Source organism: Sciurus vulgaris (assembly GCF_902686455.1).
Source record: "Sciurus vulgaris genome assembly, chromosome: 4".
Lineage (NCBI taxonomy): Eukaryota > Metazoa > Chordata > Mammalia > Rodentia > Sciuridae > Sciurus > Sciurus vulgaris.
In genome coordinates this window covers 89,986,152-90,058,240 of record NC_136464.1, presented here as the reverse complement: position 1 = coordinate 90,058,240, position 72,089 = coordinate 89,986,152, and the positions used below count along the sequence as shown (strand labels likewise).

The following is a 72,089-nucleotide window of genomic DNA, read 5'->3' as shown; positions in this document are numbered from 1 at the left end:
ACTATGAAGAACTGTATGGCGTTTTCTCAAAAAAATTAAAAACACTTTGGTGTCTTTGTCACACACAAAATGTTTTCTTCTGAACTGGGAAATTACTACTCCAAAGTTGGCATTTTTTTTTTCCAATTGACTCATTTAATCATATCATCTCCCATACTCTGGAAATATTAACAATAGTAGTATAACAGTAATAAAAACACTTGCTTTCAGGTTGGGACTGTAGCTCAGTGGTAGAGTACTTGCCTCACAAATGTGAGGCACTGGGTTTGATCCTCAGCACCACATAAAAATAAAGATACAACTAAGAAATATTTTTTAAAATATACTTGCTAATTCTTAACAATCTGTCAAAATCAAAAATAGAAGTTTGGTTCTCCAGAAGAACAGAACCAACATGATAAATATGAAGTATGATTATCAAAAAGGGATTAATTAGATTGACTCACGTGACCAGAAATTGGATAGTCCCTCAATGTCTGTCTGCAGAGTCTGTCTGTCTGGAGAGTTGGAGGTATCAGCAGCCACTCCGTCCAAGAAGCTCAAGCCTCTGAAAAGGAGAGACCAAGGATGCAACCTCAGTCCAGGACCAAAGGCCTAGAAACTCCCTGACCACCTTCCAGACAGTCAGGTTTGGGACAGTGAAACAGCTGGAGTCTGAAGTTCTCAGGAGCTCAACAGCAGCAATGCAAACACTAGCGCAAGAAGAACTGAGCCTGTGTCTGCTGCTGCTTCCTTCTTCCACCTTTTGGTTCCATCAAGGTCACCAACCTATTAGACTGTGCTGCTCACATTTAGGTGGGTCTCCTGCTCACTTTGTTATCCCACACATGAATCATTCCTAGAGAGACCCTCATGGACAGACTCAGAAGTCTCAATCTTAGGGATCTCTTAATCCAATCAAGTTGACAATTCAGACCCATATACTAAAAATGTCTGTGCCTATGTTTTAATGTAGTCTACCCTCACTCATTCCAATACAGTGAAAAATAATTGTGTCTTTACTTTTGAAGAGTATGCACACCATGTTAACTCAATATTTTATTAGAAAGTCTATACTTAGGCTTCTCAAATTTATTGGGTTTATGACTCCCTGGAGAATCTTGTAATGCAGATTCAACCTTAGTAGGACTGAGAGTCTGAATTTCTAACTGTTCCCAAGTCATACTCATAATGCTGATTTGTGAGCTAAACTTGGAGTACCAAGGTTATATGGTTATGCATGTTAAACAAAAATGTGACACCAAATTGATTTCTAATACACTGTATTTCTTTAAGGGATAATAATGCTAGGTTATTTCCTTATATGTTTACTTATACCAACTTTGGAATTGTAAAGATGCACCAAAACCTAAATTTCAATAGAAAAGGCATTTAAGTATTTCAGTAGAATAAGTAAGAATGAATAATACAGAAATGTGTATCATGCTAATATCACTATGAGTTTGTTAAGGAACATTTAAGAATGTGTAACAATGCTAGTGACACAAGTTATATTTTATTCTAATAGTTTGTAAAGGTTAATTAGTTATTACATTCAATCATATGCTCAGAGAAAGAGGTCATTTTGTGGTTTTATATTTCAAAAAGGAAGGCATTTGGTTTGGGGTATGTTTTAAAATTTTTTATATGTGATAAGCTCAGAATTTTGAAGAGGATCTAAATAACAGAGTAATATGTACATAAGTTGTATTCCAAAATTATGAGTCGTCTCTATAAGAAAAGTCAGCCTACAGAAGGAAGTTTTCTCTGGAGCGTATGTTGTGGAAAGATGATTTTGCCAACACCAATGTTCTGACATGCAATCTTCTTTATTCCTTGGCCCAGTTTATATGAAGCATGTTCTAGTTTATTGTATTTCAAGGGAAGAGAAGGGTCTACTGTGTGTAGATGAAGGTTAGTCCAAGTGTATCCAAGTGTATTAAAATTAGTATTTTAAAAAATATTTTTTAGAAATGAACTTTTTGGTGATACTTTTTCTTAATCTTAAGGCTAGGTATTTAACCAGAACATAATAAAAGTACATGTCATCTGTTTCAAATCAACAAACCTGTTTTTTCTACTTTAAAATACTTTAAAATAGTTTTTCCTAAACTCAGGATGTTGCTTGTTACAACAATATACCTGCAGGCTTTGCAAGACTTTACTTCAAGTCATGTCAACTATTTTATAAAACGGTGAATTTAAAAATGGTATTGATTTTTCCAGTTTCAAATTATAATTACAAATTGTGCATATGTGAAAAATACAGTAACCTAAATATGACAGAGAGGTAAAGGTAAAAAAAATATAGGTGCTTCATATGTATTTCAAAGGCCACATGTCCATATTTCTTAAACATATTTCATAATCATAACCCGTGTCTGTTATTTCCTTTGATTAGTTCCTTACTAAATAATTGTCTACATCTGGATGACAAATAAAAATATAATAGCTACTACATTTATAAAGCCCCTTTCCCCTTTGGTTACTCACGCAGCAGCCTTTGGAACTGTTCCTGTTCTTGGAAGGGTTCCAGGTCCTGAGCGCGGGGTGCCTTCGTCGCTGCCTTCAGGGCGGCGGCCACTGAGTGCCACAGAGCCGGCCAGGGCCGGGGCCGCCGGTGGTCCCACGTGAGTGGCTCCTCCTGGCAGCCTCTTCTGAGCGCTGACTGGAGAGGCTGCGCAGAGCCCGGTGAGGCGCCTTTCCACTTCAGTCCTACCGGTTCAGTCCGACCCGGGAAGGCTTTCTTCGCCTGGCTGGCTTGGCCCGCCTGTCACCTGGAGCAGCAGAGAAAGTAGAGTCTCAGCCTTTCTTCGCAACTCCTGTACCAGCGTTCCAGCTCCACCCGCTGCCTACTGCCACCAACCTGGGACCCCTGCCCTTCCACGCCCGATCCCCTAGCTCTCCGACCCTGCTTTGGTCAGCTCACTGAGAAGCCTGCGCTGCCGCTGCTGAAAATCCCTGGCCAGTCTCCACGCAGACTCCACGCGCTGCGGTGTCCGAGCCCAGACTTACCCTAGCCTCCCTTCCCTAGTTTCCCAGGAGCAAATTCATTTAACTTTCCTCAGTTAGAAACCTGGCCTCCTGGGCACAGTGGTGATGCCTGCCTTTAATTCCAGCGGACTCGACCTGGGAGGCTGAGGCCAAAGGATCACAAGTTCAAAGCCAGTCTCAGCAATTTAGTGAGACCCTAAGCAATTTGGCGAGACCCTGACTCAAAATTAAAAAAATAAAACTAAAATGTGATGGGCATGTATCTCAGTGATTAGACCCCCCTGGGTTCAATCCCCAGTACCAAAGCAAAACAAAACCACACACATACACGCAGGAAATGTGGCGCCTGTGGTGTCTCAACTCTCCCTTGCTTTAGAGACCCTTTTAAACCACCTTTGGGGGTTTTACCAGTGTCAGATTTTGCAGACCTGTGATAATTTATTTCTAGGAATTTACAACTAGAGTCTTTATTCAACTCCCACTTTACTCCTAACATCCCTTCCCCTGCTCTTGGATTCTTCAAAGAATTGCAGGGGGGCTAGGCAGAGCAGAAGTAGAACTCAAACTGTCCATGCTACACCCTATTAAAACACCTGGAAATCATAATCTTAGAGACAGCATGAGACAAAATGCTGTTTTTGCTTTGGATCTTGTATTCCTTTCTTTCTTTCTTTCTTTTTTTTTTTTTTTTTTTTTTTAACAATATGAAAACCCTTACCCAGGAAGTAAATGTACCCCCAAATAGTATTTTTATGTCCTGAAATTTGAGTCCAAGTGCAGGGAGGGGATGTTAGGGTAAAGAAGGGACCTCAATAACCAATCTATTAGGGTAGTGTACTCTCATGGTCATGGTCATACTGTATGGGGAAGAAAGTGTTACAACAGGACTGGAAAGTACGTATGTTTTTCAAAAGTCTATTAATAAAATAAAACTATATTTCTTTGAAAAATATCACAATGTAAACATTAAGTATTTTGCAAAGGATTTGCATTCTAAACATTACAACATAAAAATATTATACGTTAAGATTTATCTGCAGTTATCTGTATTTTCTTCAATTTTTAAAACATATTCCTGATTCTTGTCAATTTTATGAATTTATAAGCAAACTCAGAATTCACTGGTAAATACTGAAATTGTTCAAATTTGCATCAGACTAACCAATATAATCTCACCTAGACAGTGAACATCACCTTATTATATTTTCAACTCTTGTCCTCCAGAAGATAAAATCACTGTGACACACATATATAACTATAGGAAATTAAACTACATAAGAGAGCAGCAATGGTGGGCAAAGATGATATAAAGGAGATTTGCTGCTTTTACATCTACCAGAATAAACTGGAGCTCTCCTGCACTAGGGGCAGCTGACAGTCCATTAACCCCCAATATCACAGTGACAGCATTCAGGAAATATCACAATGAACCCTTAACTGTGGCTGATCTCCAGGATGATAGATGGCATCAGACAGTGCCAGATGAAATCACTCTTTTACTTACAACTTTAAAAACCTGGGTTATAGAGATGGGAAGATTTTAGAAAGTACCTTTGAAAGACATTTTACTAACCTTTAGAACAATGTCATTTCCATGTTTACCAAGTACTTTCCAATACAGGCCATGTGGCAAAATATTCCTGACTTAGATTAGGTCTTTATCAACTGTCAGAGGAAAATGCATTGTGACATTAAGGCCATTTATGTTTCACATATGTCATAATGAGTTTTACTTGACAATTTATTGAACAAAGAATGTAAATAAGGTACTGTTGTTGCCTATCAGTAATATTTTAAACACTGAATTAGAGACTATTTTACAAAGTTTCAAAGTGTAATTTGGAATTTAAAACTCTACTAACAATTCTGTCATATGTGCAATGGATGGAAATTTTTTCTCCATCACTTTAGCACACTACACATTTTACTAAATGCTAATTTTCCTAAATCTAATTGTTTCCTGTATTAACTTTAGATGGCACTAAAATTTTTTCATGACTGGATAATTTAGGAGTCATAGGAAGGAAAATATAATTACTTCCTAATGTATATGACTTTTATAACTTTTAAATTGTATGCTATATAGAGGAAATATTAAATGAAATAATTCCAAATATGATTATGTACTTTGGTTTTTAGTTTAAAAAAGAAATCTCAGACCCAATTTCTTTAGGCATTTCCCCCTAGCATCATTGGTGGCATTATCCTTGAAAGTAGGCTACAGAGAATTTTATAATGCAAATAAAGTTTACTGTGAGCTTACTTCCTCAACTTGAAAGTCAGTTAACAGGAAGGAGATTAGGCAATATCTTACTGAGAATAGAGGAAGCTATTGGATGTCAACCTCCTTAGACACTGAATCCAAATTTAATCAATGTGGGTCTAAACAATCCTGAAATCAGTAGGGGTAAATGATGTCTGATGACTCTGAAGGGTACATATCCAATTGATTTTCTTGGATTAGGTACTATGCATGTCATGGGAACATATAATCTGGTATCACAGTACTCATTTTCAAGAATTAAAAAAAATTAGAAACAGTCAACAGAACCATCAATCCTAATACATTAGGGCAAGCACAATGAGAGAGGTAATGTTTTAAAATGAATACTGCAGCTACAGTAGGACATTTTGGAAATATGTGTGTTTTTTTTGACATAATGTTGTGTGTTTTTATTTAGTGTACAGAGGCAAGACATGTTTGATTGTTGTAGGAAAGGTAGTGAGTCTGGGTCTTCCTATCCCATCCTGACATTTCATCCATGTTGCTGCAGTTCCTTTTAGGAAATATTTATTCTTACAGACTTTTGACTTTAAAAAAATTAAATCATATTTTCTATAAAACAAAAATAAACATCCCAAATGAACAATACATGGTCTGTAATTTTTATGACCTTGAATGTACTTGTTGTTTATTCATTTATACAGGAATCTCCCTTATTTTGCATTTTTAAAAATCCTGCATTGCTATTTCCTCACAAATCATGGTATTATTGTTGTTATAATTTTGCTTCTTATTTCCTGAAATGAGATGTCATTGCAGAAGATTAGAAATACATTTACTAATATCTATATATCTAGATAGATGCATAGAAGAGTGTTATTTTTAAGTTCATCAATTAACCATTGTGAAACTACTAGTCTAAATAGTACATTTCATTAACAGAAAGTAATGAATAGGTTCTGAGCACACTAAAATTATTTAATTATTAGGGAAAGGAAAAAACAAGCTCTAATATTATTGCCACATCCTGCTTATGATAGTCTTGATCGTAAAAATCTAAGAAATTATCTTTAATGAATAATGAAAGTAAACAAGTTGTCACTTCATGCTTGTCATAAATATGAACAGATGCTTCACTAATTTGTCATCAATGTACTCTTTGAATCATTTAATTACTAATGTACATTAAGGTTTTATACTGGGGAATGCTTAGAATGAATATGATGATTAGTAAATTATGCTACATTTTATAGAAAAATGCACAATATGTCACATAAAATCAAAATAGTGAAGTCTGAGTAGAACAATTCCCTATTTGACATGCTTGGTTGAACTAACATTGAAGTGTAAAATGATTACTTTTCATACAGGTTTCAGAAAATAATCTGTTTAAAAATCAGTTCATAAATTTATGGTCTATAACAATAGCACTTCTCATTTACTTTTTGTTAAATGTTCCAATGTCCAGTTTGAATATTTAAACAAATGCCAAATAATCAACCAGTGCGCCATGGAATCTGTACCTCATAATATTGGCTGAATCTTATGGACATATAGATAATCATATATGTTACTGGCTTCTAGATTTAAAAATGTATTATGTAAATGCATGCCTTAAATATGACAGAAATTACCTTGAACACCATAATGTAAGTACTTCTTTGTCTTACCAGAATTGATAAGGAATATAAAATTTATCTTTCATTATTGCAAAGACTATACATATGAATAAGAAATTTCTGTCTCAAAGAATGTGTTACTAATAACTGCTGGGCTTTTTGCCCATAATTAATATGGCTTTCTTAAGATTAAAGATTGTTATATAATTCTGAAGAATGTGGATTAAATACCAAGTTCAATTTCTTTTTTGGTCAGCACTGAATATGGAGCATCAATGTATGTGTAGAAATAAGCTCCATGCTCTGATACATACTTTGGGGATTATAACTTCCTTGGGAAGATATTAGATATTTAATGTAGTATACTACATTATTTTAGAACAAGAGAGTTTACCATTTTATTCCTTCTCCATGTCATTGAAACTGTGGAAGAAAAAGAATACACAGTATGGTAAGCCAAATCTATGGTATTGAACTGATGACTCATTTCTGAGGTGTTTGTCTTCACTTTTCAGTAATAACTGAAGAGATATCATTGTTTTTCAAATCTTATAATTTCCAACAACTGTTCTATTGTTTTTTATTTTATATAGTAGAGGTTTATTTAACATCTATCTCATGAGAAAGACATTCTCAGGTCCTAATGTATCCTGGTGAACAAGTCAGATAAATCCTCTGAAAAGATATGAAGCTACTATTGTTATAGAAATTAAATTGGTTTGTACATATATATGTAGGTGACCACAGAACTCGCAAAGTAATGTTTTTAAATTGAAAATATTTCATTATGACATTTGATGTGAGCTTCTAATTATTATAAAATCTACTCAGTTTTTATTCTGCTTCTCAAATTCCCATTAATCTTACACACAGTGTACAAATTATCATCAGGTAGATAGTTAAGACAAACAGAATATTATTGGAAATAAACAATTTATTTTATTTTGTTTTATTTTAAAGTATTTTTTAGATGTTGCTAGACCTTTATTTTATTCACTTATTTATATGTGGTGCTGAGAATTAAACCCAGGGTTTCACACATGCCAAGCAAGTGCTCTACCATTAAGTCACAACCCCTGCCCCAGAAATAAGCATTTTAAATACAAATTTCCATAAGAATGTTATCAACAATAGAAGACACAATTCAGTGTAATTAGAACACAGAAGAATCATTATGTGTTGCTAACAATTCCTTCTAATGTTCAAATGTAAATAAATCTCCTAGTGTAGGTGCAAGTTGAATGTAAAAATCTCATTTCTTTGTCTTAACATGAGATATGTTTGCCTTCTATTTAATATTTATCAAGTAGAATTTTCCATGTGTGCTAAAATGTAAATATTCTTATTTTTCTCCAACTTTGTGATTGAAATAGTGATACTCAAAGCTACATCCTGCTTTAATGATTTATTGATGATTTAACTACTAGTAGAAAAATACTCATCCAAAGTTACACCATGGTGATATCTGATTACTTAAAGTAGCAAATAAATACAAAGCTTATTGCAAAGGTATGCATCTAATTGCATATGTGAATTCAGTGTTCACTTTTTCTCATTGTAAAATATTCTTGCCATATAACCATGAGGTTTTCCAGTTCAAATTATGCTTTGTATTAAAGATGAAATATTCTAGGTAAGTCAGTGAATTTCTAACTTAGGCCAAGATATTTATTCATACATAGGAATGAAGATTTCATGCCAGATTAGAAAAATTTGATCTTAGAAATTAGTCTAATTTATTTTATGTTCATAATAAAAATTGCACATTACCATGAAAAATATATTCGATCAATGAATAGTTAACACATACCATCTTGATCTTTTTTCAAATTACAGAAATTGATGAACTTATTTGATGTCAAAATGTTGCATAATTGTTTGAATGAATAGCATGTGTTTGAATGAATATTAACTTTTGCTTACTTTGACTTATTGCCTAATCTCACTAATTATGGGTTTCATTTCTTGGAAAATTACCATTTAGATTTATTGTACTTGACATTCCACATTCCACTCTGTAACTGCATGTAATAAAATGATCAATGTACTACCCTAAACTCACAAAGCTGTAATTTTGAAGTTGGTATCCTCAAGAATGCTGATTTTATAAAAATGAGATTTTCTAAAGCAGAACAAAATTACCAATCAGTGGTATCCTGCAGCCATCATCTCTCCACAGACACAGGCATTCAACTATCCTCACGAGAGTTAAGGAAACAAGACAAAGGACCACAGTACGTGATTTTATTATAACAATAAAAAAATTGCATTGAAGAAGACAGGGAAAATTTTCCCATATCAAACACCACCCCCAACTCCACATCATGTGGAATCAAGCTTATTCTCAGCTTTGGAAGCCAAGTGAGTGCCTTCACCAACACTGCCCAACCTTGGGTAGCAGAGCATGGAATAAGACTTCCTTCACTGATGGTATTTTAGGGCAGTATGAACAGAATTTTGCCTTGGAATTAAATGCCAGATTTCTGAAATGGAATACTTGGGAAGATCTTAATGTCCTCTAGCCATAAACCAGTGCTTATGGACAAGGCCTCTGAAAAAGTCCAGTGACAGGTGGAGAGAGACAGCTGCAGTCTATTTGACTTCTCTTCTGGCAGAATTACATGTTTCTGGTTACCACAATGTTGGTCCATGAGTCTGCCTCAGCAGCAGTCAGTCCATAAGTGTATGGGTCTTGGTCCTACCAAGTGTTTTGATGGTGTCAGTGTGCTGTGGACTTAGGGCATGCCACAGTCTGGTGACATTCATGCTACAGGTGTGGCACTGGATGATAAGAAAGGTCTCCTCACGGAAATTCTTCCTGAGGCCTGGTAGAATCCCATAGTCCTAGACCACAGTTAAGTTAGCATGGAGGAGACAGTTGAGCCTAGGTTGACCTAAGGAAGAGGCTTGCAGGGATTGGCTATGGTTTTTAGGTGGCTAAAAATGACATGCTGAACAACACACTTCCATGACCAGCACAGCAACAATAAAGATCACAAGGAGGGGCAACAAGAGATTAAGAAAAACAGAGACATTTTTAAGAAACGCTGAAGCCAGGTGGGACATTTTCCTCTAATAGAGGAACAGTGACTCGGGACTAGCTCAGCATTTTTATTATATAGGTTCTGATTGTCAGGAAGTTAAACTACAGAAATTCTGTAAATTGTTCAAAGCTTGTGAGTTATCAAGAGGCTTCTTCGTGCAATAAAAAGTTGCACAGTGAGAAACATCTTTCCATTATCCTGCAGTTACAGTGTTAGAAACATCTTTCTGTTATCCTGCTGTACCTAGAAAACCCATTGTACTGGAACATCTATCTGATAGTTGTTGGCATCAGAGCTGAGTATCAAAGCTATTAACTTATCCTCACTTTTGGCAAAGAATGTTTTCCAGGCTTAGCTTTTGCTGACACCACAGGATCAGCTGATGACCTGGGCTTATTTATTCTCCACAAACACCAACCATGGTATAGGCATAAACCTAGACTTAGATTGCTCTCTAATACCAAAACAGGGATAATACACCAGTAGACTGTAACATACCTGGACTTAGGGCAAAACTGAGTGCTATAATACCAGAAGGGGACTACAGGATCAAAGGAAAGTAGCAGTCTGCTTAGAATTTGTTGAAAGACAGGCACAAGCAATGTCAAATTACAAAGACTGGAATAAATATGAATGTGTAGATGGCATTGCCCACCAACAAATAGCAAGAACTTTCAAATAAATATGACTTCATGTAACAGTGAAAAGAAGGCACCAGAGGCTGATGGGGTATTTACAAATTTAAGCACTTTTTAAAGAAGATTTTAAAAATTACTGTTTTAAAGAAAATAAGCTTCAACAAAACACAGAAAGGAATGAACGGAATGGAGAGGAGATGGGAATAAGAAAGACAGTAGGATGAACATAACTTTCCTATGTTCCTGTATGAATATATACAATCAGTGTAACTCCACATCATGTACAACCACAAGAATGAGAAGTTATACTCCATGTATGTATGACATGTCAAAATACACCTTACTGCCATTATATTTTTTAAAAATATTTTAAAAACCACAGCAAAAACATTTAATACTCCACATCAACAAATATTAGGGAAATAAAAATTAAAATTGCAGTGAGATATTAGTTTGCTCCAGTAGAAATGTCTATTTAAAAAGGTTAAGTAGAATAAGAATTGTTGAGGACGTAGAGAAAATGAATACTTGCACACTATTGGTGGGAATGTAAATTAGCATAGCCATTATGGAAAAAAAGTAAAGCATTTTCTAAAATTACTAAAAATTGGGCTCTCTTATCTAGCCTTTCCACTACTGAGAATATACCCAAATTAAATTAGAATGTCAAAGGGCATCTGCATTCCTATATTTATTACAGCACTATTCACAGTGGCCAAGAGATGTAAACAACCTAAGTTAACTGATAAACAGGTTGAAAAGATGTAGCATGCAATGGAATACTATTTACTCATAAAAAGAATGAAATCTTGTTATTTGCAGCAACAGGGATAAAAATAGAAATAATTGTTTAAAGTGAAATAAGCCAGGTACAGGAATAAAGATAATACATGACTTCACTCACGAGTATTATAAAAGTTGATCTCATTGAAATTGAGAGTAGAAAGATGTTGGAGAAGGCTGGGTAGAGTAGGGTGCAGAAAGGAATGGAGAAAGATTAATCAATGTGTACAAAGTTCTAGTTAGATAAGAGTAAGAAGTGCAAAAGTGCTATTTCACAGAGTGACTATAGATAATGATAATATACTGTTTCAACACAAAGAAGCAAAGTGTTTGGTAAATGACAAAGTATTTGAGAAAATAGAAACACTTAAGCATCACACAATGTCTATATGTATCAAAATATCACATGATATTCTACAAAAATATATAACTTTGTGGTTCAAATATCAATTAAAAGTAAATTTAATTTTGACAAGAGGAATTTGAAAACAAGTTTTTTTCAGTTTCAAACCTACCGTGTAATGTTTTTTCCTGTGACTCTCAGACTGGAAAAGCTCATCATATTTCCCTACTATCAACTGACTTCTTCATGGAGTTTTGTCATTGCAGGTTGTAGAAGCAGATTAAATAGCTGACCTAGGAAGATAAGAATTTGTCCTTTCTATTCATATTCTTCCATTGATTATATTACTTTGGCCAAATTTCTCTATTCAACCCCAGCAGTGAATTCTGCTTGGCACACTTTAATATTTGTATCAATGAACAATGTCCCCTCCTCAAAATTTGGAGTCTGTTTTCAATGGGGACATTCTTCTAAAAATAATGTAGAATTCTAATTTTTTCCAATGACTTACCTGACCTTAGTGTTTTGTTCAGTTTTTTTGCTGCTGTGACCAAAAACCTGACAAGAACATTATTAAGGAGGAAAACTTTATTTTAGGGTCATGATTTCAGAGGTCTTGGTCCATAGAGGGCTGGCTCCATTCCTAGAGGCTTAGGTGAGGTGGAACCTCATGGTGGAAGACTGTGGTGGAGAGAAGCAGCTCAAGACATCACACCAGGATGCAGAGAGAGAGCACAGCTCAACAAATATATACCCCAAAGTTAACCTCGAATGACTCACCTTCTTCGGCCACACCCCACCAGCCTATTGTGACCACTTAGTTAATTCCCATCAGAGGATTAATGCACGGATACAGTTAAGGCTCTCACAACCCAATCATTCCACCTCTAAACCTTGCATTGTCTCACACAGCAGCTTCGGGGCAATACCTCATAGCTAAATAAACTATAACACTTACTAACAGTATCTCTTTTCTCTAGTTACTACCAAAACATCATATCCCTACTTAGTCTTGTTTTTATATTACAGTTCTCTAATACCCTATTAAAATAATAATCATTTGTTTCCTGATAAGCCTTGATTAATATAATTGCTACCAGGATTTGGGAGCTAGTCATGAAAACTCTCTGTCACTAAAGACCTGTATTTTGAATTATGAATAATATTCTGCAGCTAATACCATAGCTTTGTAGTTCAGTAATCTAATGTCTGAAAAAAATTTTATTCCTCCCATTTTTTGACCTTTAGTTCCAACAGCTATTAAAACATTTTTACTGTTTCATTATGATTCTGTAGCAAATTCTAATCCTTGACAGCACAGATTTACAATCATGTATCATCCAAAGTAATAGCCAAACAACATAGCTTTGATTTGTTTTAAGTGCTTGGATAGTACAGTATTTTATTGTATGCTTTGAGTAATTACACATGTGCAGTTTACTGATGGACATAGGAGCACTTCAATTTGCTTCATTTATTAATTGTTTTTCAATCTTCTCATGTTCTTTCAGATTGGATGTTGAGAATTTTGTTACAGTTAAATGTTAAAATAATAAATATTTGAGAATGGGAATTTATTATTTTCTATATATCATAGAAGAATAATCTTAAAAATGTATAAAAATGTGATATCAAATGTTGAATCATTTTGTTGAGTTTTGAAGGAATTAAGGACTGCTTTTTGTTCCTGTACAATTAAATAGTTTTGGATATTTCACAAAATCTATGAGTTTTTAAACCACTACACATTTGCTGAATTTAGGAATAAAAATAGCAGTAATATGCAAATTGCTTTTGTTTAGTGATAGCACAAATATCTCTTCAAGTAAAGTTATTTTTCCATGTTTTGCCTAATTCTTATTTTTTTTAAATGTGCATTGTTACTCCCCAGGGCTCTCTTCTCTTCTTCCCTTTCAGAGATTCTCGAGGGCCTTCAGTGGTTTCATCTTCCAACAATGAGCTGTCATCCATCTGGCAGGACAGTAGTAAGAGCAGTGTGGCTAAAACTGATTCCAGGATTTCCTGGTTCATCATAAATTAACAGCATTGCCTGTCCAGATAAGTTTTGCATTTATACTTAGATTTTTGTGCCCTAAAAGACAGAGTAAATGTAAATTTTATATAGTAGACTCTTGGAAATGTTGAGAAAAATAAATGATGCACCCCTTATATCTGAGGATCAATTTATTACCTCTATGATCTCATTGAGATAGTTCATTGATGTTGACTGTCTTAATTCAGCGCATGGTGGAATTGTATTTCTCTGCTTATAATCTATGCCTTGCTTTATACATGAAATGTTATGAAAGAAATACATGATTTTCAACTCACATTGAAATTCAACACAGCATTTTTTCAGTCACTGAAATATGGAATATCATGTCCAGCAATGGTCACTATAATCTACAGACTTGATCTAATTGTGATGGTCAGAGCTTTCTTGCCAACCCACAGTGACATGCACAGGGCAGCAGTGCTTTTCCAAGGTGTGTGTTGACGTAGTAAGTTCTAGTATACTTCCTCGGGTATACCCCTCGAGGGTCTCCAGCACCTCTTTGATGGATATCGCCTCTGAAACCAATTGCAGTAGCCTATCCTTTCTGTGCTCCTAGTACCCATCTCTCATGTTTGATTGTGAGCTGAATTCTTAGCTTCTTTTACTATTTCCAGAAGTTAACCAATGAATCACTTTTACTTCATATTTAGTTCTAAGATAACTTCATCTTTGATGGTCATCAAAGTCATCTTTCTTCTGTGTCTTAGAGGTTAACAAATTAGACAGGAGATTTAAAAGAAAATGTTCAATTTTAAATTTAGCTAAAGCACTTACCATACTGTCTGTGGTCTTGGTAATAGTTATGGAAAATTTTAAACATTGTTTAGTTTTTCTTTTATTTTTTTTCTCTTGTTAGCTCCTAAACATGTATTAATTCCTAAATATTCACAGGTTATGTTTTACAATCCTTACATATTTCTTTTCAGGTAGACATATTCTTTCCTTTTTATCAAATGTTTTCAGAATAAAAGATGCCATGCAGCTTTAAAAAATCTACAAATAACTATTTACCCCACACCTAGTGGAAGAAATAAGAACAACAATTCAGCTGTAACTTCCTGTCAATACCACTTTCCAATCACATCCTCCACCTTTGGTGACTGCCCCATAGAAAATAATTTTCCATTTGGTTTTGACAATGCATGAGCATTTCCTTATGTTTCTTAACACATTTATATATATGTAACCAGTAGGGTGAGTCTTTTATATTTTTAATTTTTAAATATTGTCTTTATAAGCAATTACTTAAACATTTTGCAGACATTCTCATAAAGATGTGAGAGAGATTCTTATGGGCATTTGCTTAAGAGGGAAATCATCATCTTATGACATACAGACCCTCATTAATGGACATTACCAATGTGTTCTTCAAACTGGCTTTGCCAATTAACACTTCCTTTAAAAGTGAAAAAGAGTTTTTATTTTTTATACTTGCTATCATTTAAAACATTGCCAGGATATAAACATGTTTCCCATCTGGTGAGTATAAAATATCATTTTGGTGTTTGCATGTGCAGATTACTGGTAAATGTACTTACTTTTAATTAATTAATTATCACACATTTTAGATTGACAGGCATCTCTTTAAAAATATATATTTTGTGTATATTTTTGTTGTAGATGGACAGTATGCCTTTATGTTATTTGTTTATTTTTATGTGGTGCTAAATATTCAGGGTTTTAAGGGACCCCTTAAGAAAACCCAGCACTTCTGGCCATGGTGACACATACCTATAATCCCAGCAACTCAGGAGGCTGAGCCAAGACAATCACAAGTTCAAAGTTATTCTCAGCAACTTAGTGAGACCCTGTCTCAAAATAAAAAATTAAAAGGGCTGGATATGTGGCTCATTGATTATGTAATTCTGGGTTCAATCCCTGGTGCCAAAAAAAAAAAAAAAAAAAAAAAAAGAAGTTAATGTCCACTGGGTATACACTTGTTTGTAAAGAATACCATTTCTATGGCCACTATTACATTTTATATATTTTATTGCATAATACCTCATCTCTGTAAGATAAGCATCATTCGTGTACACATTCTAAAGTTGAGGAAATTATGTTGGAGAAAAATTTAGCAACATGCCCTGGTCAATATGTGAGTAAATCTGTGGTTTGTTCCTAGATACTCTGATTTCAGAACTCACCCTTATGAAAACTTCAGGGAATTTTATAATGTATAGTATTTATAAGACATTAATGCCAAGCAAGTTCCAAATTAAAATAAAATGTACACATGTGGGACCATAATTATGGTCAGCCTTCAATCCTTATCTCAAACAGTGTGAAATTTGCAATGCTCAATTAGGCAAACATGAAAAATACACATTTTTCCTTATGAAGGGATGCACATGGTAAGGCAGCAAAACCTGAACTGCAGGATCACCAGTCTGAGTTGTAGGCCTTATTCACACTGCTGGAAAGAAAATTTTCTGAGGCCATAATCAACACAATTCACAATCAAACATTAAATGTATTCCTGGGTGCTTATTGAATTAGAAAAATAAGTCAGAATTAAAATAAGATGAATTGGAAGTTCAAGATCAGTTTTGTGATTCACTTTCTCTGAATTCACTAAATAAACGTGCAGACCATTAAGTCACTGAAACTGGGTGACTTTCTCTGTCTCCTCTTGGATATGAGGAAGAAATGTGTACTTTCATCAATCCAGTCACCATGTATTTCTCTTGTTCACATCTGACCTGTGCAATACCACCTGAATATCCAATTAAACTACCACAAAAAACCATTCTGGAATTCCAATATTTTACACACCGTAAAGAATCTAGCCAGCATCCATGTTGAAATTAGAGTTTTGAGATAAAACTGAATTCACCTCTTTGGCTGGCAGGTGAAGTCTGCACAAAGTGCAGGCCTCTGTTTTGGGGAAGTGTTGCAGCTTTTAATGGTAGGAGGCCATGCTCTCCAGTGTTGTAGCAGAACCCAGCAGCTCATCTTCATTTCTCTTTATTTCTGTGTTCCTGTCTCCCGAATCAGAAGAATGAAATCCATGGAAGATGATGAGTATGTGGGTAGGAAATATTGAAGAACAGGGACAGAACTCTTGCACCACAAGAGGGGACCCAAAAGCAGGTTTTCGCCTACTGATTGTGCTAATCTAGGGGTTTACATAACACTATGTTCCCTGCCTTTGGTCCATACTTATACTAATTAGGGTTTGGAAACTTGTAAGTTGCTCTTGGTTAAATATAGGCTAATTAGGCCTTGGAAATGTACTAAAACTATTGGCCGATTTTTGAGTCTCAACTTTTATTCAAATCTGTCCCACTTCAATTTTCCCATGACAGGTCAGGAAGTAGGAGGTTGAGGTCCTCAGAGTGTGCTTCTGTGACTGGCCCCCCAGGCTGCCACAGGGTGAGGAATCCGCGTAACCTTGGCTGGTCTTGGGGCTGACTCACTGCACCTTGCCTGTATGGCGGGCTCCACTTGGCAGGGCCCTCCCACTACTAGGGATGCCACTTTGCAGCTCCACAGCTCTGCTGCTGCTTCTTGGCAGGAACCAGCTGGCTGACTGGGTGGCTTGGCAGGCCCAGAGCCTTGTCAATGTGACTAACACAATGATGCATATGGATTTGCTTTTGCTGCCCTTCCTCTGTCAGTCTTCAACAGCATGTCCATACATAGACATGTTATCTGCAAAGAATTGCCTCTGACTTAAAATGAATCCTTCAACCAAAAGGCTCCAGTCTTACAAAAATCTACTATAAAAATACTGTGGTTGCCACTTGGAAATAATCTCTTTGATATTGAATTGCTCTTCTACCAGATATGCTGTTTCAAGACAGAATATGCAACCAAAGGAAAGGAATCAAAGGGTTTAGGGGGAACTAGTGCTCTTATAAATATATTAAATAATTTATTTGAAGATTTTTTTTCTTTTTTATTTTTTTTCAAATCTGGGTTCTACTTAGGTAGAAGTTTTACTCCTTGTGCTGGTATCCTTTTTTGAATAAGCAGATACCAACAGACTGAGGAGAGTAAAAGTCTCAGAGGAGTAATGAAGAGGTCGAAGAAGATTTGAGCAGCACCACCTCATATACCATGTGGATCTGGCACCAGCTCAGCCAACTAACTACACAGGATCTCCACAGGATAGGCAACTCAGAGGAGTCCAATGTTGGGCAGAAATGGCTGTGCCTAGTGCTTTTGTAGTATTCAATTTTTGGCTATGAGAAAACTGGTAAGAAAATTGCCTTTACTCAGACATTGTGTGCAGATCCCCAGAATAGTACTTGAAGACTGTATGGTTTATGTACTGTTTGAAGCTAAGTGGCAAGTTTTTTGTTTGTTTGTTTGTCTGTTTTAATTTCTCTTTCTTCTTCTGTTTTTTTTTTTTGTTTGTTTGTTTTTGGGTGTGTGGGTGGTACTGGGGTTTTGCATTCAGGAGCACACTAAGCTACGTGCCCACCCTTTTATATTTTTTATTCTGAGACAGGGTTTTGCTAAGTTGCTTAGGCTGGCCTTGATATTTTGATCTTCTGCCTCAGTCTTCTAAATCATTGGGATTATGGGTATGCCACACCATTCATGGCATGACAAGTTTTTTTAAGGGACATTTAAGTATATAACTTCCATAGCTGGCACTAAGACAAGGATAAGATAAATATTACCTTGTGACTGGCATCTTGCTGGTTTATTCCAGTTTAGAAAGTGGGGGTAGAGTATAATTAGCATTTATAACAAAGTATAGAGAGTTGATTTAATGAATGAGGACAGAGAAGGATAAGTGCAAGAGATTTAACACCAACTTTTGCTCATAACTAATGATTAATAGGACTTCCTGAATCCCATAAAATCAGGAACTCAAAGAGCTAAAATAAAATTAGAATGTAAATATCAGGGTCACTTCTCTTGTCAAAAGCCTCTGATTAGAAAGAGAATAAATTATGTTATGTGCATGTATGAATATGGCATAATGAATCTCACTACTAAATATAAATATACTGTGTCAGTAAAAGTTAATTTTGAAAAATCCCTGATGGTGTAAAATTCCAGTAGAAGTAAAGATGAGCATGGAAATAATTTTGAGAAGTGAAATTTTATTTGAAGTCATATATGTGATTTATGACCTGAAAAATTATGCACACTCATGTACGTTACACGCGTGCGTGCATGCGTGCGCGCGCACACACACGCACGTTTGCATAAATATTAGTGTTTTTATACATCAATATTTAATGATGTATTCATCCAAAATTGTCTTTTAGAATTTATGCTGTCTTACAGAATATGAGCAACAGGAACAACAAAACTAGGGGGAGGAAAGGACAGTAGTATCTACCTTTATCGTTCACTGTTGAAGGAGGAGAGAGATCTATGGATCTTTGGCTTTTCAATTTATTAACCATGAATTTCAATCATTACTTTAGTTATTCTAGCTTATCAACTTGTAAATTTTAAAAATAAATCCAGTATATTGGGTAGTCATTGTTTTAATCATATGTAATCTCTCTTTTATTTAGTTGTAGATGGCACACCTTTATTTTATTTATTTATTTATTTATTTATTTTTATGTGGTGCTGAGGATCAAACCCAGTACTTCACATATGCTTGGCAAGCACTCTACCACTGAGCTACAACCCCTGCCAAACCCAAGTCCATTTTCATTAAATGAATTCTTTTAGACAAATTACATAATTTAATTTCTTTTTCAAGGGGTACAGGGATTGAACCTCGGGGCATGTAACCACTGAGACATCCTCAGCCCCACTGTTTTTCAGACAGGATTTCATGAAGTTGTTGAGCCTGGCTTTGAATCTGCTGTCCTGCTGCCTCAGTTGCCCGAGCCACTGGGATTAAAGGTGTGCACTGCCACACCCAGCTCCTTCATCTGCTTTCTTAACTGTAAAATGAGAATATTACTGAAATGTAAATACTAATAATACTGTTCAAAAGTTATCTATGTACAAAAACAATACTTGGCATTGGTGAGCAGCATTACCTTTTTTATGATGATTTATCACTTAAATTTGAAAATATCCTAAATTTCACTGCTTACTATTCATCACACAATTGTTTTTCTTTGTTTCAGAACATGTTAGTTTATTCAGCTTTCAGGCTCTAAAATTAAAGCAGATCTCCATTGCTCGTATTAAATATTTTAAAGAATCTGACTTCAATCTCCTTCCAGGTTGTACTATCCCTAATCTACATACTCATCCTGTAGCAGCCATTAATTAATGGAAAATAATTAGATAATCCCATTTCTGATCCTTTAGCCATTCTCCTCCTTTTGCTAGAATTTCTTATTACATATATTCATTTAGAAATTTGCGGCAGTTTTATCTGAAATCACATTTTCTTTGTGAAAGATAAGTAGATTTTTCTTAAGTAGATAAATTTATCAGTCTAGTTTAACATTTTGGTACATTTTTAAGGTGATTATGCTTTAATTTGATTTTGTAATATTTTTATATAATTGTCTTGACAACCTACTTATTGGATAGAGTTCCAAGGAAGTGTATAGTGTCATTGTAATAATACATCATTGCTGAACTGAATGGGGAATTTCAACTGGTCTTTCCTAGTCTCAAATTTTAACAGAATGTGTATGTGATTTAAACTTTTTTCTTCTACTAAGACTTTGTATACTTTGACAGATATCTCTCCAGTCCCCCCCAAAACCCCAACACTACGGCTGGTAACCACTATTTTACTATCTACTTCTATGAAATCCACATTTTTACACTGCACATATGAGTGAGATCACGTGATATTATCCTTTTGTGCCTGACTTGTTTCAATTAACATGTCTTCCAGTGTCATCCTCATTTTTACAAATGGCAAAGTTTCCTTCTTCATCATTTTTGTATAATATTCCATTGAACACACGTTTATTTTTCATAATTTGAGTTGAACATTTAAAAATATTTGGTTCAGTAATCTCTGTACCATATATTAGTCAAAACTTCATAACTTTATTAACATATTTTTATAGTTGTACTGTCCAGTTTCTTATACTATCAAAAATTGTCCTTCAACTACATTTTTAAGTATAAACAAAGAAAAATTTCTGTGAGAGCTATAAAGGTGACTTTTGTTTTGATTTATGGAATGAGTCAAAGGACCACAAATATTAGATTTATTTATTTATTTATTTATTTTTGGTGGGAGATGGAAGGGTAGATGGAACTCAGGGGCACTTGACCACTGAGCCACATTCCCAGTCCTATTTTGTATTTTATTTAGAGACAGGGTCTCACTGAGTTGCTTAGCACCTCACTTTTGCTGAGGCTAGCTTTGAATTTATGATCCTCCTGCCTCAGCCTCCCAAATTACAGGGATTACAGGCATGTACCACTGTGCTGGGCTAGATTGATTTTTTATTATTCTCTAAGTACATTATATTTAACACTGCTTATGTTTTAAACTTAATTTTTTACCGTTATGAAATTTTAAATTTAAATATTTGAAACTCTTGAGCAGCAAACAAAATTGATCATTATGAGAAATTGAATATCTGCAAAAGTAACTTGTAATAAATTTTAACTTTTTATGAATAATAAACCTGGGACCAATATTTCAGACTTCAAGTATCTCCACCCTGTCCCCCACACAATTCAAAATTATAGAAATAAATGATAGCAACAAGATGTCATTAGTCAGGAACATTAAATGATTTAATAAAAAACAAAATTATAAAAAACTGACTGTAATTCTCTATATGAGAAAAAATACTTATGGTGAGGGTTAGAAGATGGTTACCTGAATTAAGTAAGATGGGTTAAAATTTTATTGTTTCTTTGAATATCAGTAAGGAAGAGCATTTATTACAATGGCACAGGTATTTTTCTCTTGTTGTTTAATATACAGAGCTAATGTATACAGCTGACATTTTTTCTGTTTTGCCACATTAATGATACAATATTCCACCAGATTTTTTTACTTGAAAAATTATCAAAATGTATATTATTTCTTTATCCTATCGTCACTCACTAAACTGCACACATAGAACATTTATCTTATCCTTATATCATAGTCCCTAGTACAAAGTCAGTAAATACAACTCATTTAAAAAAATATCTGAGTCTCAAGAACGATGTTGAATAGAAGTGGTGAAAGAGGGCATCCCTGCCTTGTTCCAGTTTTTAGGGGGAATGCTTTCAGTTTTTCACCATTTAGAATGATATTAGCCATGAGCTTAGCATAAATGGCCTTTACAATGTTAAGGAATGTTCCCACTATCCCTATTTTTTCTAGTGTTTTGAGCATGAAGGGGTGCTGTATTTTATCAAATGCTTTTTCTGCATCTATTGAAATAATCATGTGATTCTTGACTTTAAGTCTATTAATATGGTGAATTACATTTATTGATTTCCTGATGTTGAACCAACCTTGCATCCCTGGGATGAAACCCACTTGATCATGGTGCACTATCTTTTTAATATGTTTTTGTATGTGATTTGCTAAAATTTTGTTGAGAATTTTTGCGTCGATGTTCATTAAGGATATTGGTCTGAAATTTTCTTTCCTTGATAAGTCTCTGTCTGGTTTAGGTATCAGTGTGATATTGGCTTCATAGAATGAGTTTGGGAGGGTTCCCTCCTCTTCTATTTTATGGAATACTTTGAGAAGTATTGGAATGAGCTCTTCCTTGGCCTATACCCAAAGGACTTAAAATCTGCATACTACAGAAATACAGCCACATCAATGTTCATAGCTGCTCAATTCACAATAGCCAGACTGTGGAACCAACCTAGATGCCCTTCAATTGATGAGTGGATAAAGAAACTGTGGTATATATATACAATGGAATATTACTCAGCCATAAAGAATGATAAAATTATGACATTTGCAGGCAAATGGATGAAATTGGAGAATATCATGCTAAGTGAGATAGGCCGATCTCAAAAAGCCAAAGGACGAATGATATCGCTGATAAGTGGAGGATGACACATAATGGGGGGGAGGGAAGGGTTAGAGTTAGGGTTAGGGAGGGGGGCAAGTATGGAGGAAGGAACTACTGTATAGAGGGTAAAGAGGGGTGGGAGGGGTGGGGGGAAGGGAAAAAATAACAGAATGAATCAAACAACATTGCTCTATGTAAATTTATGATTACACAAATGGTATGCCTTTACGCCATGTACAAACAGAGAAACAACATGTATCCCATTTGTTTACAATAAAAAAAAAAAAAAATCTGACACCAAAGTTGTTATGAGTCAGGTTGTATTACACATCAATTAGAATAAAACAAAACAAAACTTGGAAACTTTGCTTTGTGACATGACAAATTAACCATAAATTAGGATGCTAGTTCACACCTATATCACATTTCAATTTGTCAGTTCTAAAATTAAATTTCAAATTATATAACTAAAGTAACAATCTTATAAATTGAAGCTTCATTTAAAATGAAGATAACATAGGAAATTATTGAGTGGCTGAAATATAGAGAGTATGTTATAAACAACAAAAATTAGTCTAAATATACAAACCAAATAAAAATTACTATCAGTAATTTTTAGAATTTGAAATGTAATGAAGTGCCCAATGGAATTGGTAAAGAATGCACTTTATTATTGTGCTAATTAAAATTTGTCAAAAAAGTTAAGAGTATAATGTAAAATCAAAAACGTCATAATCATGATTTTAAGTTGCCAGGGACTTACATCTCTATCACTTTGTCAAAACAATTTCCTTTTAGGAAGATACTTTTGAATTTAATCAAAATATACTTATTACAATTTTTTTAATTCCATGTAGTGTCTGGAGTGATGAATGAATCATTGCTTTAAACTGCTCATAGACAGACAGAGGTGATATGTCTCTTGGGAAATTCTCGGCAGGAAGTCACTGATCAAAAACTGACCAGTTGATGGTGAAACACTGTTAAAATGAGGATTCTGTGGAAGCCACAGAATTTATTAGTTCATTGCCAGGAGTTCAAATGCCACCTGCGTGGAGAAAAGAGTTGTGGGTGCATGCTGATAAATCCTAATGGGACTGTTTTACCCACAACTTCCATTTTATTTATCTTAAAAAAGCTTTCTCACAGTAAATCCTTTTGATGCTTAAACTTATATAATGAAGCTGCTGAGCTTGCTGTGGTCAGTCTTCTTCACCAGAGTCAGGCTGAACCACTGAGTCCCACTTTTTCTATTTTTGTGTCTGTTTGTCCATTTTTCCCAATCTCCTTGCTGTCTGGTTCAGGAAACTGAGCAAATGTTGTGCCAGTCATGACAATATAGAAAATGCCAAATAAAATGTGCCAGACCTCAAGATAAATCCTGTGTTAGGTGGATTACCTTAATTTCTGAAATTAAATTGTCAATCCAGAGTTGATATGAAATCTGTGTGTAATGCCTAATATTTAAGATGTACTTTTTGCTTTACTGTTAAAATTCTGACTTTATAAATCATTAATTTTATAAGACTGCATTGTATACCTTTTTTCATGCAAAACTTCAATCTTAACAACATAACTGCATATTCATTTTATCAACCATAGATGTATTGTTAATATTGAATAATACCAAGGCCACCACCAAAAATATGCTTATTCTAAATATCTTAATATTATTTTTACAGCTTATTTTTCCATAAGACCTATTTAATGAGTTATAGAAGATGAAGTTACAATGTTTTAAAATAAACTAAACTAGTCCTTCTTTGTGACCAGATGGCATTGCATTTTGTTTGATGCCCTTGGACATCTTTGCTTCCTCTTTGGATTTTAGAGGAGCATAAAGTACACTTTGGAATAATGCTCTGACTCATTTAACAAATTACTTGGAAGCATCAAGGTTTGGGGTGCACAGTAAGTGAGTCTTGGCAGCAGACATATGCTGCAGTACAGTTTCCCTGAAATCTGGACCATCTAGCAAATTGGAAGGTGCTTTAGATCAGTGCTGGGTAAGGATGTTTTCTGGACTGTATGGCAAGTTTCTGTGGGAGAGTCACAGCATAGACTCCTCATGTTCTTGAAGAAGCCCTTATTTTCTGTGGCATAAGATCTACTCTCTTTGAAGTGCAGAATTTAAATAGCTACTGGGTCATAGTAAATTTCTAACTTGACCAGAAGATATCAAGATTCTGGAAGAAGATCTGAACATTATAAGAGATATTATAAGATCTGGAGTACACACAGCATTGTTTCCACTGACAAACCTCCCATCTCTTAAAAGCTTGATAGACTCTGAGTTCTTGATTTTGCATTCTCCCTCAAAACAGCCAACATTTACTACAGACATGTATCATCCTGGCCAATGCAATGCCAAATAGCTGTGGGGTGAATAAAAAACATTACTGGCCACATAGGCAGCATGCTTCATCACTAAGTATTATATATCTAGGTAGTGGGACATGTGACTAAGGTTAATTTATGTCTGTCATGACCAATCAGAATTTGTCTTACATTTAGAATAATTTCTACAAGAAATACAATATTTAAGAGAAACTAAGAAGCTAATTTTATTTGAATTATAATAATTTGCTGTGCTTTTCCCTGAAAAAGGCTACAAGCATATATCTCAAAATTATTGTGACCTTTCTCTTTTGAATGGTGGCTACACTATAACAGAAATTTAATAGTATATTATTTCTGTACTCAGATTCTCAACAGGATGTATGATTATAAAAAGGGGATTTATTTGATTATCTTATACAACCAGAAGCTGGGTATTCCATAATAGCCATCTGCAGGCTAGAAAGGTGGAGGAACCAGGAGCTGTGCAGTCCAAGATACTGATGCCTCCAAACAAGAGGGATCAATATTGAGATAATTTTATGGTATCAAGTATCAAAAATACCATGGATTTTGCATTAAATATTGAATTTGTTTTGCCATTTTTCAGCAAAAATCATTCAGTAAATCATCTGCTTGCAAATTTGATTATTTACAAATACACACAAGCATGCAAATATAAATGTACAAACTTTTGGTAATTTATCATTATATTCTTATTACTAAAAATGTCAACTCCAAAGTGAGCAATAAAAGATACTCAAAAATAGGTACTTCAAATTAGTTCTGATTACAAATGGCTTTTGTGATGCAGAATCTACTCATTTATCAATCAATACCTAGAAATTTCAAGAATAAAGGTTTATTTAATATGCTGTATATACATGCATCAAAATATGCTACATACCACAAGTATATAAGATTTTATCTGTCAATTAAATTTAATTTTTAATAAACTTTTTATTTATTTTTATTGTTTTACATGTCTTTACCAAGTTCCTGCTACGTATTAAGTCTCACTGTAGAAATTGGAATTTTAGCAAGGAAAAAAGAAACAAATGATTCTCAGAACATTTAAGTAGTATTGTAGCTGAAAGACATAAGCATGCAGTAATGAGATTTGAATAGAAATTAGAGAGCAAGTTTATTTTTTGTGTTCTCATATTGTCTAGCCATTCAGTCTTTCTCGTCCAAACCATTGTCTGTATTTTCAGTGATAGCTAGTGAATTTGTGGGGAGAGGGGAATAACTTAAATAATTTTGGATAAGACTTCAAGTTCCCATAAATCTTTCAAGTCATTGATTCATTCAGTTCCAAAACAGCATCAGTTTTCAAATATTTCTTAAAATCCAGCTCAAGAATTCACTGCTCAATTATACTATGCTCTCTGAAACAGAAAAGAAAGAAAAGAAACATATCTAAACAAATTAAAATCTGTGAGGATCTCAAATAATTAAATGTAAATTGTAATTTTGACTTAATGATTACATAAAAAATTTTGTATAACTGGAAAATACTGAATTCATTTTAAAGATTAAAAAACTAGACGTAGTTTTTGAGAACATAAAATTATTACTTTGTAGTAATATATTTTAAAAAAATATTTCTAGTTGTGAATGGACTCAATGCCAGTATTTATTTATATGATACTGAGAATCAAATCCAGGGCCTCACACATGCTAGGTAAGCACTGTACCACTGAGCCACAACCCCAGTCCTTTAGTAATATTTTTAACATAAAAAACCAGTACCTAACCTTTATCTTTAAGATGGGTATCCCTATCACTCCAGCTTACAGATACACAAACTCAGATACAAAGAGAGAAAATATATTGTGCAAAGAAATATATTGATAAAGGAATAAAAAATGTGAACTTTTGAACTCACAGAGCATATTTCCCAAGTCAATCATCAATCTGGCTACCTCTTACAAATATTATGGCAGTATGTTTATATAGTAAATCATACACACACACACACACACACACACACACACACACACACACATATGCACATATATACACACATGTGATTTTGTATATGGATAAACTTGAAAAGCTAAGATAAAAATTACCTTACAAGATACCAAACAACTCCAATGAAGTTAACTTTTCTTTTTAAAATAAATTCAGAATATCCTGTTCCTGAAATTGAAATGGAGACATTGTGATTGATTTAGGGACAGCATGAGGGCATCCTAAGTTCATGAATACATAGTATACATAGTCATACAATCAATTTGACAGAACTTTGAATATATCTTTGAGGCACATTTTTATAATTAATACCAGATCACTTTTAAAACAATCTGCCTTTCCAGAGATTTTTTTATTCCTTTTATTTTAAAGCATATGTCTGCTCGTAATACTTTGCTTTTCTATTTATTTGTATAAATGTTCCTATATTAATGTTGTGTAATAGAAACTATTGGAATATCTCTTCAGCATTTCTCTGAAGATAAGTAATCAAAATAAAAGGATATTTGCTTGGCATCTTCTCTCTCTCTCTTCCCTTTCCTCAGCAGAGAAATGTAGAAGTTCACTTGATCCATCCTGGGAACTTAGAATCTCTGCACTGTTAGTTTATTTTGAAAGGCAGAGACTGAAGTGCATTAAAGACTCAGAATTCCGAGCTCTGCATTCTTATTATTTGAATATGAAATATTCCTCCAAAGCTCCTGTGTTAATACAAGAATATTCACAGATGTGAGAATTGTAATGTAATCAGTCCATTCTAGTTTGAATGGACTAAGTGGGTGGTAATGATAGACATTTGGAATATGGTGGAAGGAAATGGGTCACAGGGGGCAAATCCTGGAAGACTTTATCTTCCCTGTGGCTCCTTCCCTTTTCTCTACTTCATGGCACCATGAATGAAGTAGTGCTCCTCCACCATGTTCTTTCGCCATGATGTGCTGCCTCATCTTGGATCAGAGCAATGCAGTTGGCCAACCATGTACTGAGCCTCTGAAACCATAAGCCCCAAGTCAACTTTTCCTCCTCTAAGTTGTCCTTGTTAGTTACTGTGGTCACAGTGATGCAAAGGTGACTAACACATTCATCAGTGAATCTTAAATAGTTCTTGTCCTCTGTTTTATATCCTAGAAATGTTATAATAAATTATCTCATTTATTAACTTAGGTTTGATGATTTCTTTTTATATATTAAAATGAAAATATTTGTTTATATGAGATGAAAATTATTTGAAAATTAATAGAAACTTAAATATTGAATCCATAATGCATATTTAAGCAATTATTTTTATTGGCAAATAATATTAAACACTTTGAAATCTTATAAATTATTTCATAACAATAATATGTAGAGAAGAGCAATACAACATATATTTTTGAGTCCTTCAAATTGAAATTGCTAAGTTGTATTACCTAATTTAGAGTGTCGTAGTAAAAAATATGTCAAAATTACATATTGTGGTATGCAACACATGAAAAATTGTCACTAAATATTAGCTATTTTTATATTTCTCAACATCATTTTCATAATTACAAGAAAGTTTTAAGTTCTCACCCTGAATTCGTAGAGATGAAAGCAATATTAAATTATTTAGTAGCATAGATTAGCTTCTCATTTTTAAACATTTCTTGGTGCTCTGTTTCAAACTTTTCTGTTTTTAAAGTGTGAAGTTGCTTTGTTGTGAAATTTGAGGCGAAGTAAAAATATAATTCATGTGTGAAATTTCACATATTTGAAACTCAGTAACCTGGAAGCTGTACATATGTAAAAAATGTGAAAATATAGATTAATACTATGGGGTCGGTGTTGTGGCTCAGTGGTACAGCTCTTCCCTGGTGCTTGAGAGGTACTGAGTTCAATCCTCAGCACCACATAAAAATAAAGCTGTTGTTTCCATCTTAAACTATTAACATAATAATAATAATAATAAGAAGAAAACATTCTAATGAGTTATATAGAATAAGATATAACAACTCAGAGATCCACTTTGTGTGTATACATGTGTGAGACAGGATTAATTTTTTGGTCAGTTATTATAAAACCTTGTTCAAAATTAATGTATTTGTTCTTGTTTTCTACTTTCTCATTGTCACTAGCTAGACTTTTAGTAAAAGTCTACTGTAACTGTTGTACTTTCTTCTTTACAACAGGAGATCCAGGATAAGATTCTGGTATATGCAAGTATTTGACAGGCTATTTAATATTGATATATAGCATATAAATTCACCTTGAAATGATAGATTATGAAATATTTTCCATGTAATATTTAATTTCTCCAGTTTCTGCATACCTTTGGAGCCTTTGTATCTGCACAGCTTGCAAGTCCCCATTCCATGCTCTTTTCAAGGAAAGTTTTAGAGCAAAGAACCTTAGAAAATCGATATAGTGTCCCCTTGTGTCACTAAGCATGTGCATACTTATACAGTAAGAGAAACGATGTCTTCATCTTGAACACAAAAATTCAGTATGTTTATTGACATTAAAAAATCTTCAGGCCTACAAAGCTCAGAGGTCCTTTCCTGTAGAAGAGTCCACAACATACACAGTTATAACTCTAGTGTCATTCATGCCAACCTTATGAGACAGAAGGGGTGTATGGCAAGAGGAACTAGTGCAAACACAACTTTATTATGACTGATAGAGTTCTTTGACTCTGGCACAGAAGTTGTGTCTTCTGCCAGTATTCATTGAATTGTGGCAGGCTCACATATTAAATTCCTTGTTGGGTAAAGTCTCAGACTATTCATATTTCTTGAAACTTTGGAACAGAGCAGGGATGCTTAAGGGACACGGCTTTTTGAAAGAGGAAGGATGTAGTCCTTTGAGGCAATTAACAAGTTACTAGAGAGATTTATGGGGGTGGGTAATGAATATGTTGGCAAATCTCATGACTCATTGGGCAAACAGTGCTCCACTGTAGGCTGTTAATGAAAAGAAATGGGAGAGATGATTAGAAGACAATTTTTAGGAACTATATACAAAGATCTCTACCTATAACATGACCTATTTATTGTTCCCTTGTTTTTAATTGGTTAGAATTTTCTCACCAATCTTGAGCACAGCATCAAGACCACCCCATAGTAAATTCTGTTACTTTTATTCCATCTTCTTTCAGGAAATACACAGAGCTATGAACCTATACTGAATGTGAAAAGTGTTATTTCCTGCCTGGGGGGAAAACATGCAAAAACTTATTTTGCCTGTTTGCTTGGTGGATTAGGGAAAAGTACATGTAGTTCTTATAAAGAAAAAGCAAACAAAAAACAAGTAGAAGGCCATTTATGTTTCAAAATCTGTTCAATTTGAATGCCTTTCTTAATGGACATTTGTTTCAGTAAGGAAGAACTTGCCTTAGCAGAAATAGCTTTCCGACAGAATTAAAAGGAAAACAAAAACAAAAAAGTAAAAACAAAGAAAAGGTCACACATGAGTCACAGCAGGAAGACAAGGAAAGGGCAAGGAAAAGGGTTCACAGCCAAGGGATGGGCTGGCTATGAAATCATCTCTAAGAAATTTATCATCAAGGAGGACAGGAGAAAGAATTATCTTTTGAACCAGGGGATGACTGATTGAGCTGTCCATAAGGGACTGTTTTTAACAAAATGAAGGAGCCTGAGCTTGGTTTACTTATACTGATATAGATCAAAGGGGACCAGTAGGAATTTCTTCCTTGAGATCCAGGATGGGGTGGAATTAAACAAGCCATTTTGCTCTAGCTGATCATTTCCATATCTAGTGCCTGCAACCTCCAGTGGAGGTTGCAACCAATCTGCGGGGAAACCACATACTCCAGGCAATCTGAAATGATATTTCATAATTGTCAGTTCCTGAAAACCAGATTTCTATAGCAACCAAGGCTGGTTTTATTTGCAGCCCGTGGATGGCACTCTGAACATGAGTAAGTGAGAAAGAGACCCAATGAAATCTAAATAATTCCAACCCAAGATAACTCCTCTACTTGTATGTAAAACCATATTAAAATTTGAGAGATGCTGTCATGGCAATGTAGTAGCAAATGCCTCCAAATAAGGGGAATTCCTCAAAAAATTCATTGATGGATGCACTCAGTCCAAATCAACCAAGAAACACAAGCCACACAGCTCCAGTCAAAAAGTAATATTTTGTGGTTGTGGAATCAAGAGATTCCCAAAATTAAAACAGTCATAGCAGAAATGATTACAATGCTATTCACATGAAGTTTAAGTACAGAGAAATCTTCAGAAGTCTATTAGGTTAAACAAAGAGGAGTCCATAAGCATCAGCTTTGCATTAAAAAAAAAGGTTAGCTTTTTGGTGAAAATATTACAGTACAGGAAGTAATGTTTTGAATCAAAGGAACCATTGATTCTCAGAAATTATTTAAATACCTGTGTATGATGAACCGTTACTTTGCCTAAAGTAAAATCTACATATGCTCCTTTCCATGTTTTTGTGTATAATTGATCTCAGGGCCAATTCTGCAGAATGAAAAATATATATGATCATGTTGTGGGCAGAACTCAAGGCCATTTTCATAGTACTAAATATTATCCCCTTGATATGAACTTGTATTTTTACTGACTTTTGTATTATAGATATATTTTCAGTTCCTTTTCCTACCACATGAAAAAATATAGACAATTTGGAAGACTAAAGTCACCACTTTTTGGGACCACAAATTTATAAACAAATTGTGCCTTCTAATTTAACCATCTGTATTGCTCATATACATTACCAAAACAAGAGCCCATTCTCTGAGGAAACTGTCTGGAGTGAGGATACATATTGAGCCTAGAATTCTCAGATGGCTACCCTTGCTGCTTGGGTTCATCATTACACCAGACATGGAATCAGAATCATCATTATGGACTGGCAACAAAGAACTTTATGCTGCTGATGAAATACTAAGCCCTCAAGAATTGTTTAAAAAATTTAACTCTTAGTGAAAGCCACTTGATGGAAAACTCCACCTTAATCTGGAGTATTTGCCACTACACTGTTATGGAGACATCTTTTAAATTTTCATTTAATTTTAATACGAGTTAGGGAAGTTTTCCAGGGTGGCATGCTGATTGTAAGAATTCTTAAAATGTTGTTGGGTCATTGGGTCAGTTCCTCGTTCTCCCACTGGTCACCGTTTTTTTTTTTTTTTTTTTTTTTTTTTTTTTTTCAGAAATATCAACATATTTGGAAGGCCACATGGAATGGATCCTGGTGTCCCTGCATGTTCCTGACAGATAAACTTTGACCGTTTCTTGGAGATGGTGGATACGAACCTGTTTTTATGTTACAGTGGTTACAGTGTTACTGCTGCAGTCTGGTCAGCCAACTCCACTAATGTCATTGTTGTCCTTGAAACTAATCAGTCATGTTTTCAGCTATCAATGCCAGTTTTAGTCTGACAATGGTGTGTTTCTCATTGTAAAAGTGATTCAAGTGTGGACTAATAAGTTTTAAGAAACTTCCATGCTTCTTATAATCCAGAATCAACCTAAATAGACATCTTGGTCTAATTCCTTGATCTCTTCTTAGTTCACTTATCTAAGAAAAGCACTGTTCTCATTTTATTTAGCTACATTTATAAATCTAGGTCTATTCCTAAGTAATGATCAGAAAAATAGTGGTGAGGTACTTAAATCAATTTTTAAAATTTGGGATTCTACCACCTGTTAATCCAAATATGTTTTTCTTTCTGTAACAGCAACCTCAAAAATGGTGTAATTACTATATCTTTCTGGTGGAAACCTTGCCAAAAGGGGGACTAGCATTTAAAACTTGATTCTAGTTCTGCTGCTTTATTCTTTTGTTGTATTGACCTGTTCTTAGGTCATAAAGATAGCCTCTTGTTTTGGTACACTGATCACCAAGCACCCTTATCCTGGTCATAATGCATCTCTGTAAATTTTATAAATATTACCCTTCCAAAAATTCTTTGTATTTGTTCTTTTTAGATACACAGGACAGTAGAGTATATTTTGGGCATATTATACATGTACTTAGTATAAATTATTCTTAATTAGGATCCTATTCTTGTGGTTGTCCATGATGTGGAGTTACCCTGGTCCTGTATTCAAATACAAAGATAGGAAAGATATGTCTCATTAATTCTACTCTCATTTCTATTCCCCTCCCCATCCCTTCCAGATGAATATAAGGGAGATACACACACACACACACACACACACACACACACACACACACACACAATGGGATATTACTCAGCTATAAAGATGAATGAAAGTATGGCATTTGCCAGTAAATGTATGGAACTGGAGAATATCATGCAAGTGAAATAAACCAGTCCTTCAAAACCAAAATTCAAATGTTCTGATGTTTGCATGCTAACCCTTCCAAAAAATCTTAACCATCATGTTTAAGCATAAGATCTACATGGGGCTGGAGGTATAGCTCAGTGGTAGAGGGCTTGTATATGGCTCTGGTTTTGATTCCCAGCACCACATACCCAAAACACAGAATCAAGTAGGGGAAATTGTGGAAAAGGTTGTTTCAGTTATTGAAAGAGACAAGTCTATTTTGTGATTGTAGAATGAAATCAACAACCTTGTCTGATTGAGAGGCAATACATGAGACCCTGGGCGGTACATGGGAGATGAGCATCAGTTGTCTCTCTCCTTCAGTATGACCCTTCCCACATCAAGAAAAATGCCCTGGTTCAGTTCTTCTAATATTTTTCATGCAACTTAATTTTAATCATCACTAAATTTTCCAGACTCTGTGATGCAAATCTGATCATGATTTGCTCAACATTTCCCTAATTTTTCCCAAGAAACCTTTCAGAAAAAGGAAGTGATTGGCCCATTTTCTTGACCTATACCCAGCACACCTATCAGGCCTTCTGTATGTCATTCCATGGGGCCAACATATAACCAAGTAGCTAAATATGTGCACAAAAAGGACAGGTTGCAGAATTCCTCTCAAAATCAAGACTAAACTCAGTTAATAAAATTGAGCTGCAAACCTTAAGGACTACCAAATTTCCAGAAGGCTCCAATGACCATATTAACCACCAGGGTACTTTACTATTTAGTTCTTACTCTGGGAGTTTTCAAAATTGTGAATAACCCACCTGTTCTGGGACTAATATTATCATTCCTAGGTCTAAGTGTGATATATGGAAACCAGGCATTAACTCATCTCCCTCCTGAAAACACAATTACTTTCACATTTTGAGTGGCCATGAAAGGCTATATTTAAAGAAACATCTTATTTGATGAGTGTGGTTGCCACTCACTTACTCTAGGAAGCTTTCTGGAGTGATAAATCTCATTTCTTATATGCACACTGCAGGTAGTTATTCCTGTTCTGAAAATCATTCCTGTAAAAAAGTGTTAAGAAATATGTCTCTTTTTAGGATGTAAATATTAAATGATCTAACTTTGGTCATAAAAATTATTCAGGGTTAATCTCAGTGCTCTGTTCAGAGTTGTTATGGTTAATGGAATTTCCCTGGATTTCTTTGTAGGTCCATGAAAAGCCTAGGCACTGTTACTATAACTTTCTGTACCTTTATTAACAATTTGGACTGAAGAAAAGATCAACAGAAAACTTAAGAAGAAGGCCCAGATGGCATATAATGTTATCTGATGTGATTCAGAGACCATGGGGTTAAGCATGTCAGAGAAAACACAGGACATACATTTAAATTTGAATATCAGATAACAATAATATTTTATCATACACATGCCTCACTCAGTATTTTAAACTTTATTAGATTTAAAAACTTGTTTTTATGAAATTCAATTTAGCTGTACATTCTGAATTTTTATTTGCTAAATTTACCATCACTAAATGGAACATATTATTGAATTTGATACCACTGAATGGTCTTATCCTTTTTCTCATGTTGATATGTATCTTAATTGTTGTAAGAAAAAATCCAATGGATTGAATCACATTCTCTATCAGACAGATTACACAGGGAAGCACTCTTGAATAATTCACCCAAAGTCAAGGCAAGGAATGGGTATTTTTGAGAGGCAATTATTTTTCCTTCAGTAAAATTTGCTTAAAACTCTAACATGTATATAAAAATAAACATGCTTATTGTTATTCAAATATTTGAGATATGATAGATATGTTTCATTTAAACATTTAGATTAGAGAAAAAGTTCAATATAATATGAATTAATGTAACTCTTCTAAATGGTGTTGGTTATAAAACTCAGGAAGTAATTTTATTAATTGAGCTGTATTGGATTAATGTAAGGTGAGTAGACTCCCTTGAGTAGCTGTTTCAAAATTCTCTGAGAATCCCTGTCAAAATAGGGTTGGATTCCTGGCACATTCCTTAAACATTTACTTCTTATATAGTATTTTAAAAATTATATATTTTTTTCCCTGTCTAGGTTGGGTTTTCCCATGTGGTTGTGGAATTGATAAGGCAGAATGAGTTTCTTATTACTGAATAATTCTGTTGATAAGTTGTAGCCTTGGATGATTTTATTTCAGCAACTAGTAGGCTATAATTATTACAAATTCCATTAAAGTGGCTTGATTTAATACATTATTAGTAAATCAGTTTTCTCTTGTCATCTTTCTTGATTTCAGAAGTTCTTCTAAAACATTCACCAAAATTTCTGGTGAATTTATTCTCATCTGTCTCTACGGCACCTTTTTGCAATCTTAATAATGCAATGTGTGCATCATTGCAAAGCACAGTGAACTCTCATAATTAGTGGAAATTAATTTACTTATTCATCATTATCAGAATTGTAGCCAAATTTAGTCAATGACAGTAATGTACCCATCCTACTGAGGTAAAATTCCGTGTTGGTCATTGGGCTCTTGACTACACAGCTGGATTTCTGTTCTATCTGCTTTCTAATCCTTTTGAGATCTGTCCTATTCTGGCCCTATGAATCCCTTCCCACACATGCCGTAAGACACTCTAATTTCTTCAGTTTATTTGACATATTACTCTGAAATTTCATTTCCATCATTATCCTGCTATATACAGGATTGAACCCTTGACAGGGCCTGGTGGTGCGCATCTGTACTTCCAGCTACTCAGGAGGCTCAGGAATTGCAAGTTCCAGGCCCATTTTAGCAACCTTGTTACACATTGTCTCTCCAAATTAAAATTTTAAAAGGCTGAGGTTGTAGCTCAGGGGGTCTACAAACCCTGGTTCAATTCCCAGCACCTCAAAAAAAAAAAAAAAAAAAAAAACTCAGACGAAAGAAAAAAGAGTCCACAGACTAAAGATACATTTAACTGTCCTTAATCTGATAATAAGTTATTAAAACAAAGAAAACTAGTGCTGTTCCATGTAAATATGAGTAGAAGCACAACATAAGAAGGATGCGTTTTATGTTTTCACCTTTTTTGATTTTGATGCATTTAATCTATTGGAAAGGGGCTATATGTAGTAGTTACCCCTGTAGTAAAGAGAGTTCTATGTCTCATCACTTTCTTTTCTAATAGTGAGATTTTGCCCTAATAATTGTCTTTATTTTTACAGAGTCCATAATTAGATTTTGCATTTAATAAATATGCTCAAAATCTCAACTTTTCAGGGGACAGGGCAAGTACAATATGGTGAGCCTAAAGTCAAATGAAGTTATGTAATTTTCATAGAATATTTAACATTAAAAAATGATTGTAAATTAGAACTTGAAGCAATAAATGTCCTTTGGAGTTGTAGTTTATTTGGTTCCTCTTAATATGTCATATGGCTTCAACAATTTGGGTATATATAAATATAAATTCTAAATTGTTGGAAAATTCTCTTTTGGGACCACATAAGTGACATTCTCTCTGCAGGTTTATTTTCAAACAATCGGCTGTCCATACTTCTGCTGAACCTGTGTCTTGCCCTGTCCTACTCTGTTTCTCAGAATTAAATTGGCCTCTCCCATGTCAGCTGACTTCCAGGCCAGGATAGAAAAGTGAAGATAGGAGAATGGAGGAGTTCATGGATTTCTCTGTGCCGTTGGCTACATCTTTAGCAGTAGGTAGTTAAGTTATGTAGTTATAGTTCTTGACATAAAGACCTATCACAATTCTAGCTTCTACAGATGACCTGGCATATGGACTTCTCTAACACTTCTTGTCCATTTGTCTCTCCAAGAAGCAACCTAGTACTAGACTCTCCATTACTTTACAGTTTTTCAACCTACTACATCAATAATCATTTCTCTGCATTAAATTCTCTAACACTCAGAAAGTTATCTTTCCTAACTTGACTCAGATTATTAGTACGTTTTTTTAATCTCAAATTATCATGCTAAACATTCTTTTGTAATTTAGGGCATGAAAGTATTGCCATTAGACTCTAGGGTTGTTGTAAGTTCCACTGATAATGTTCAAACAGCTTTTTGGACGTTTTCACTCTTTTCTAATTCAAATTCCTTCAATAATGTTGACTAAATCTAATTTTAACAGTGAGAGAGTACTGTAAACATTTTGGAGAAACTTTGTTGATGACCCTATGAGAAATTATCTCCATTAAGGCTGGTTCTTTATTTTTAATGGGAAAATCTTGGCGAATTTTGTTTTAGTGATATCAGTTTTACTTCAGATCAATCCTAAATCATCACTTTTAAGCAAATTAATAGAATGGTAAGATTGTACTCTTATTTTTTCAACATGAATTTTGGGCCATATAAATGACTCAATATGAATCAAGCTTAACAAATGGCAATTCATTTATGTTCAGGGGACTTTGTACCCTCCATTTAAATTTTTACTTTTTCTTCTGAGTTTTTTTTTTTTTTTTTTCCTTTCCTGGTAATAAGCTCACTTTATCTTTTTTATTTTACATCTTATTTTGAAATAGTTTCATTTCACAATGATATCAGGTTATCTTTGGAAACTAGTCCCAAATTATCTTAGATCTGTAAAAAATTTAATTACTTTTAATTTTTTTTTGGCATTTTTGGTTCTGATGACAGAAGTAAATGAAAATCAAGTATTTATCCCACTTGGGCTTTCTAGTTTCTTGCTAATTTATCAGTCTGCCAACATAACAATTTATTTTTCAGTTCTTTTAGAGTATTTGTACTTTCCTATTTCACTAATTCAAATTTATACCTAATGTAAAACTATCAGCAGTCAGAGGGGTAATGTTAGCATTGATAATTTTGCTTAAATCAGCAGATTTTTCTCTAAAATATTTTCTCTCAAGGATTTTTATAATCATGGAATTACATGGAAAAATTGATTAAGGAGCATTGAAAATAATCATCTCCAAATAATTGTATGCTATATAAAATCTTATTTGTCTGCTATTTACAATGAACTAAATTCATAAAGATGCAATTCAGGTGTTTTAATGTGATCAAGAAAAACTGGCAAAATTGTAGAGTCCTATACTTTGAGTCACAGAGCACATTTAAGTGATTTACTGATGATATATCATAAATTTCGCTCTAGTAATGTGATAAATAGCAAAAACAATGAAGTCAAAATAATACTGTTATTTACAACACTATGAAATGTTTAGGAACATATATCTGCGAACAATTAATTCATGCAATTTTCTAATAATTATGTTAATTCCATTCAAAAAACTCCCAAACCACTGTGAAATGTTCAATGTTATCTTTTTAAGAATATTTTATATTTACTCATCTATCTTCCCAAAGGAAGATACATGCTTCATATTCTTTCACTCTAGGATGTTAAAAAAGAGGGTTCATGCACACTTGGTGTTGCTTGAAAAACATTGTAGGCCATAATTAAAAATACTCATTTATGTTTGCAGCTTTCATAAGCAATGATTCTACAAGTCAAGCTTAAGCATTCTTAGCTCTGGCTTCCATCCTCTGCAAACCATTCCACCTGATGAACACTACCTGTGGCCCTACACATTCATTGCAGCAGGAAATAATTTTCTTTGATACCCATTACTAATAATTATTCCCAAGATCAAGAAAGTTCCTTTGGGAACATCTTTTAATTTCTCTTTGGCTTCACTAACAGTCATACTGCCCCAAGGCTATGCTGTTTGACCCAGCTGGCTCAGGACATTCTCCAGACGCCCCACCTAGGGATGGTTCCTGGGCTGACCCAGTGGTCCCCCACTGGCTCCATACCATTTGCACCATTCCCAGAGGCCACCAGGCACCGCAAGGTCATGGAAGAAGGGTCACCGCGGCAGACAGGTGGCCGCCTAAGCTGAGGTCACAGAGGGGCTCCAGTCCCTCCTGGAACTCAGAGGAACTCCAAGACACATCCCTGCAGGGTGTCCAAACTGGTGGCGGAGGGGAAGGGTTGGAGAGTTGCTGGTTCTTTCTTCCCAAGTCCCAGCGGTGGGATGGTAAAATCTCCTGCAGAGGCGGTCACCCGCAGGTCGCCTTGGCCAAGGCTGTCACCTCTGCCTCCGCACCAGGCAGCCTCCACAGAGGACATGGGACGGGGCGGGGGACCGGCAGGAGAGGAGGGGTGTCCGCCTGAGTTTACCCCGTTGACCTTTAATTTGGGACCGAGATGCCTGGGGATACGACTGACCTTGTGCTCTGCAGAGGTGGCTGGACTTCTCGGTCGCGCCCGCCCTGGCTCCGTGCTCCAAGGATCCTGAGTCGGCGCGTCCGGGTTCTGGCGCATACACTCCGCAGCCGGCGCACGCTGGTGGCTGCAGGCGAGGAGGCTCATGCTTCGAGGGAAACCCAAGGCCCACGAGCCGCGGTAGCGAGGTGACTTGGCCAGAGTTCAATGTTGGTCCTCCAAGCAGTGTGTGTGTGCGACTTTCAACCGCGAATCGCCTCCCTGCTCCCCGTCTCCCTCTGGCTTCTGTGCTCAGCACGAGCCCTGCCCGGCGCCTGCAAAGCTGCTTTCCGGGAACTTTCCAGGAATCCGCCTCACTTGACCGCAGCTCCCAGAATCCCAGCTCCCAGTCCCCCAGCCCCCGTACCGCTTTAAAGAGACTCCGCGGTACTGTGCAGGCTTTTCAAGAGAGAACTGCTCAGAGCGCCCAGGTGTGGACCGCTGCCGTGGGGACGCCTGAGACTCCGCCCTCCAGTGACCTCACACCTCGGGGGCCTGCGGGGGAACGGGGTGCGGGGAGTGGGAGAAGTTCCCTGTTACCGCCAACCCAGTTTTGGCGGCCTGAACATGCCCCCACCAGCCAGCTGGACACCCTGGTCCAGTGAATAGTACCAGTCCTCGCCCTTCTGCCGGGAGGAGTTCCTCTTTTCCACGCCCTAGTCACCTCCTGGACTTGACCCTCCAGGCCGCACTTTGCTGGGGCGGCGGCGGGGGCGGGGGTGACGGGGAGCTGGCGGGCTTGGGGGCCCTTGGAAACTGGCCCCACCCCATATAAGACATATTGATGAGGTAAGGGCGGCCTATTGCCCACCTCGGTCCCCCGGGGGGCCGGAGGGATCCGGCAGCAGGCAGCACCCCCCCAGCATCCCAGGGCCTAGAAGAATGCCAAAATTATTATTTTAAACAGTAGAATATTAGGCTTAAAATGTCAATTCAGAAAAATTATTTAATACACAGAAAAATCTGGAATGATAATAAAGGAATTCTAGATATAGAAGGGAACTTATAATATCCAGTTTAAGTCCCACTTGTAGCAACTGTGAAAGCTTCTCTACTTATCTGCCATGCTGCAGTATGAAGAAAATGAAATTAATGTAATGATAATACAAGTTGTTATTCATGGAGTACTGGGAATCAGGGACTCAATATACTGTCTTTTAATAGTCCCATCATTAGCTATTAACCATCATTTTCAGGTGAGAAAATCAAAGCTAATCTGAAACATATTGAAAATAGACCACAACTCCAAAAATCAGAGAAAAGATTCTAACACGTAGTCTGATTCCAAAACTGAAGTTTTTCACCTGCTTCATTGATAATTTCTCCATTAGACTCCTATTTATATTTCCATTATTTCTTTCCAAAACTTTGTACAGTACTTTGTAGAATTAGACCTACTGCTACAAGGTCTTTATTACAAGATGTGGAACTTACAATTCCACAGTTTTATACTCTTCTCATGTCCCAGAAATCTACTCTTAATGCTCAGAAAATCTCTTATCACTGGACTTCTACCAAGTTTCCCTTTGGCAGGTTTCTACCTATATTTTCTCCACCACTCAAATTAGATTTTCGGATCAATAGTCTTTTTTAAAAAATGCTTTTTAGTTGTAGATGGACACAATACCTTTATTTTATTTATTTATTTTTATGTGGTGCAGAGAATCAAACCCAGTGCCTCACACAGGCTAAGCAAGAACTCTGCAACTGAGCCACACCCCCAGCCCTCAAAATTCTAATTGTACCTCTTACTATAGGCTTTCTTCATTTTGCCTATTGGACACTTTTATTTTTAGAGAAACACAGTTTTAACAAATTTAAAGATCTGTATGGCTTTTACAACAATTCATACATCAAACAGCCTTTCATAAAAAATTTGATCCAATGATCTGAGCAGAGGGCATTGACTTTAGAGGTAAAAAAGGAAAGAAGAAAGCTGAAATAAGGACCAAGAAAATATACTGGCTATTTTAAAGTTATATTCTTTATTGGTAAATAGAGGACTTCTTCCTTATTATGGCAGCCTAGGAGAACAGGATCTCTTCTGACTGGCTGCTGGGAATCTTCTGTTGCCCCCACCCCGCCTTTGGAAAACTGGTCCATTCCAAAGTCTAGTTTGATTATGTGGCACCCATCATGAGTTACTCCATTCTGGTCTGATTTATTGGGGCCCAATGCAGAAGTTCAGTCCAAAATAATGGCCTCCGATAAACTTTGTTTTAACAATGCCTAGTCACAAAATTCTAGAAATTGGATGACAAAACCTAAATACAAAAGTCCTTTTCTACAGTCCAACTTTCAATTAGTGGTTGTCATGTCTTAAATATTTGATGTCCCTCTAAAGCTCATGTGTAAGAACATGCAAGAAGGATTAGAGGCAAAATGATTGGGTTAGGAGAGCTTTACCCCATGTTAGGGATTAACTGACTGTACACAGGTAAGGTGTGGATGGGGGAGGTGAGTCATTGGGTGCATGTCTTTGGGGGTCTGTAGTTTGCGAGCTGAGGTTAGTGTCTCTTTGCTGCTCCTAGCTGCTTCCCTCAGCCACACACCTTGCCATGATGTTCTGCCTCACCTTGTACCCTAAGAAATGGAGACAACTGTTTATGGACTGAAACCTCTGAAACTGTGAGCTCCCAAATAAACTTTTCCTCCTCTAATTGTTCTTGTCAGGATTTTTGGTCACAGAAGGAAAATAACACCTCAGTTATATAACCTAGAGGTTGGGGGAAAAAAGCACAGTGGGCCAAATTTTATCTGTCACCTGTTTTGTGCATAGACTATGATAGGAACACAGCCAAGTCATTGATTTACATAGCTGGACTATGTTGTTGTTTTCTAACAACAGTCCAGCTAAATAGCTGAGCTAGAGACCATATGACAATAAAGATTAAATATGTACTATTTTGCTTTGTATAGAAAAATTCTAACAACCTATAATATAACCTACAGTGGAGATCAATAACAGTATCTCAAGTCAACAGGAGAAAAATAAATTTTGTTTATCTTCACCTTCTAATCTACAGACACCAGCCTAATTCTCTCTATATATGCAACTCATTTTCATCTGTTTCCTTTCTAAAATCTACCAACTAATGATTGTCTACCCCTGCTTGATTATACATGCACCTCTTATATCTACTGTACTCCCATGTAAGTAAAATAGACTCAGGACTTCATAACCAATCTCCTAAGTAATTAAAGCAGTGTCCTTATTAATATTCCAACCTCTGAACTTTACCTCCTCTGACAGGAAATTGCCTGATAATGAAGTATCTTGCTAAGACAGAAAGTTGTTTTATATTCTTATTAAAGAAGTTTCAATGGTTTTGAGAGATGCAACATAAAATATTTAATGTATTGAATTATTTACAAAAAAAGTGACAGAAGTTTAAATATCTAATTTTTTATAAGTGAAGTCCTCCCTATTAAGGACATAACTTTCCAAGATTCACTTTCCAGTGACATTGCCCCATTTTTCTCCCTGCTCCCCTGCACAATAAAGTAGTAACACTGTCCCTGTTCTTGAGCTCCCAAGCCCACACATTTCCCCAAGGACCCAGCAGCAAAGTGTTCACACAGGTTTCCCTCTTCCTGTTTGTTCCCTCACTGATCATCTAACACGCTCATCAGGCACCAGTGAACATCACACACAACCCTGAGCAAAGACAATAGAAGGCAGAAGACAAATATAACACCTGCCCTTGGAAAGCTTACAGCCTAATAGAAAAGGAGGGCATTAATAAACACTCACATAGGTAAAAACTTTATTAGAATCAGAAACCATTGCAATAAATGACAAAGGGAACTGTGGGATGGAGTGATAAGGAGATCTGTCCTATCTGGGGAGTAAGAGAAGTCATTTCCCCAAAGAAATGATGACGCTTAAGAAATGAAATATGTCTAGTGTCAGCAGGTGAATATGGTTCCTTAAGGAAATCTGTTCTGATTACTGCAATCTAAACCAACAGATCTTAACAGGTCTAAGAGCTGGGATATAATTATTAATGGTAGCACTATAGGGCCAGTAAGATGGACATTATAAAGTTATTTAACTGCATGAGACGTGGTATGGGAATAAATCTGCACATGGATTGACATAAACATTGTTAACAAAACAAGAATTTAAGATGATTAAAGAAAATATATCCAAATTCTGCAATGAATTTGAGTAGGATAATGAGGTTTAGGGTGGCAATCATTCCTGAGTCAAGACTTGAAGGTAAGCAGCTTATGAAGTGGATTTGTGGGACATGAGTGTTACAGGAAGGAAGACCACCAAGGCAGGTGTATACTTGGCATACATGAGGTCTGTTATAGGGGCTGAGCAGAGTGACTAAAGTCAAGGAACTGAGGGAAAGATAGTATGAAATGTAGTTAGAGAGCAAAGGAGCAGGAGAGAGAAAAGTTTGTCAAGGTTCAGCATTTTCTGAGCACTAAGCTAAACCATGTAAAGGTAGAAAATACAATTACCATGTAAGGGGCAGGCCAGACCTAGATGCCTAATCCAGTGAAGGACATATTGTCAATATGGCAGATTCCACTCCCAGTGAGAATTTTCCTAGGAGTTAAAAAATGGGTAGGGACTTCAAGTTAAAGCAATCCAGACTTTGTGATGAAGGCAGAAGGCAGGATCACTGTAAAGCATGACTGAAGTAGACCGATGTTACTAATGCAGAGGTTTTCTAGAGCAAGGACAACACAGCCAAAAATGCACATTGGAATTGATGGCAGAAGGGTACAAATAGGGAATGAAAACTCATTTTTAATCAGTTAGTATGGGTGCATGCATAGGATATTATAAATGTGGTATTTAGAGAAATGATACATCCAAAGATCACTTGGATTACTACCTTAAAATAAGAAAGAATATGAGAATAGAAAAGAGTTGGTAAGAAAGTTTTAGAAAGTATTGAAGAATGTAACTAATAAATGAAACAGCTACCACAGCTTTCAAAAATGTAAAGGAGGGCTGGGGTTGTGGCTCAGTAGTAGAGCACATGCCTAGCAAGTATGCCTAGTGAGCATGCCATGAAGCACTAGGCTCAATTCTCAGCACCACATAAAAAATAAATAAAAATATCATGTCCATTTACAACTAAAAATATTTTTAAATAAAATTGTAAAGGACCAAAATGAAACAAAATGGGAGCTATAACTGTTGTGCACAGATAGTCAGGAGACCTGATGCCAAGGTCATCTCCCTACCAATACATAATGGCCACCAGGATACTCCCTCCAATTAACTCTCATGCCTTCCCCCCCTCCCCCTTTTTTTCTCCAGTGTCCCAACAGGACAGAGAAGAAATGAACACAACTTATGATATCAAGTAGAAGTAGATTCTGACAACTCCATCCCAATGATGTGATCTTGAGAGTTAAATGTTTAACTTCTCTGAGTCTCAGTCTCTCCACCCTGAAAGGGTAAAAGACCTAAATTATACATTGTGAAGATTAGGAAGTCCCAGGGTTTAGCAGGCACTCACTTCCCCTTTATTAAGTCTGCTCCTCTCTCTTCCAACTTTTTGCTTCCAACAACTTCTCTGACCTTCTTGAAACCCTACTACAAGCAGCAATAATGAGAAATTTTGATTCATTGAAGTTGCAGGTTAAATTGCTTTACCAAGAACACATTTGCAAAATCAACTTTCTTAGTTGACAGAGGTCAGGTGGTGATCTGCCTTCTCTGCACTCAATTATCTTTCTGAGTAAAAAGAATGTGAACAAGTGAACAATCAGTGACAACTGAACTTAGGACTAACTGGCTTATAGAAGAGTCCTTTTCATCTGTACACAACATACTTTTATAAATTTATATACTGTGTTATGTGCACATGCATACACATACATAAACATATCATTCAATTCTATTATAAAACTACTGTTTCCATGATGAAGGGAAAAACTGAAGTTTTCCTTCCTGTTGCTACGAAAAACACTGCTAAAGCTCTAAATGAAAATATGAATAACTGGCCAATTTTTTAAGGTATTTAAAAAAGTAAAGTTCTTAAATTTAAAGTTATTTTTATACAGATACTTTAGACTCAAGATGAAGTAAATGGAAACTTGGGAAAGTAAAAACCGTTATTCACAAAAAGCATAAACTTGAAACAGGAAAACTAAAGACAAATACCCCTGATTCAAGAGCAAACATCATTACCCCACTGGCTATTTCAATTCTCCTGAGTTAAATGAATCTCATGCTATAGGGGCAGATACCCAAACTATTCCACTGTGACCTGTGACACCATTGAAAAATAATTAGATCTCCAACTGAAAAAGAAAAGAAGGAAAAAGAGCCCTGCTTCAGGGTTAACTCACCTAAGGCAATATGACAATAGAAGAGTAGAGTGACATGTGACTAAGAGACAACAATTAAATTATATAAATGGCTTTTTTTGTGAAATTGGGTTGCATTGGGTCTGTTGATAAATGTGATTTCTCAGTGATGAATATTTGCAATTAAAATGGAATTTGTAAATATTGTATTTTAAATTACCCATTGAAATATGCAGTTATAACATATTTTGCAGGTTGTAATGAAATTACATATTCATAACCAAGTTCATTTGCTCATTAGGTTTGAGTCATATTTGTACCAGGAAAAAAGAGTCCCTCCCAAGATTCCTATCATTAGAACAGAAATATTATTCAGATAAAATGTGTTGTAAAATATAAAAGAGCAAGAATAACAATATGTATCTTAAAATATGATTAACCTTCAAAATAAAAAAAATCTGGTTTCTCAAAAATTAAAAGTAAAACTGCCATATGATCCAGCATTCCCCTCTGAGTGTATATCCAGATGAGCTGAAATCAGTATATGGATGGGTCATCTGCATTCCCATGCTTACTAAAGCCCTCTAAGAAATGGAAACAAACTATATGCTCTATATACTCATCAACTGGTGAATGAATAAAGTGTGCTGCATATACACAATGGAATGCCATTCAGGCCCAGAAAAAGAATAAAATTCTGGCAATTGTGACAACTGGGATGGAACTGGAAATGATAACATTAAGTGAAATAAGCTAGGCACAGGAAGATATGCAACAAATGATCTCACTCTATCTGAAAAAGTTTGCCATATGTTTTTAAAGTACAATGTTCTCAGAAACTGGGGAAGAACAGGACAAGAAGGCAGGATGGGGGAGAGTTTGATTGGTGGGTATTAAGTTATAGTTAGGAGCATTAAGTGCTATTGTACAATAGGGTGACTGCAGATGATAATGTAAAATGTATTTAAAAAAGCTAGGAGGATTTTGAATGTTTTCTTCATAAAGGTATCATAGATATTTAAGAAAACAGATGTTTTCACATCATTATCATCTGTACTATTCCCAGTAAAACTTACTCCATTCAAAATAGAAGGACCCATAGAATTAGAACAGAGTCAAACTCATGTGGATGAATGCTAGAGGCTCAAGGACTTTAAGTACTAGTGTTTACTGACATAAAACTATTCATATTATTAAAACAACAAAGATAGAAATAAAAGCTACTGTAATGAAGATGGAACTCAGGAGTGAGGTCATTAAATAAAACTATAAACTCATTGTAAGCAAATACTATACATTTCCTGGCAAGTTTCAGGTAGAAAAACTATCTGGAATTCTAGTTTCAGAAAAAAAGTTCAGGGACAATGAAAACAAGTGCTTTGTATTCACAGGTCCATTTTAAAACAATTGAGATCTGATCCTTTGGGAAAACTGCACTAACCTTTTTTTTTAAATAATAGAGTCCTACTGGACCTTTTCTTGATCATCCATTTCTGTCTGCACAAAATATAATCTACTTTGCCTTTGTTTTAAATTATTGGATTCTAGTGCAGCTTTACTAGGCCATACATGAGTAATAAAAGGGGAAATCACTAGGTATATGTACAACTCATGCAATTTTTTATAGATCCAGAAAAAGGCATGTACACCATTTCCCAGGCTTGAGCTGGGTTTGTGTGTGTGCATGTAGCGGGTGGGGGCTGAGGGGGCAGGGTGCACCCAGAGCTCAGACTTCTGGGAAGGTGCTTGACAGGGAGGAATGGCTGGCTGTGCCCTTGCCTGGGGCTCTTTCAGAGCCCTTCAGGGATGAGCCTGCAGAGTTGAAGAAAGCCTGATGAAGTGTGGAAAATAAAGCCCACCATCCCCGACCCCAACCCCCAAGGTATCCACCAAGCCTGGCTCATCTTTGATAGTGAAGTCACAATTTTTGTTTGTAAAAATAGGTATAAAAACAAACAATAAAATTAATACAAAAAAAACCTCAAAGGCCAAAGATTAATAGAATTATTATTTTTATTTACATTGTGTAAAATCCAGAGAAGACATGCAAACCCCTACAGGTGGAAATGAGTTCTGCATTATCAAAACTTAAGCTCAGTTAACATTTCCTGCAAAACACAAAAAGACAGGTACTGCAAAAAATGATTGAGTCCTGTCTTCTGGTCAGAGTAGCTATTCTTTTTAGCTGACCTTTACTTGAATATAACATTTTCTAATATATAAAATGTATCTAATATTTCCCTTGGTTCTTTCATTGAATTGTTTTGGGGAACTAATAGAATAAAAAGGAAGTAAATATTCAAATGCTATAAAAACAACAACAACAAAAAGAAAATGCTATAATTAAAGTAGACTATTAGAGCAAGATAGGTGGGAGCTGGAGAGGTGGCACATGCCTGTAGTCCCAGCTACAGGCATCAACTTGAGCCCAGGAGTTTAAAGCTGGCATGGGCAAGTAGTAAGACCTTACCGCCCCCCCCAAAAAATAAAGAAGAAAGGAAAAGAATAAGCTGATATCAAACTGCCTTAAAATATTATTCTAAGCAACATGATAAATAATGTATATGTCCCATGAAATACCAAGAAAAAAATCATTTCAATGAGCATGAGTCAAGCCCAGGCCCCTGAAATTCACCTGCCTTTTACCAGTGCACAAATCAGAAAGGTTGATGTTAGCACAAAAAGAGCAGGCAGGATGCAAACCTCACACGTCATCTCGGCTCTTTATTTGGGGAGATGAAATGGTGCCTGTGGACCTACTCTTCTGGTGGAAAATGAGCCACTGAACAAAGAAAGGGACTGGGTTTATACAGGTTATTTTGAGGGTGACCTAGTGAACATATCAGTTTGCCTGGACACTCAGGTATGTGGGCCTTTTTTGGTCAAGGTTTGTGTGATGTTTTTGAAGAGGATTTACTTTGGAGGAGATTAATGCTTGCTAGCCACTGTTTCTTTTAAGGGTGATAAAACATTTCCTCTTTGCCTGCAATCAGCATCTGGAAAATATTTGTCTTGGGAGATGCAAGCTGTCAATGCATTGCCTTCATTTTTACTCCCTTTTCCTTTTCTCAGGCCCATTATCTTGGGAATTTTTCATTCTCCATATCCATTAGTTGAAGTAATATTCCTAATCTTTCCTGCCAAAGACTCCAATGTCAGTCAGAGAAGTAAAAATCTTTCAGGATGGATTTTTAAATACATAAAATAAAATACTTTAAATTTCAAAGAAAGTAAATTACACATGAATGCAGCTTTGTTCAGAATTTTGCATGTCAGGCAGTGAAGGTTACGAGATGTACAGTGAAATTGTTGTAACCAGTTGCTCAGTGCAATGGGTAACATGAGCCTAACCAGAACAGCTGTAACCAATTGTGACATTGTAATAAAGAAGCACTGAAAAACAGACCAAGAAACACCAGGTTATCTTATCCTTAACTTTTAAACACCACCTTGTATGGATAACTTTTCAATTTTCCAGAAAGTGTGAATTTTCAACTTTCTAAAGGCATTATTATTAATTTTGAGTTGGCAGAGGGAACCTATCCAGTTACCATTATGTATTTGTAATAAGGGGCATGCTTGTCAATAAAGTTATTGAATTGAAAAAAAAATTAAAAAGGAAGGAAAAGAAAAACACCAAAAGTCAGCTTTCAAAAGAGTTGAGGCAGCCATGAAGACGTCCTGCTCAAATCTCCTTCAGGAAAAGACTTTCTGTTCCACAGGAAGGAGTGCACTAGCCGACAGACACTAAACTGTTTGCACCCTTAGCCTCCTTTTTAGCTTTTAAGATCAGGCTAAGCTCTTCCTGGGCAGCCCCTAGCCAGTGACTGAATACAGCATGGGTGATAGGAATGGTCTTTAGGGCTATGATTGTGTTAAGGAAATTTCTTGTAGAAACTTTTCATTAAATTATTTATAGTAAATTTTAGATTCCTTTTGTTATTTCTATGATATGATAATTTTCTTCTGCAAAATAAAAAATAACTAATAAATGACAGATTACTCACTACATATTACAACCAGGGTTAATTCCTTGACCATAACAGGTGTGAGCTCATGCAGTACAAGTTGCCGGTGCTTTTAATTTCTCATTAAGACATTAAGTTTATGTGTACCATTGGGGCAATTCTAATAGGAACATGTGGTTTTTTTAATGCTATTTCTTCAGAGTTTATGCCATTGGTCTATAACAGACAGCAATGAGATAGCTCTAGACATAAATGAAACAAAAGTAGAACTGTATTTTAGTTGGAATGTTAATCTGTCTTTGGATTCAAGCTTCAAGTTTCCCAATTAATCTTTGAAGAGTTTCTAACACACTCTGGTCAATCAGATTGACCTCCTGAATGAAAAATAAAATCCTTAAAGAAATATGACCTCATTCCCTATAAGGAGGAGGGATGTTGACTGGGAAGTCACATAGAAGGTTCTTCTACAGTGGAAGCAGCATAGGTGGTGTGCACATAGTGGTTTTCTTATAATTAAAGTATCATGGAGGTGAACACATATATACTTTGCATTACATATGCTGAAATTTCAGAGTAAAACACTTCCTTCAACTGAAGAAAACTCTAACAATTAAGATAAATAAGCCACAGACTGATGCTGTTTGCAGGATATTTAAAAACCTAGTACCCAGAAGAACTCTGACTGATAGAGTGCTGCCAAAGAACCCATTTTCAGAACCAACAATAAACTTCCTCTTTCCAAATCCAAAGGAAACATGTTCTTGGTCAGACGTGTAAAATTAAATACCCATCCTATGCTCCTGGAAACATTTGGTGAGTTTCCAGATACCAAAAACATGCTGTTTTTTTGGAACATATCTCTTATTTTTTCTTCATATAACCAATATTAGAGCTGCTTGAGGCTAGATTCTGGTCTGTGTCACTTTCTTTTGTTTCATACTACTTTCTTAACTGATCTTATCAAGTTTGTTAAAGTTTTAAACGTCATTTCATTGCTGTTTCCTCCAGAATTTATGCCAGTTGTTCCAACACTACTTGAATATCTGAAATGAGCACCAAATTTCCTACTTAATCCCCTCAAACATGAAATATCAATTTAGGTCCTCAAAGTTTCCTCTGAAAGTTTCCAAATTTCTCTCAGTAAAACTTATTCAATTTATTAATATATTAAATGATCCTAATTCACCCTTTTTATTTATGTGTTCAACCAATATACCAGCAAGTTATGGCAGTAAGACCTCTAGAATGTAGCTCAATTATTTTTAGTTTTGTATATTTGCACCAATATTCTAGAAGAATATAGAAGTTTGTAACATTTAAATTGTTTAACTAGAGAATCATCCCAAAATTTCCACTTAGCCATCCCTTTCATCATATGAAAGACTTGTTACATCAAAAATGTATTTTTTAATTTTAGACATGATTACTAACATTAACATTTAGCAATATATTTCAAATAAAGATAAAATGCTTGTTATGAGTTGGGAAAAATTGTTTTTTTTTTAATTTTTATTTTTTTAGGTTCTAAATGCAGAAAGAGCCCAAAATGTGAAACAATTGAAGCCATCCCATTTGGGACAAACATTTTTAAGTATTTTAAGCTCATCAACAACTTTAAACTGGCAGAGGTGTTTTTTAATTATTATTTGAATCCAAGATAAGCATTATAAATCAACCACTTGGACCACCTAGTAAGTCACTACTAATTGAAAACTTGTTTCAATTGTGAATCAACTATTAAAACATTTTAAACAAATACTATAGGAAAATTTTCTCATAATACTAATAAATAAATCTTTGTGAAACTGGCGTCCAATATAACAAAAGAGTAATGTACTAAATTTTTAATAATATGAACTATCCTACATATAGGTATTTATTATTTTCTTGGAAAAGTACATCAAACAAAGGGGCAGGTTCAGAAAATGTGTATTCTCTAAGTATCTGAGGAAGATATTAAAAATAATGCCTCAGAGGAAAACCAAAGATACTAAAGAGAACTGAATCATAATTATTCCATAATGATAAATTGTCTAACATACCATTTGATTGAGTTCTACTTTTCAAAGGAATCAGTACACTAACAGATCTCAACAAGCACATTTCATGAATGTTATACTTGATCTTAGACTGCACCGAGATCTATGATATTGTCTTTCTAAAGTATAACTTCTAAATTTCCAAAGATAACCTCAATGTTTATATTCAGAAATGTAGAGATGGAGGAGAAATAAATAAGATTTAATTACAAAAATACTCTGCAATGTATTAGTGTTATACTACCAATTCCTTTCTTTGACATAAACTTTGCAACATATATACTTTCTTTAGCTTAAAATGAAGTACACTTTGTATAATGTCTTGTGGATACTTTTTAAAAATTTCTACACCATTTATTATTTTTTTTGATTCATGGTACACAAATAGAGTACCTTGTGGATACTTTAAAATATTACCTCATGTATATTCTAGCAATGTATAATAATGGCATCTTCATCAAGATTCTCCTGAAAAACAGAATTAATCATATGTAGTGGGGAGGGGTTGAGAGAAAGAAAGAGAGGTATTTTAAGTAATTGACTCACACAATATAGAAGGGCTCCCACTTTTGAAATCTGCACTGCAGGATGGTAGGTAGCAGATCCAAGGAAGAGCTGATGTTAATATCTCAAGTACAGAAGTACAGAATACCATCCTTCCAAGGGACTTCATTTTTTCTTCTTAGGTTCTAATTGACTACAACTGACTGCAAAAGCCCCACTCACATTGTAGTCTGAGGTCATATGTTTGACTTAAAGTCTACTAATTTACATGTTAGCCACATTTTTCATATTTCAAAGCAACATTTAGGCTTTGTTTAGGCAAAAAAAAAAAAAAAAATTGGGTATCATGTCCGACCCAGGATGACAAAGTTAACTTTCACAGTATAAAATATGAAAAACCACACAATGTAAAATTTGAAATGTAATTTAGCAACCAGAATAAAGCATGTACACTCACACACACAATTATCATCTTTATAAATTTTGTATAAAATATTTTATCTACACTACTAGATATTTCCTCCTGACTGGCTGAATTAACAGTTTTAAAAGATACTATTATTTTATTCTTCCTGCATGGACAAACCATCATTTTCTAATCAAATCCTGCTGGATCTCAGTTTAAAATGTGGAAAATAAAATCTAATTAAGAACCTACACTACTGTAAGTTTGATTTTATTTGTAATATCTCTTTGCTTGCAAAATGTATTCAAAAGTCTTAAATGAAAACTATCTTTACTCAAATCCATATTACAAATGTTTTGCACATGCTTAAAAGCTTTGGAATTCCCTGTTGACTAAACATTATGTTAGGTACTCCTTTTAAGAGAAAAACTGTAATAATCTGACCCAATTTTGTAATAATCTTTTTACCTACACAGTATGCTAATGTATGGTTTTGTGGTGCCTATCTCTTATTGATTTCTGCCAACTGTATCACATCAAAGATGTAAAGATAGCTAGATGTGGTGGAACATTCCGTAATGCAGCAGCTCCAGAGGCTAAGACAAGGGAATCGTGAGTTCAAAGCCAACCTCAGCAATGGCAAGGTGCTAAGCAACTCAGTAAGACCCTGTCTTTAAATAAAATACAAAAAATAGGACTGGAATGTGGCTCAGTATTTGAGTGACCCTGAGTTCAATCCCCAGTACCAAAGGAAAGAAAAAAAAGATGTAAAGAAACATATCCAACTATTCGTCTTTAAACAAGGACACGAAAGAAAAACTTGACTTTACTTATTTATTACTTTTAGTAATACTGGTTTTACTCATAAACAAATCTGTTGGCAAAGATAAATCTTGGTTATAAACCAAGCATTAAAATATCAAATAAAATGTGATCAGGCAGATAAGTAAAATCTATTTGAATGGCATTTACCTAAAATGGAATAAAATGAGGAGGAAACCACATAAAAATGTATAAACCCCAGAAGAATATTAAGGAATTTCCTACAATGATTCAACATTCAAGAAGATGTCAGGAAGTGGAAGAAAATGAAAAGGAAGAAATTTATATATAATTTATCCAGGTCCTCATAATAGATATTTTATAAATAATTATATAACTAAGACTGAAAACTGTTTTAGTTAGCATGTTTTCTGTGCAGTACATGTCTCAGGCATTGGGGAAATCACTATATTTTAATTTTTAGGAACCCTTAGAAGTTTTCTGAACTTGATATGTTGCTGGGATGTGTTTCAATGATAAACCTGATAATAGAATATTATAAAAAATGCATTTTTACATTAATCTTTGTACTTTTCAAAACAAATATAATATTTGAAAATTAGTATCATTATTCTTCAAAACAGACACTTAGACTTGTTGAATCATAAATAGAAGATGTAAGTGAAAAGAGATTCTGTTATATTCATTACTGCATTTTGAATGTGTCCCTTACTATGTCAGCCATCATTTCTGAAGACCCTATAAGAAGCTACCTATGAGCAATTCTAGGGTTGTTGATGCCAGTGACAGCTATGCACATATATGACAGTCTCTTGTAGGTCAATCATGTTGTAGGTCAATTACAGTGCCTGGCATTAGCTGAATGGGAAGACATCCTGTCACAACCTGTGTGATGTTTATTCAGTATCCTTGAGCTAGGGCATTGATTCAGGTTAGAACCCTTAAAGGTATGAGAAATTTAAGAAATGACACAAGACAGAGAAAATAGATCAAAAGTGGGATCCGATGGAGATATGAAGTCTGGGTCTAACTTCCCAAAATGGAATCCCAAATGGAATCAAGGGGTGGAAACACCAAAGGGTTTCAGTGTGCAGAACTTCCTGAGGAAACAAGAAGATGGCAGAAACAACTGGGTTGGATCTTAGCAGGTTAGTCCTGCCTGTCCCCTCTGCCTCTGGGCAGCTGTGCTTCAACCTAGGGCTGTGAACTAAGGCAGGGCATGGGTATAATCTGGGAATTCTCCAACCAAGGAATTTCACCAGAGTTACCAGAAAAGCAATGCCCCTGCCTTGTGATGGCTCAAAAACAAAACAAAACAAAACAAAAACCCATAATTTACACATGGCCTCCAACAATATTCTTAATTTCAAAGGTGTTATATATGACACTTTAATGGCATGAGGAGATACCAAAGCACATGACCAGTTAAACCATCTGTAGAAACAGATCAGGGCTTGATTTTAGCCTTAGTACTAATAAAAATTGGTCACCGCAGAGGACAATTTTAAGCATAATTAGCAATTTGTACTATAAAGTCAACATGGATGACTACATAAAATTCACAAATTTTCAACAACATAATTAGTGACTATTGGCTAAGCACTTAATTTTAATATCTTTACTATAAAGGAAAGTAGAAAGATTTTCCAAAACGTCTATTGCCTTCTCATTGCTAAAGTATCTTTTGTTTGCAAATCCTGAGGCTAAACTAATTTACACATATTTTTAAAAGTAATGTTTAATGCCTTATATTAGTACATTAATATATCTACAGTTTTGTGAGTTGGTAGAAAATATTTTATATGTTATAGTCTCAAGACCCTTTCATCAACTTGGAAAAAAAAGAAGCAGGAAAACCAAATTGAGACACTTCACTGCAAAATCAGTATGAAAGAGACAATGATATATAAAATTTGGGGGCAATGTTAAAAGGATGTACTTCTTAAGATATACTTCCTAAGATATGGTACAGAAATTTCCATCCACAACAATGTTGTAAAAGTTCACAGGGAGGATAGAAGTGACCAAATTATAATGTTAAATTGTGGTGCATGATAAATATGTAACACACCAATCCCATAATTATATACATATAATGACCCATAAAAGTGTGAAAATTTCAAAAAAGAAAAACAACAAATTTAACATCTATCTATATATACACATATATGTATTCATGCACGTGTATATCTTTCTCCCTATTCTCTCTCTATATATATATATGTACAAATAAATAAATAACAATCAGAGTTAAAGAGGAAATATTCACATCATTATTAAAACATCTTGCTTCCATATACAGGAGAGAGATACAGGATGGCACTGTGGAAAAAACAATGTTTTCTAACACAACAGTAGCTCAATAGGCATTGGTTCCTCTTCCTTTTCCAACTCTTTGGATATAAGACCTAAAACCCCAGTAACCTGAACATAAAATTCCCAGAAATCTAATGCCCAATATACTGTAGTGGGGGAAGACAGCCTTATTTAAAAACAAAACAAAAACAAAACAAAACAAAACAAAAAAACTAAAGGATATGTGAGAACATGTGAAGGAACTCTGTCAAGGACTGAATTCAGTTCCTTTGTTCTACTAATTCCAAATTTTACTAATTTCAAATGCTTAGACAACATACAGTATAGGCATCTGCCATCTTAAATGTCTGGGATGAAATGTCCACATTGGTCAACAGAGAAATAGCCCTAGTTCTTAGTACAAAATGTTACTACAATAAAAAAAAAAAAAATGAAGACACACCATTCCCCAAAATACTCCATATTCTTTATGAATGTAAATTATTTGTCCCTCCTCTGCCTAGTTCCCAGGCAAAACATGATTAAATTCAGCCAGTAGCCATGCCTCTGTCTTCCCCTGTATACTAAGGAGTGGAGGAGTAACTGAATTTTCACCTTGGACTGAATAATATACAAGTAGTCAGGTTTAGTTCTGAACTCTTCAGAAACTATAAAATGTATCCAAAGTTTTTCAGTCATGGGGATAGGCAGATGTTACATCTGGACTGCGGGCCTCAGCAGCCATACCATGAATAAGAGACAACACTGAGTGATCTGTCCATTCCACTAGTCCATACTCTTTCTAAGCTTTCTTAACATCTCTCTCTTCCTCTTCCTTTCTAATCTTTTCCTAGCAATACTACAACAAGAATTCCATTCTCTATAAGCAGTGATGATTGGCCTTTTCCCTTCATTTTTTTTTTTTTTTTTTTGGGAGGGGGCAGGTACCAGGAATTGAACTCAGGGCACTTGACCACTAAACCACATCCCCAGCCCTATTTTCTACAGTATTTAGAGACAGATTCTCACTGAGTTGCTTCATTCCTCACTATTCTTGAGGATAACTTTGAATTACAGTCCTCCTGCCTCAGCATCCTGAGCCACTGGGATTACAGGAATGCACCATTAACATTCTTCACCAGTAGTGCCAAGAAGCATAATTAGTGTCCCTCATATAATGCTTTCTAGGATTTACACCTTGAAGGACAGGGAAGGGGCAGCCAACAGGTGAATGCTACCAAGTTCCTAGTTCTGGAAAGCACTGGGTGAGAAGGGAGATTGACCAACATAAAAGAACACATAGTACACATTTGTAAAAATTCTGTCTAATTGAATCTATTAATTGTAACATCAATTCATATTAGTAAATCATTCACAAAAACACATTGATGTAATAAGATAGCATGTTTCTGATACAAAAGGTTTGATTGCATGTTGTATATGTAAAATGGGTTAAATATTGTAAAGGGTACAATGGTTGTTTTGGACTTTGGAGTATTTTTCCTGTATCTTTTGACTAGACCTCACAAGAAAGCATATTCAAGTTCAGCTCTATATCTTCAAGGTAATGGGAAAACTCAGTCAAATCTTTTTTCCTATTCTCAAAGACTAAGTTCCTGACATATTTGATTTTTCTTCAAATACCATTCTTTACTCAAATGTTAGGATCTAACCATTTCCAGTAGACACATGAGAAACTTTCTAATATTTTCCATAAAGCTATACCTACATTGAAAGATTAATGAATTATCTAAATATTTTCTTGACTAGTATGAAATATTCCTAGTTTTTATACATCCAGTATTGCATTTGCTTTCCATCATAATTAATTCATAACTTGGTCCTAAAATTTTAAAGCCATATTGTAATGTTTTCACTAAGGCTTGTTAGATTTGCCTGTAGATTATGTTATGAATCAAAATTCCAAAGCAAATATATAAGAATTCTTAATGTATAGCATTGTCTGCACCATATTTTTAGGTCATACATTACACATTTTAGAAGACATTTTTGTGACTATCCTAGTTTTTCTGACCATTAGCTTTATTAAGCATTTTAGATGTTTAGCATCTTTACATATATTCTTTGAATTTCCTTTATGTCCTCTCTGAGCTTGAGTATGAAGAAAATAATATTTGCAATGCAAAACTGAATGACTTTAGTGTATCAGATTTTGATCTGAGTGTTTTATGTACATGATTTCATGTAATCCTCTCTACAACACCCAGAGATCATTATTATACATCCCATTTCTGTGGTAAGGAGTTTACAAAACAGAGTAAGAAACTTGCCAATGTAAATTTTTCACACATAAACAAAACAAAATAGTGATAACATATATATTTTCATTATAAGACATTCATATTGAAAAGAAAGTTAAAATTGACGTCACACATATTTAACTTCTGACTTTGGAGGAGTATCTGGATCTAAATCTTACAAAATGTCTAAATATAAATGTTGAATAAAAATGTATAAATCTAATTCTTGAGGGCATCAGGGAATAAACAAGGTAGCCAGGACTAGGAATACAAGATGGAAAGAATGGAAAGAGTACTAAGATAAAGTTAAAATTTCTGCTTTCTCCAAGCATTATATCATAGACTCAAAAAGGCAAGGCCAAAATCTGACAGCTAGTGCTTGTTGCAGCCTCTGAATGACAGAGGCAGACATTATACTTCATCATTTCTGAGGGACCCTCACAATGGAGACCAAGATCCTGGAAAGAAAGAAACAACCTGACATCTACCTGTCTCCCATGTGCCAAAGTTTCCTTTATCTTTTGAAATTATTATCAAATCTTTGTCAGGAATGGCATCTCTCATTCATGAGAACCTTATTTGTTACTTCAATCCCCTATAGGAAAAAATGAATCCTATGTGTTCTTTAAACAATAACTCACATGGGTAAAAGGAAACTACTGAAGATTCTAGGCATGGAAAAAAAGATGATAGGAAGACGATGATGAAGAGAATGGATGAGACAGAGAGGAAAATATTAAAACTGTACCTTATTAAAATTAGTTATTACCTGAAATAGAGATTCATTGATCATCTAAGGTCAAGGACCAGCACAATGTAACCAAAAGTACCTCATTGTAAGCTATATCAAAATTATAAATTAGCATTTAAAGCAAAGAAGGATTATTAAAGAAATTTATTATTTAAAATAGTAAGACAGCCAAGAAAAAGGTGCAATTATTAATATATATCCACATGATTACATAAAGTGGGCTAGAAAGATCAAAAGTATAATCATTATTTGGGAAGAAATACTACTGAAATTATTTCAGATGACCTGTTACAATTTGTTAGAAAAAAATTTAGCAGGCATACTGGATGTAGGCAACACATTCACAAACCAGAAATAATCTTTGTATTACAAATTCAAGCCTAGTATCAATACCTATAATTAATTTCAATATTAACATATTCTTTATATCATTAATAATTACTATATTTTAAGAATTGCAACAAATTAAGAGATAGCCAATTGAAAATCAGGAGGTCTTCACAAAATAGATATGCAAATGATAAGACAAAAATATAAAAATATTGCTGATGTTTATTATTTGTCAACTAAGTGAAAATAACATAATATGACATGTCACTATTCCTCATCAGGATGACTAATTTTTTGTTAATCATAGCACCAGTGTTCAAGAAATACTAAAGACACAGACACCCTTTGCTTTATTGGGAAGAATTAAAATTTTTGAAAGTAAAGTCTTTGGAGTAATATCTAATAATCTTGAATATATCTAAAAAATTTCAGCATAGGTATAGTTATGACCCAGAAATTTACATCTATGTGGAATGAATTTACTATGCTCATCAAAGAAAGTACATTATGTTGATCCCTCTTTTAAAACTCTGAAATGGAGAAACAATCCAAATTGTTCATCAGCAATGTAATATAGTATTAAAAGTGACATATCCACACAGTATAATAGACTATACCAAAGGAGATGAATGACTAAATTAACTTAGAAAAAATCCCAAATGCTGCTTTAAAGGAAGAGGTCTCAAAAAAAGCACATATTAATTTATCAGAAGAAAATATTGCATAAGAAAAACTATCGGAAAAAAAAAATCATTTCCCTAGGAGGTGGGGGTATTTACTGCAAAGTCACACAAAAGGTTCCTGTAAAGTGAAAGCAACATAGATGATGTGAACATGGTGGTTTTCTTATGATTAAAATATGATGGAATTCAACACTACATATTTTGCATTACATAAGCTCTCATTTCAGAGTGAAACACTTCCTTAGTCAAGTAACATCTAACAACTAAGATAAATAATTTACAGATGGATCATGTTTACAGAATATTTAACAATCAAGTACCCAGAAGAACTAAGGCTGATACATTGCTGCCAAAGAACCCATTGTCAGAATCAACAATAAACCCCCTCTTCCCAAATCCAATGGAAACGTGTTTGTTCAGAAGTATAAAAATTAAATGAGTCTATCCTCCTGGAAACATCTGCTGAGTTTCCAGATACCAAAATCTTCCTGTTTTCTTCCCACCTATCATTCACTTATCTCTTATTTTTTCTTCTTATAGCCAATAATAATAATAATAATAATAATAATAATAATAAGCCTTTACTTGAAGCTAAATTCTGGTTTCTGTTACTTTCCTTTTTCATACTATTTTCTTAATTGATCTTATCAAGTTCTTTAACTTTGTCATTTCATTGATGTTCCTCAAAAATTTATGCCAGTTATTCCCACACTACTTGAATTTCAGACACAAACACTAAATTGCCCATTTAGTCCCCTCAAATGTGAAACATCAAAATAAGATTCTAAAAGTTTCCTCTCAGTTTCCAAACTTCTTCTCTTGCTAAAATTTACTCAATTGATTAATAAATTTAATTATGCCAAATTCACCTTTTTTATTCATGTGCTCAACCAATCTACCAGCAACTTACAGTTGGAAGATAACTAGATCATATATCAATTATTTTTGTTTTTGTATATTTGCCCCCAGGTTCTTCTTCAGGGTAACTGCAATCTCCTTCAAGTCATCTCCCTACTGCAAATCCAATCCTGATGCCAAAACATTTTCTCTTATACAACCAGAATAAATATTACAGCAATGTGTCCTTCTAATTGAGCAACACTTTGGTCATTTCCTTCTGCTCTTAGAACAAATTCTGAATTTGGTAGCTTTATTAGATCATGATAATGATGTGTCCCTTTCAAATATGGTATCTTTAAGAGGAAAGAGAACACCAAACCAATGAAAATATGTTCTAGTCTGAAGCATGCAACATGTCCTAAACTCTACTATATGATTATTTGGTATTCCATGAAAAGTGGATTCTGGCATCACTTTTAAAACTTCATTATTTAACCTTCCCACCAAGAAATTTAATTTGTATTGAGATATGTGAATAAGTCCACATACCTCTCTAAATGTCCCTGTAGTGAAAGGAGTTTCTTGCTTCTACTGGTGGGCAGGCTCCCTGTAAATTACAGGGATCTGCAGCCAAGCAGCTCTTAGTAGCAGGCTCTGACTGCCAGTGTTCCAGCAGATTGCAGAAACTCACAGCCAATTTTCTCTTTGAGCATTCCTGTGTTCTGAATCTGAAATGCAACTCTAAAAACCCCAGCACAGCTTCTTTCTTGAATGCTCTAGTCCAGTGGTATACATACCTTCTGAGTCAACACTTTTGTTCTGAATTTATGCTAATGAGGGTTTGGTCCAAATTTATACAAATGGCGGTTTGCAACAGTACACGTGCTTGTGGTTAGCCCTTGAGTATGAACCTTTTGCTCTGCCCTCGCTTCCATTATCCCCACAGTGGGGGGGTAGCAGAGATTGTTCAGGGTGCCATGACTCACCTGGGCCCTGGCCAGAATGACAGGTTGGGCTGAATGGCACACTTCTACCCCATTCCACTCCAGCCCATCCAGAGCCACCACTCTGCAGCCCTACAGTACTCCTCAGTGGGGATTTGTGGGCTGGCTGGCAGCCTGGCAACCAGGAAGCCTTGTCAGTACTCTGTCCACATTTGGGGGTAAAGCCCAGCCTTCACATTTTCCCATCCATTCTAATCTCTATTTCTTAACTTCATGAAGTTTCATTTCATTTTCACATCAATGCTGGGAAAATGAAGGAGCTATGCAAAGACTCATACTTAAAGGTTTCTAATGAAATGTTTCAACCAAATGTTCCTCTAACTTTACTGTATAATGTGTGGAATCATTTGTGAATACAAGCCTAAATAATTTAATCTAAGAATTCATTACAAAGCAAAATTAGGTTTAAATAAGTATAGCAATTTTAAGATATAGGAATGCAGTGGGTATGCACAGCTTAAGTAATGAAGAAGCACACTGTAGTTACATGCTTATCATCCTAATTTATACTACCTTTCAGTGTAATAGCATTTTTGCATGTACTGTAACCTATATTGATATTGATGATTTTACTGTAAATCACCAATAAATCAAGATAGATAATATGGCCTCTAAAACTATTGTGCATATATATAACATGAAAATGTTTTTAGCATATAATCATAGGCAAACAGACCACTGGAAATATCAAGGGTAATTTGAAATGCTAGCTTGATAGTTGGGTAGGTAGATATAAAGATAATGTCAAATTTTAATATACCACAATTATGTCCACATGAAATGTCTGGAATAGGCAAATATATGAAAACAGAAGGTAGGTAAGTGGTGGCCTGGGGCTAAAGAGAAGAAATGAATTGTGGGGTTACAGCTAAAAGGTTAGGCTTTCTTTTGAGGACATTGAAAACCCTCTAACATTGATTGTGGTTAAGGGTACACACGTGAATATAAAAACACTTTAAATGTTTAAATAATATGACACCTGAATTTTATCTGAATACAGTTCTTCTAAAAAAATCACCTCAAAACTATATCAAATTTCAAATGGAATTTTCAAAATTTCTTCAAGTGTTAATGTCTTAATCTTGTGATGGACAGTAGCCTAGCAACAGAATTTGAAAAAGGAACTGTTGAAAACATCAGACAACAAAAGACCAACTATATGAGAGGAAATCACAACACCACAAGAAGGAAAAGATAAAGGAAGGAAAGAGAAGGAAATAAAAAAGGGAAACCATGAGAGGAGGTGGAAGAGACAGAATTAGAATGAGAAGTTATATGTATTAAATGACTCGAACACATGAAGCCAGTGCATGTGTCAGCAGTGGAGGACGCTTGGAAGTCCCCAACTCCCCTGCCCTCTGTAAAGCCTAGAAGCAGCGAAAAGGGCTCTTTTCCAAGTCTCTAGCAGTTGGACACCTACATTCAGATCTTCAGTTCTGCCAATCAGAACTTAATCAAATACTTCCATAAATTTTAATGTGGTTCAAATCTCAATGAACAGGTAGCATTAAATAAATAACTTTTGAAGGTTATTAATTACCAAGACAAAGAAAAAAAAAAAAAAAGCAAAGAATACTTCCATGCTTTCCTCTCCTACAAGGCACTCTTAAGAAAGGAGTTTAACCACATGGTGAAATACCCCACATCACTAATCACTAATCATTAGGAAAATACAAGATGAAGTCACAGTGAGAAATCACATTGCTCCAGTAAGTACAACTATTTTCGAAAAGGCAACAGCAATTGTTGGCAAGGATGTGGAGAAAAGGGACAACTGACACACTGTTGGGAAGGTAAATGAACAAAGTCATTATGGGAAACAGTATGGAAGTTCCTCCAAACTTCAAAACAGAGCTACCGTGATCCACCGCTACCCCCACTGGGTATACATCCAAATGAAATGAAATCAGTGTCTCGTAGAGACATCTGCAGGATCATATGATTACTGCAGCACTATTCACAATGGCTAAGATAGGGAAACGACCCAAGAGTCCTTCAGGCAACAAATGGCTAAAAAACATGGTACATACAACGGAATGTCATTCAGTCATCAGAAGAATAAAATTCTGGCATTTGTGATAACATGAATGGAAGTAGAGATTGTTAAGTGAAAATGCCAGGCACAAGAAGACACAAACTGCATGATATCATATATGTGGAATCTTCAATAGGTGATCTCTTAGAAGTTGGGAATATAATGGTGGTTACCAGTGATGGGGAGAATAGCAGGGAAAGAGAATGGGGAAATGTTAATCAAATGGTCCTAAGTAATTAAGATGGGAACAATGGACTGGGTTGTGGCTCGGTGGTACAGCACTTGCTTAGCATGCATGAGGAACTGGTTTCAATCCTCAGCACCACCTAAAAATAAATAAAATGAAGGTATTGTGTCCATCTAAAACAAAAATTATTTTTAAAAAGTTGGGAGCAAAAATCCTGGTGGTCTCTTGTTCAATAGCATAACTACAGATAATAATTATGTACCATGTATGTCCAAAAGCTGGAACAAAGCATTTCTAAAAATTTCACCATTAAAAAAGTGTTTGAAGCGATAAACTCTTAACTAGTTTTAAACATGACACAATGAATACATGTTTCAACATATCACAAAGTACTCCATTGTGCATATAATTTTTGTTCATATGTTTCAGTCTTACAAATAAATTTAACTAAAATTAATTCTCCATTTAAATTCTACTTTATTCACTGGAATTGGGATACTCAAGTGGACACCTAGAAATTTTCAGGATTTCTGATATTACAAAAAGATCAGGAAAATTCCTAAATAGCAAATGTCTTGTCATTTACATTGCAGTTTCCTGTCAAGAAGATTCCATTCATCACTTCTCTGTCCAGTAGAAGCCATGGAATAATTAATTCAAGAATATACATAAAGAGGAGTGATATTCCCTATAAAAAACTGAAGACTGCTATTATGGCTAAAATGAAAAAAAAAAAAAAAAACTAAAGAAATGTTGCTCTTTTCAAATCAACATGTTACTTCAATAGTGAAGAGGTTACCCTCCTCTGTTAGCAACAGACAGAGGCCTGTAGCATTGCACTTCTTGCTTTCAGATTTCATGAGAACAACCAAGATTCACTTAAGGGGCAACACTGTACAGTGTAGCTAGGTTGCACATTATGTTTTATAAGACATATCAAAACCTATAAAACTGAGACAGGGTATACATGAGAGAATACAGACACTTGTTTACTAAAGGAAACCTTTAAGGTACTTATTGAAAGGGACTATTAAAACACAAATTAAATATGCATTAAAAAGTCCCCTATTTTTTAAAAACTTGTGAGGCCGCATATCATATTAGCAAGTTATCATTCACAAACCCATCCTTTCAGGTGTTTCATGCCCATATCTACTATTTTCAGCATGACTTCATTTTATTTTATTATTATTTTATGTGGTGCTGAAGATTGAATCCAGTACCTCGCATGTGCTAGGCAAGTGCATTACCACTAAGACACAACCCCAGGCCTGATTTTGTTTATCTTGAAGAAGTTTTCTCACACTAAATCCTTCTGAAGTTTAAACCTATATTATAAACATGCCAATCTTTCTTGTGGTCAGTCTTCCTTCATCAGACGCACGCTGAATTCCCAAGCCCCAATTTTTTTCTACTTTTGTGTCTCCTTGTATTTTTCCTAATCCCCTCATTGACTGGTTTGGTTAGCTCTGAATAAACTGTCATGCAGGATGTGATACATTCCTATCCCTTTTTTTCTTATTATTATTCCTTAATTTTATCCTGACACATGGTGTCACCACGTTGCTGATGCTGCCCTTGAACATGGAATTGTTGTGCCACAGCCTTCCAAATTGTTTGGGATTACAGGCATGAGTCACCAGGACCATCCACAGTATACCTCTTCAAATTCTGTAACAGACTATATCAAACTCTCTTTTAATTGCTTTAAGGAAAACTTGTATAACCAAGCAGCACTTCTTAGTAGAAGTCTCAATGTGGTCAAAGAGGTAACAGAACTTTCATGGGGAGAAAAAAAGTAAAGAGAAAAACTAGAATCACCATGTTCACATCAAATGTTAAATAGCATATTAATCTTTGAAATTCACTTATTGCTTGCAGAGACACAGGATGAAATAAAAAGTGTGTAAGGTCCTTACTGACATCTCATTGGTTTGAGGAAGCAAATATAACCTCTCACCTCAATTACCAATGAACACACTAGTCAGATCTCAGATTTAACCCCTGTCTAAAAGCAACAAAGCTCTATCAGGTATTGTTTCCCAAAAAATCACCCTATCCATACTTACTTTGTTTAAAGTTATTACCTATGTTCTCAAATGTGCTTATACAAAGGAAGAGAAAAATGCACCATGCATGATCAGAAGTGAATTAAATTTACCAAGCTATAACTACAATCTTGCCTGATGAAATTCTTTAAGGATAGGAATCATTAGTTTGACCTAGCACTGTGAGAGACTAAGCATTCAAGAAATGGTTTAAAAAAAACTGAATCCTTTTTCATTTTTTTTGTAGAAGAAAAGGGTCATCCAAGAGAAGGGCACATAGAAATAGCATGCATGTTTGCTGGTACAGTGGACCATGCCCTTACTCCATAAGGAAAATGCTAGAGGGGAAGTGTTGGATTTCATCCACAAAGCCAAAGGCAGGAAGAGAAACAAGAAATCTAAAGTTAAAAAAGTAAGACTTAAAATACTTGGTAAATATGGTACACTTGCAGAATGATTCTAAATAATTCAGGACAGACAGGTGTGGTGCCACACACCTGCAATCCCAGTGGCTTGGGATGCTGAGGAAGGAGAATTGCAAGTTCAAAGTCAGCCTTAGCATCTTAGTGAGACCCTGTATCAAAATAAAAACTAAAAGGACTAGGGGTGTAAACTGCAGCGTAAAACCCCAGTGGTATATTTCCCTGGATTCAATCTGCAGTATAACTCCCCTCTGAAATAATACTGATAATGATAATAATTTGGGCATAACTCAAATAAAACTAAGATGCTATGCATTCTTTCATATTGGACACTGACCACTCTATATACAGATAGTTTAATGAATTTTAAAGCAGAAATCCAGGTTAGAAACAGGAAGAAACAGGAAAAATTAAGGTTCTACGAGTTTCTTGTACAAAATCAAGAGTGTCACTATAATTCCTTTCCTCCTGCCCTTGAAAGTTTGTTTACCACTTCTGGCCTTCATGTGCTTCATTTTCCAGCCACAACAGGAGACATTTGACTCTGTGCCTGTCACATAGGTTCACACTCCTTTTGCCTCAAATACTGCCCCTATAGAGTTACAAGTTTTCTGAATAGGTTTTCAATCTCTTTTCCAATTCTTCACCCTGGTAGAGGTAGGCAAGGGACAGTTGGAACTATGAACATGGGCTACATCAAAGATTTGGACTGAAGACACAGACCTGGACAATCAATATGAGTCAGAGTTGAAGCAATACACAGGGGACTTTATCTGAGAAAGAAATACAGAGATATGGAGAGCACTGAATCTTAGAGTGAAAAGTCCATAAACTGTTGGAATGCAGAACCACTGGGGAGCAACCCAGCCTCATCATTGGGCTTGTGTCCTTGCCTGCAGCTTGCAGGTTAGTTGGCTGAAGAAAGAGACACAAAATTGCAAGATAGCCACAGGAATCTGGAGGAAATACTTCTTTAGGGAGCATGCACATTAGAGATTTTGGTGACTAAGAAATGACCCTCATTATAGTCAGAGGCACACACATGAGTAGAGATTTAAAATGCTAGTGAGACACATACTGTTGAAATAGCATGATTAGAATATGTGAAGAGAATTCATAGGCACAAGAAAAACTGGTACAGAAGTGTATGATCCTACCCTGACTCCGCCTCTCGTTTTCCTCCTAGCTACTGTACCTCTATAAATGTTAAAACCCCAGACCAAGAAAAGGGGACTCACTCTCAAAGCTCTGAAATGGCCTGTTCTCCCATCGCTTGCTCTGCTGCTTATACATGATGCATCCATAAACTTCTTTCTGTGACAAGGTTAAGAACCTGGAAGGTGGGAGTGTAGATGTGCTGGGCTCTCTGGGACTTCCCTGGCTTCTGGTGTGGTGACATATCCTGGAGGAGTCTATAAGAAAGGAGGAAAAACCATTTGGACCATCTGTTTATTTTTTTAGTGGAAAGAGAAATTAAGACAACAATTATAAAGAGAAATAAGATATAGGGAGAAAGCTTAAAAGAGTGAGTGGATGATCCTTAGTGTAAGTGGAAATAGAAAAATCCAGGAAAATTGAGGTTGAGTTCTGCCCTACTGGAAAAAAAAAATGGAAATTAGTATTTTGTATCAGTGGTGTTTTTTACTGTGGTGAGGATTTTCAAAGTGAGGAAATGAGAAGGAGGCAGGAGAGGCTGTAGTGTAGAGACAACTATTTTGAGAATTTTATTATTTGGAGAAGGGAAACATATGGGATGGTAGCTTGAGGGTTAAGCTGGAATTAAAAAACATGCTTTTTGACAAAATTTCTCAATAGCACATTCATCATAAAAGATTTCCCTCTCAAACCAAGCCATCCTAAAGACTATGTCTACCCTACATGTGGTTGAGTGCTATAGAAAGATGTGGATTCTGGGCATGTAATAAAAGCTTGACAGCTTCCATATTCTTACTCTGAAAATAGTTACATTAATTGTTGCTTTTTAATGTATGTTGTAAAAATTCCAGGGAATAAAAATAATTTTTAAATTATAAACCTATTAAAATATGATATTACTATCATTTTCATCAGTTATATAACCTTTAAAAAGTCTCATATATAAAAGATTTCAAAATATTCATATTTCAAAGCATTTTAATAGCAAGTAATTTTATGAATAACAATTTGAAATTAAATTAAGGGAATGGCCATTTATATTCACATTGTATGCCAAACAGAAATAGATACTTAAATGAATTCTCTTTATCTTCTTTAAGGCATGATAAGTATAGTTTTATTTCTTTTATAGATGAGGAAAATGTTTTTGAGATATAACTAGTAATTTCAAATTCAATTAACCAGCTAGAGAAAAGTCAGAGTTCAGATTTCAAACATACTGATAAACTTATAAACAAATGTTGCTGAACCATGTCTAAATGTTTGTTTCTCAAAGTTTTCTTTCATTATACATGGAAACAAGAAATTTAGGTGTTTCTATGTATAAACAATAAAATAGGTGTTTGATTTGCCTGGACAGGTCAGTTAAAATAACTACTTGTATGATTATGAACTGAATTCAGATATGAAGAAAAAATTAAAAGGTTCCCAAGGGTTTTGTGCTTGATTCTCTTCGGATTTTCTCTCTTAGTAGACGTGAACATCAAATGTTCTAAATCAAAAGTATTAATACAAATCTTACTGGAAACCTATTTTAATACCTAAATCCCAACTGTTTCTCATTAAAATGTTCTAGTTTTCTTCCCTAGCTCTCCAGGTGGGTGAGCTGAGGTCCAGCATATGTAATCAGCTAATGGGGTCCTATTCCCAAATCAAATACTCTGAGTTATACAGAGATGTAAGTAGTAAGCAAACATTCATTTACTTGGAGCATCATATAAAGACAATTACTATTCTCACTATTTTATAACTAAATTTCTAATCTTTCTGGGGACAAAGAAGATAGAAAGCAAGGATACAAAACTAATGCAGAAGAATGTAAGAAAAACCATTTATTTAACATAAAATCTATTATTTCCTTGAGCTGGGAGAGGTGGAATAGTATAGTTGTTAAGAGCTGAGTTTAATCTGAATTTTGTGATTTACTAGCAATGTGCTTTGGGGCAGGATATTTAACTGCTCTTTGTCTTGGTTTCCTCATCTACAAAATAAGATTTTATGGTAATTAAATATAAAATAATTGTAAGAATGACTAGTCCAAAGAAAACCCTCTGTTAACTATTATTAATATTTGCACTTATTCTGATATTGTTCTCTTGAGTTTTGTATGAACAACTAAAGAATATAGCTGTCCAAAAATATTAGATTTTTCAACTCAAACACTAAAATTTAAAGGTTATTTGAGATAAGCATAAATTAAAGGAAATCTTTTCATTCATTTATTTATTCACATTAATTCAACATTTATTGTCTATTATGTACTTATTGTCCAACAGACAGGATATGATAGCCTTTGATTTATTCTCTACCAAATGTGCATATCATTCCTCACAACAAGAACTGAAGTCTATTTCTCTTTTCTTAAATCTGGCCAGATGCTTTCACAAATAAAATGCAGCAGAAGAGAAGTTGTGTACCAGTTTCTTTCCAGTTTTTAAGAAAAAGACCAACTACCACTTCCTCTCTCTTGTTAAGTTAGTTTCCATGTAAGATGCTGAGTTATTCTAGGACCCAATACACTGTGAGAAAGGCCAAGTCAGACCTGTAGAGAGGCTGTAGAAAGGAGGGGAAAGCTCATCTTCTCTCTAGGGTTTCCAACCATCCCAAAAATGTGAATGAAGAAACAATCTTAAGAGTTCCAACCTGATCAGCTGCCAGGTGGACACCCCTTCATTTAAACCTAGCTGTAATGCAGTTATGAAAAGTAATCCAATTTTGCATTAGGAACTATTTGTTAAATAATAATAGGTAACCAAAACAGTGTTTTTAGTCCAGTAGCAGTAGGGTATGAGTAGCCTATCATGTCATAAAACTGACATTCAATGAAGAGGTCAGATGAAATCAATGGAAATCCATGGAAAATAGGTTAGTATGCTACTTTTCAAGGCTCATAAAGAACCTGTCTCATAAAGACAGGTCCACATACTCAAATTCGTCAATTACATTAACCAGAATGGCAATTGGCTTATATACTATGCCAAGGTAAAACTAATCAGGTAACATTAGACCTTATCACTAATTAATTTTTACTTACATGTATAGACTATTATTATTATTATATCAGAGATTGAACCCAAACTCTGGTATAAGTGCTGAAACTGTGGTTCAGCACTTAACTACTGAACCACATCCTCAGCTCTTTTTTTAAATTAAGTTTGAAACAGGGTCTTGCTAAGTTGCTTAGGACCATGATAAGTTGCTGAGGCTAACTTTGAACAAGGGATCCTCCTTCCGCAGTCTCCCAAGTGACTGGGATTACAGCCGTGCACCACTACGTTCAGCTACATGTATGGATTCTTCAAGAGAAGGTTAACCTTTTACATTGAAGCATGAAATGAGACTTCCAATTCTAGGTGATCAGATTCCTGGGTTCTCAGTTATCTTAACTCTTGTCATTGAAAGGATGCATGCCATTTTGAGTTCTGCTTATTTTCTACCACTATTTTGCTTCTCCTTCCACAGGGACTTTCTCTGAGAGTCCTGATAAAAAGGAGAGTTTCTCCTAGATGTACCAGTTTAAATACTTATTGTCCACATAAACCAGATTTCCTCTGGTGATCAGTATTTACCCCTTGTGGCACAAATTGTTAGCTGTTAGCCACATACATTTCCCTTTCTTTCTGAGCAGAGGGCTAAATTGTATTTCCAAGCCTCTTTCTCTGTGTAATATGACATACAACTAAGGTGATTGAAATGTGGGGGAAAAGATGAGTGTCCCTCTGAGATCTGCCTATAAAACCTTCCAGATCTCCCTTATTCTTTCCAATACAATCCCTAGAAATGGACTCAGGCATCCTGAAAGATGGTGGGACTGTAAGATGGAAGAGATGAAGCCCCTCATTGTGTGTTATGATCATTAGGTTACTGACTAGGTGCATTAGGTTGTTAGCAAGGTATTAGTTTTATTATGGTGAACCACTGAGATTTCTGGGGATTTGTCTGTGACAGCAGCTAGCACTACCCTACTTTATATGCCACTTTACACTATTACCCATTACACTTACAGCAGGATGCTTTCTGAGACTTCATTGTTCCCTTTGTTGTAATCCTCTTTGAAATTAGAGCCACTTAGTCCCCAAATGAGGGAGATTTTGAAATGTAAAGAAGTAAACTATCGTAACTGCTTCCATTCCATGTAATTTTGACAACCAACATGAAATTCAGTTATTATCCTTATTCTACAGAAGAAGGCAAGGCAGCTCAGAGTTAAGCAGTTTTCAAAAATCACAAAACTAATGGACTGAAAGGCCAATATTCAAATATAGTCTGGTCTGCTGCCAAAGTTCAGGGTTCTCACATAATGTCACCTTTCCTATCAAGTCTGAGGAACCTCTTAAGAGCCTTTAATCTTATCACAACTCCAACAATCTCTTTCTCAGCCTACAGTGAATACTAAGCTGCTGGGGAACCATTTGTTTTCTACGATGTCAGCAAGGCGTTTAAGAATAAAATAATAGGAGTGTCAAGAAAAATGTTTTTCTAAACTTTAATTTCCTTGGACAAAGGCCAGGACATCTGGTTATGTTACTTTCTGCACTTCAGAGGGTTTGTTGAGATTTCGCCACTACAACTAAGCCAGTGAGAGCATTATAAAATTCTAAGCCCATAATTTGTGGATTAGGACAGAATCCCAAATGATTTAAAATACACTGCTAATTGTTCTTCTTGAATGTGAGAACTTCATAAATCATAAGTTCCACGGGGTGAAGTGACACTTGACACTGTGATCCACATCATCTTTATAATTATAGATAGGA

At 35.2% G+C, this 72,089-nt stretch overlaps 1 long non-coding RNA gene across 2 annotated transcripts; it reads right to left on the bottom strand.

The window, feature by feature from the left end:
- Positions 1 to 25,873: 25,873 nt before the first annotated feature.
- Positions 25,874 to 39,671, bottom strand: LOC306659973. Of its 2 annotated transcripts, XR_013763506.1 has the most exons (5): positions 39,307 to 39,671; positions 38,892 to 39,125; positions 29,149 to 29,779; positions 26,960 to 27,029; positions 25,874 to 26,272 (listed from the first exon to the last, which is right to left on the bottom strand). It is a non-coding gene; the product is annotated as an uncharacterized lncRNA (long non-coding RNA). The 2 variants fall into 2 exon arrangements; XR_013763507.1 differs by lacking the exon at positions 38,892 to 39,125.
- Between the last annotated feature and the right edge of the window lie 32,418 nt (positions 39,672 to 72,089).